The 72089-nt window shown below is 36.7% G+C and overlaps 1 protein-coding gene across 1 annotated transcript; it reads left to right on the top strand.

Moving 5' to 3' along the window:
• The first annotated feature begins 12960 nt into the window (after window positions 1-12960).
• Window positions 12961-39791, top strand: LOC107079347 (uncharacterized). The gene is made up of 15 exons (XM_015362727.2): window positions 12961-13068; window positions 21683-21783; window positions 22209-22338; window positions 23907-23956; window positions 24684-24792; window positions 26173-26331; window positions 26800-26917; window positions 27418-27488; window positions 27858-27998; window positions 28637-28725; window positions 32059-32241; window positions 32604-32800; window positions 34494-34623; window positions 37586-37767; window positions 38582-39791. Exons 1-15 carry the CDS (start codon window positions 12981-12983, stop codon window positions 38700-38702), a joined length of 1869 nt encoding a protein of 622 aa, XP_015218213.2. The 5' UTR covers window positions 12961-12980; the 3' UTR covers window positions 38703-39791.
• Window positions 39792-72089: the final 32298 nt, after the last annotated feature.

A 72089-nucleotide genomic window follows, 5' to 3' on the forward strand; every position in this document is an offset into this window, starting at 1 on the left:
GAATATTTGTGGAAATTGAGTTGATTTTAACATGATGTTATATTCACAACAAATATTACTCTCGATTGGAATCTGGATCTGAAATAGTTCTTTTATATGTTTTTCTTCAGTGTTAAGGAGCAAATTGTTTTCACAAACATGTTAAAGTATTCTGTTCACAGAAGAGAGGTCATATCCTACCAACATTGTGCCACTCATTTGTTTAGATGAATTCTGACAAATTGCACTATTTTAACAACAAATCCTTGGAAGTGCGCCTCATTTGCATGGCCTCTCCGCCCTCTTTGAGCTGGTAATGAGGTAAGCACAATGACCTCTTTCACAACCCGAGAAAGCTCCGACCGTGATGAATACCAAGTAGGTCTTCCAATAGTAGTGTCTACATACTTCAGTCATTTCTGACTTCTTTTTCCTCCTCAGCTGGCCATGCTACAAGATCACATCTGTTGTGACTAGTTATATAGTTTTCTGGCTGCCCAGTTCCTGCTTGTTAATATCGTGTAGTACAACAAATTTTATAGGTTATTCTGGATTAGATTATTGCATTTTTCAATCCCAAATGTGTTTTATACAATTGTTAAAATTTTGCTTAGAATTGCCAAACACAAAGTGTCAAATGTTTTTTTTCATAAAGCACATACAGTACCATGCCTACAAAATCACATTTGGTTTTTAACTAATGTCTAATGACAATTGTAAAACAGGTAACGGTGGCTGCTGCAGGAGTGACAGTTTGGCACATTGATATCTATATCCTAGATATCAATAGTTGAAGTTAACACTGATTCTCAACTTTGTAGTTGTTTCATGGAATAAATTTGTTGGGGCTTCATTTGACAGTATACAAAATTGATTGTTTACTTTTATTGGGAAAAGAGTAGCTCTGCTTGTGTTTAGCTCATGATAGTAATCAAAACTGATGATGCTGTCACACTAAACGTTTCTTTTAAAGTATTTTTATGTTGTAAACTATTAAATACTATAGGGTCCTAAAGTACCATTACTGTTATTGAAATAAGATACTATTTCAAGATTTGATACACAGGCCTTGGTGACCAGACACAGCATTAAAAAAATAAACACTGAATTCTCTACCCAGTGTGCTCTATTCATCCACTTTTATTCGGGTGGGATACTACTGTAATTTTGATGTCATGAAAAAGGGAGTTTTGGTGTGAGATGCTGTAAAAGATCGAGTTTCCTTTTCACAAGTTGTCTGCTGTTTTCCGTAGCACATATAACATTAATTTTGCTGGGAGACTTGGAAGGAGTTGCTTGGAATAAGTAGACTTCAAAGACTTGGGAACCCACATCTTGTGAGGCAGGTTTCCATTTTCCCCTTGGTATCCACAAGGAAGGGCAGTGTTAACAGGGCTACTCCGCCTTAACACTTGAGTTTCATCCCAATAAAAAACTAGGCGGATTAAAAGCAGAGCTGTGCTGACGTCTTTAGGACAGCCTGACTTTTTTATTCAATAAGGGGATAAACATGAGCCATTGAAAGCTTGGAGTAACAAGAATATCTAGCCATATAAACTTTTGCTATATGTACATTGCCATCACTGCACTTAAATTCTATTTAGTCAATACCACAATAAAAGACAAATCATGTGGTTGAGTTTAAACCACATTGGGTGTGAGAAATGAACAGCTACTTACCAAAAAATTAACATATATGCAAGGAAGTGTTCCTCAGCATCAAACTAGAAGTGCATTAAAGTGTTACTAAATGTTCTATTTTAAGTTTATTTAGCATAACTTGGGTTCAAAAATAGACTGGTGAATTCTGCAAAAAAAAACAGAACACAGTTGTAGTATGATTTTTCACAATCCTTTGTCTCTGTATGCTCATTATATTTCTCTGCAATCCCTTTATTTCTGTCAGTTCTCTCCGTGATTGACAGCAATGTTCCCCCTTAATAAGGCATTTTCCACATTTAAATGGTAAAAACAGCAGAAATTATTTAGCTGAGGAAGCACTTACAGCTACTGTACATACAGTACAGTTGCACCTTCTAGTTAGTTCAGTAACCTACTGTATACTGTATGAGTTTCTGAAAAACTGTATTCAGATGAAATATCTGATGTACCGATCAGCTATTGTGATGGTGTTTAGGGGGGGCACTATTTGAATACACTAAAAGCACAGATGTCCTTGATATTCCATTTCCCAGCCTGTGGTCTTTTGCTTTTCTCACCATAGGGGGCTGATGTCCTTCCTTAGAAGCCTTTTCAAAGGCCCCCAAACTTGTATCCAGCTCTTGCTAGGCAGTGATAATTCATGACTGTTGAGCTAGACTTCAGTGTCATCATTTTTGACTTCCTTTCATGCTATAACAAATACGCCCCTGCGCATAACAGGGATCTTGGCCGCCTGGGCTGACGAAGGTCTTCTTTAGCTCAGCCGGCAATACCTCTGTTGAGCGACGCCAGACACCCGGGTTCACGCTCATGTGGTGGAGGGACGAACAGGGGCGGGAGTGGCGAGGCACAAGCCCTAGAACCCAGATCCGTTACAATATACTATAGCAGCAAAGGGTCACTGCTGTCAAGACCTCCTGTAATAACCCCTTAAACTTTCACTAAACTGTACATCCTCTCCCCACAAAAATGAAGCTCAGATCAGAGGTTATTTATAAACCTTGGGGTCTAATTTTATGTCTCATGGACTTTAAAACAATATTTGATCAAAGACTTGTTTTTCTTTTTTCCTTTGGCTAATCTTTGGTGGTCTCCTACTGCCAAGAGTAATTGATTAGGGAATAGAAGTTGTCGTGCTTGAAGTGAAAGTTCAGCCTAGGGCTCCAAGGTCACTCACTGCTCCTTCCCATTAAAACACTTTTCTCAAGATATAATGTATCAGACATCATAGCCTGTCAGATATTTTAAATTATCATTTTTTTACAGAAAACCTGGATACTTATGCAGAAAGTTAGATAATATATTTAATTTTAGACACATTATAAAGCTTCGGGTGAAGGATATACTGTACATAGCAGATGATTAATGTCCATATTCAAATGAACTGGAATTTCCATGTTCATTTATAGGTATTCAAGATAACATATTGTAAGTCTACATAAACACCCAAATACTGCTAACTTTTTATTTTATTTTATTGTAAAGCACTTTGAGATGGTGGATCATGAAAAGTGCTGTACAAAAGAAAGACGATTAGGATTATCATTAAATTCCAATTATTTCTCCTGATTGTATACTGAGGGTGGCCAATCTTGGTCCAGGTCCAAAAGCCATTGTGGGTCACCTTTAAATCACAGTTATTAAGGAAAGACGAGGAACAATTGACCGCTTAGGTAAGGAATTTTTTTTTTAATGAGGCAATTTTGTGATCTCTTGGAATGAAAACATGACCATCCAGGAGCCTTCTGGAACAATGCATATCCTTTCTTTGTGTTAAATTGATGAGGAATCTACATTTCTTACACATCCTTAGAACTTGCTTATTAAAGGTGGCCTGCAAAACCCGGATTGTGTTTTTCCAATCAGGCATGGGCACCACTATTCTATTCCCATATGATTTCATAGCTAGTTTTAATAGCTCATTAGCATATTATTTCAATAATAATAAATACTTGCATACAGGTACATGAATATTTATAGCAGGAAAAAATACAGTATAATGCATTTTAAAAACTGCTAAATAAAATATTATTTCAGAGAGAAACAAAATGCAGATTAGTTAAATTATACCCCCTTAGTCTTAGTATCAAATTATCTGTCATTTGATTCCTTTGGTATAACAATTTGGTTAGATCAATAATTTATTTGAACATTAGCAACAATTTGTGGCATATTAACAAGTAATGTATTTAGAAAACATTCAAATGATTTGGGGGAAAGTCCCCCATTAAGCACAATATGTTTTAAGCTTTACTAGCTACAGTCCCATACCTTCAATAGCTAAGCTTTGTAAGGGAAAACCTGTTAACTCAGTAACTGTGAAACAAACATTTACTAATTAAGCGTCAAATTGTTGGGTGTCGATATCCATAGCAATTGAAAATGTGTTTAATATCCATTAAGGGTCAAAAAGTTATCCACCATCGTCTCAGTCCTAATGAGATAGTAATTTGTCTTTGATGCATGTCTAATGATGGATTGTTGGTTGGATGCATTTTCTTGTCCCTGAGCGGTAAGTAGATTTATGAGAACCTAATGTGGAAAACACAAATTATTTTAAATAGTTATTGCAGGAATTGCATGCAAATAGCAACTAGGTCATGAACTATTAATAATAAAAAAATATGCATCTGACAGGGGTGGTGACAGAGGTGAGTCACATCAAAGCATTTTCAAATTGTTACATTAAAATGATGTGGCATTTGAAATAGAAAGATTCATAGGGAGCACAGTAAAGAAATGCAATACACTAATCAAAAAGAATACAAAAGCCTATTGGCAGGCGTCACACATAGGTAAAAGATATATATTTAAAAGCAACCACAGAAGGCTGGGTTACCACAATTGTGTGTTTAACCATAGATACAGTTATAAAGAGGATGAAATACACTATTAAATTAGTTTTCAGTTGATGCATTGTCTTGATTTTGGCTTTGTTTTTGGTTTTATGCCAAATTTCAATATTTTTTTCAGTCACAGTGCAGCAAAGAGGGATTTTACCTGTACTCTGCAACACAATTAGTACAATTTCTGTTGTGTTTTGGTTTCTGAAGATGCCAAGTGATGAGCACACATTTATAACTGTGGTATGTGGGGAGCCTGTGACAGTAAATATTCTCTCAAACACCATTTTCTTACACAGTCTGAGTAAGAGGACCAGGTAAATTGCTCTGTAAATCATTGTCATTAGGCTGAGAGAGCACACAATGATCAAAACAGGAAGAGATGTCACACTTGGAAACTAGTGGTCAGAGGTCATAAACTTACTGCCCATTCATTTCACACTTTGTTTCTCAGGTAAGCAGTTACATTGCAGGTTGGAGCCTTGGTGCAGGTGTAAAGCACTCCTTGTTCTCAAGATTTATTTCTTAAAAATGCTTAGCTTTGCTTTTCAACCCTCTTTCATCACTATGTACAGTGCCATATAATTATACTAATGATGGTAGCAACAGCATGAATTTTGCAGTTTCAGAATTATGAGTCTGCTTAAATGCTTCCATACTTTTCGGGTGAGTTCAATGGAGATGAAATTTACTTTAAATTAATTCAGTCACATATGATCCCAAATTCAAATGGACTATAAAGCAAAAACAACAGTTTGACTTGCTGTCCCAGTGCTTTTGGAGGGCACTGCACATCTACCACACATCTTCAATATCAGCTTCTGTAAATGCCATCATTAACAAGGTCACGTGTACTAAAACTGTTCCAGAAATTCTGTGAAAACCAGAACTGGAAAAAAAATGCATCAAAACTCCCAGAGGATTTTTTTGGTTGTGTAAGTATATTATTTATGTGGAATAAATAATGGAAGTATAAACTAATGTTTAGGTAGAAAAGTGATATTTTGCAAATATTGAGAAATCATAAAATCTGGTCTTTCCAGACTGTAAAGCTGAATGGCTCATGTGGTTAAATGAAAAGTAATAAAAAAAATCGGAATTGAAGGCTTTCTTATGCCAGTGCTTTACTAAATGCTTGCACTTGGGGACTGACTGTTGCACCATTTCTGTAGCTTTCTAAGAAACACAAATGCCTCTAAAACGATTTTTTTTACCTTGAAACACCCTGCTACCCTGAACTCTAGTGTCATCTAGTGGCTCCACACAGAACTTTAAACTGCTGAAGACATTCAGTATGAGTCAATGTTTCTCATTTGTCTGCAAAAGTCTCAAATTAGAAATATTAAATGACAGATTATTACTAACAATAAATATTTCATTTTATGAGGTTACCATTATTAAAAAATATATTTTAAATACTAGGTAATGTGTTGACAAAACACATTACACTACACACAAACCATGAGAAGCTAGACATGTTACATTTAATTTTAATGTCCATGACAAAGTCCAACATGAGTCTGGTTGATAACCGTGCTCCACACACCAAAGGAATGTTTGTGAGGAGAGTCATTGCACATTTTCTTGTGCTCTGAAAGTGGGATGTTCATTTCTTGCAAAATTCTGTGATTTCCCAACGTCTAGTTTACAGCCAATTGTTTGACAGTGAGTGCATTTACTATTGCAGCATCCCACTGTGACCTAATGTAAACCGATATGGGACAGACTTTTCTTTTTTGTGTTCACAGCACTAGTTAAAGAATCTAAGGCGTTTCTCTAATGTAAACCAAAAAATCGAGCATCAAAGTAGGGCTGGACTCAAAGCATAGCCAAACTGAGTATAAAGGTACTTTCATCAGGATAGCTGATTTCACTTCCTTACTGCTATGCTTTGTTCACATCGAAACTGCGCCTGAGATGATAAAAAACTAATGATGGCATGAGATGAGGAAACATGGGGTAGATTTTCCAGGAAACGTCACAACAGTAATCAAATCTTCAGCACTATTGTACTGAAAAGTGATGTGCTACCATATACTAGGTCCCGTTCTGAACTCTCCTGTCAGACAATCAGCAGTTTCACTCCTTGTAATTAAAACTCCAGTGTTTGAGTTTTACAATGAAAAGTAACAACACTTGACTGTGAAGTATCTCGCAGAATTACTCATGGAACAGTCAGGGGATGGGCTGATGTCTTGAATCAATCCCAAGAGTATACCTAGGAAATCAATAAACATTGCTTTTACAGTGGGTTTGGGAGGGACCCTTACCTACTGGACAGAGAAAATTACACCAACATGAACATTTCCCCAAAATGCAACATGCTATTACTTCTAAGTACATTATTTTAGCACATTTCATTGTATTATTTACTCCTGAGTTATGTTCAGTGACAGAGCACTTCTTGCATCTATCATTGTATTTACTGAATTGATTCATCAATAACCTAAAAGAAAAATGAATCCACTTTTTCCAGATGAACTGGAAAGTAAGAGAGGTAAAATGCGATGTGTATTAAGTTACAAGCTTATTTCACAGGCTATGCAAATACCTATTAACTGCCAAGAGCACAGTTAACTGACACACACAAATCTGAAAAACATGAAAAACAGTAGCTGTGTTGCAACTTGTTTGTAATGTCATTTTCCCCCCCAAATGTGTTAGTATTGTTATGTGTTTCTGTTTTTTACTCTGATGAACTGATGGATTGCTCTCAGTCCTTAAGATGAAACCACTTTCCTTTAATATCCCCTAATGAAACTTAACCGCCGTATCTTCAGACTGTTTTCAATCCATCCTTGAATCATTGTTAATCAAAAAGGGAGTAGAATAATAACCATACTTTTTCTAGCAATCTTCTGTAATCATCCATAACATTGGTAATGGAACATCTTTGCAAGATCTCTAAGATAAGAACTTTTTATTTGTTCCTCCCATATTGATTTATTCCTCCATTCCATACAGATACATAATTTGAAATGACCTCTCAAAGCATATTACAGAAATGTGTATAAGGCAAGCAAAGCAGCATTATATAAAGCCTCTTTAAAAAGTACTGTGGTGCAACACTGATATAATTTTGACATCATGACTGGCATTGCTTTATTTGAATGAATTCTGTTCAAGGGGATACTTAGTTGTAATGACAAAAAACAATGCCATATAAAGAGAGCAACTAATGGTAAAAGACATTCCTGAAGAAAGTGAGGGTCTTTGTTTAGGAAGCATATCTGTTTTTCTGCAGTTTTGGAATATGTATTGAAGCATGCTTAGTATGACAAAAACAATAACAGTATGGACAAACCATGCTGATTTTCTAGTTGAAGAAATATGTTTGTTCGTGAAGCCATTATGCATTGGAAACTGGGCTTCACAGCCTATTCAGCCCTGTCCTTAAGTGCTGCAATTAATTGCAAGCCTTTGATTGTCAGAGATAGCAACACTTTTTTTCCTTCTCTCCACTGATATCTCCACCCCACTGATACCACTGTTAAATAGCACACAACTGACATCACATCTCTTGCCACTGAGACTTGGACTGAACCAGCAGAATGTGCACACCTAAATACATTTGGGCCAATTTAGTAAAAACTAACTTATTGAACAGCATAAGACAGGACAAGTGCCAATTTGGGAGGTTTAGTTAAACAACAATTTTAGACAAGCTCAGAAATTTGCTACTGAAACTATCTAAACCAGTATTAGCTTGTGTGTATAAAAGTTGCCTCTTTGTTTCTTTTTTGGGCCACTGCTCTTATACTAGGTCTTTAAGTGCTCCAGAATTCCTAAAAGCCTCTTATAAATCAAATACATTTGAATATGTCCTAAGTAATTTTTTTCAATAAAAGGCATAGCAAGCTTATCAAGTGTTTTTTCAGTTCTGTCCCTAAGTCAGTCTTAACTGGGTAAGATATTGCACAAAAGACTGGTTGCTGTTGCTGTGTTACCTTGAATACCATACTCATTAATTAAAAGTTTCCAATGCTCTTTTTAAAAATGTGTGCACATTCCATTCCACTTGGGTATCCAGACGACAAAAAATGTACAGTCCAGTTTTCATGAGAAGGTCTTACTAAAAGACGCCATCACATGTTTCTTTCTTTTTTCCCTTGCATAGTACGCATTTTACAACATCACAAATTGCTTTATCCTGGAGAAACAAAGCTGTCTTTTAGTTGGGAAGCTCGCTGCTCTCTCTCAGAGTCACAGGGAGAATGAAACAGAGGCTCTGTCTGGGCAGCCAAGTCTGCTGTCCTCCTATTTCCATTCCTCCTGAAGAATGCAGAGAGTCTGGAGGAGCTCAGAATGCACAAAAGGCCAAGAGGCACACACTGTTATCAGGGGGACTGACAGCTAAAAGTGGGCTCGTGGTTTTCCTCTGAATTCATTTGGAGCCCAAAGAGTACAGTAGTTCCAATAAGCTGGGATAGCAGTGTAACAGATGAAAAAAGAGATAAGGGTTACACTGTATAATACTCACTTGTTCACGAGTGTGTTCTTAATAGGTTGCATTTCTACATTGTGCATTGCCTGTCCTCATCAAGGGAGACTAAGACTCCTTAATATCACATACTGTACAGTACTGTCTAAAGCTCATAAGAAGATACTGTGGCATGTGAGGTTTATTTTTTTGTACAGTATGTTACAGCCAATGTAACAGATGTCTAAAAATATTTTTAGGATAGCATGTATCATGAGTGTGCATGGCACATGTACCTTGGTACTGTAGAACAGCCTGTCAGCTGTAAAAACCAGCCAAGAGGTTCGATTCTCTTGTGGAAAACAGGGCCTAGTCATAAAGGGTAACCACAAATTACAGCAAAAGCTTTTTTTTTGCAGAAATGTGCTAGAAATGTGCTTACTTGCAGGTATATCATTCTTGCCATGTTAGTGTTTTTCTTTTTCAGTTTTCAAATCATTATGAAGAAGCATTCCCTTTCAACCCCCCTGCCTCCCCCTTCGTCTTCCCCAAACAAGCACTCTCTGGAGCCAGTGTCTGCTGTGCTGCACAGATGGCAGGCTCCAATAAGATTGCTGCTTTTTATTGATGGAATTTTTTATGTATTTTAAGACTTGGACATAATCGATGGAATGAAATGGATGTCAGGAATTTAACATTCCTTGCCAGAAATATCATTCCTGATTATGTCCCTGAGGAAACTTTGAATTGGCCTGGTTTCCCAAGGCTTTTATTGCTTTTTGTGGGCTTCTCTGTGTTTATTGTCAGCATCTTTTGTTTATATGTGTGTGCCAGGTTGCTCCAGGTTACCAACCAATTCTCATCCTTTCCAATGATTACCTATGGTTTATTATAGGTGCCCCGGCAATTTCCCTAACATGTAACAGTAAACAACAAATTTATTGCGTTTTAATGAACACAGAAGCTGTCTCTGAAAGTGGGGAATCAGATTAAAGGCATATGCAGTGACTAGCTCCTATTTGCATGTAATGGACCACTTGTTAAGATTCAGACAGGACAGAACCTGTTTTGAGAGGAATTGGGTTTTGGTTGCAGTGTGAAAAGTACATGAGGCAATGTGATTACTCATTACCAGTAGAAAGCCAATTTGCAGGGAACCTTTGTCTTAAATCCCACACTCGTGTCAGCTGCAAAGCGATTGGCAAGGGAGAGTACTTCACCATGAAATAGCCAAGCTGTGCATAAACAAATGAGTCAACAGTGAGGAGCTTTCACTCAGCAAAATCATATGCTTTTCCAAGAAAACAATGAAATGATAGGGGGTGAACTTCATGTTGTGAGAAAAGAGAATGTTGACTTTTCCCTTTGAACCGCTACAGCATAACCGTTAAGTAAAACTGATTAAGTAAAAAACAAATCAAGAAAAGAAGAGCAGAAAAGGACAAAATAGAAAGAACATTTTACTGGGTCTGCTAAATCAAAAGATAGCTACAGTAAATAATGCTCCTGAGTTTATATACATATATTGTATACACTGATATTCAAAATCCTGAAAACTATCATGTGTAGCAGTACACTATGTGAATACTAAAGTGATATCCCCCCTTGTAACTTTTGATGCTTTTCAGTGGCCTTTTTACTTTCTGGGATGAGTTCTATTAAATTTAAGGAGTTCAGTGAGTTGACATCCAAATGCATGTCTCACCTTTGAATTGCAAGACATGACGTGACAGTGTAAAACATTATACTGTATGTACTCCTGCAGTCTGAAAGGATTCTAGACCACAGGGGAGACATTTTCATTCAAATCAGCTTACATTAAATTGTACCCCTTTATAGTAACCTGACTGAAGTGACTTGTTTACGGGTGTCCCACATGATTTGGACCCACAACCTTCCAGCAACTCTCACCACTACTACTCCGCACTCTCGCCTGCAACCTGCACTCACTCACTCCTTGTCTTTTGGCATTATAGTAACACACTTTCCTTGATCACTACTGTTTAGGCATTGACCACTTCCTCCCTTCCTTGCAAGGTCATAATGTACATAAATGTGTAGCATCAGAACAAAGTAAAGGCTTTCCTACGCCTTTAATCATCAGCCCACATTCATTTTAAAGTAGCACATAGGACTGGGTCATTCATTATGTTCAGAGGTAAGATGTTATTGCCACAGATATAATGCTGAAATGCAGTATATGGTTTATTTTAATGTGGACTCACAGAGAACAGAAAAATAAATGGGTTAATTGTTTTTCAAGTAGATTTGTTTGTGTTAATTAGATCTTTTTTTTTAAATTAACTTTCTTGGGCTTTTCTGTTAAAAACACAGCTCACAGTTGGCACTGCTCCTGTTTTTTCTATTTGTCTGGTAAATAAACAGCAAATTAGCTATGCACCTTTGGTTTTCTACTGTATTCTACAAGACAGAGAGAATTCCTCATGGAAACGTTCTGCAGTCTAATTAGATTAAAACTGAAGTGTGAATTTAGATGTATATACACTGTGTTCACTATTAAGTCATTTATTGCCAAATTGAAAAGACATCGCTAGATAAGTAACACACAATTTTCTTTCTTATAAGTTAATATCTATCTTAGTTTATGTGCAATTAAAAATCTTGATCTTTCTACAGTATATATGAAAACATTAATGTAAGTATTTTGTATTAAGCTATCAACATTTGTTTGTTCTTTTGTACATGAACTGTTTTGCATATGAAAGCCTCTAATTAGAAGCAGCATCTATTTCAGGTATTCATCAGATTCAAAGCCTATGATACTTTTTTCTACCCCACTGCTAAGCAACAGGTAATATTGATGAGCTGTGCATGCAAGCCGCACAGGCTTGGCACATTTCAAGACCTACACTATGATGATATAGATGGATATCACCCTGCTGTTGGGATTGTGGATTCTTAGATAAAACCGTAGGACAAAACACTTTTATTTTTGGTGCTTGCAATTCTGAAGTCAATTGGTTTGATCCACCGTAAAACTGTTAAGAAAGAAAAAAACACTTGTTTGCTATGTCAAGAAGGCATTCGCTCACCTCTGATGAGCCCAGTGGGCTGTGTTGTCAGCGGTGGTCTTGGAGGAATGGTACGTTAGGCAGAATCTTCTGCTGCTTCTGTCCCAGAACAAGGGGGAGCTCCCCTCCCTATCAGACCAAAAGGCAACTTCAATGTTTCAAGTCTCCCATTCTGGAGAACGATACGGGGGTGGTTCAAATGAAGCTGGAGACAGATGCTGCCTCTCAAAGGTCAGTTTGGGATCTCGGTACAGAAAATCCCAGCTTCTCTATTATAGAGGACATTGCACTGGAGGAGAAGAGGTCTGTTGGACGATCTGTGAGTTCAGTGTCTTCCTCCCAGCGGGCCAGGCAGAAGAAGAAGCTCACTCCCTTATCTTCCCTTCCCCTGCAAAACTGTTCTTCCAAGGGCGGCAAGACTAGCCTGTGCATCGATGAAGAATCTGAGGTCTTATTCTCGAAAGGTGGGGGAAGTTTTCTCACACCTCCCGTGATCAACCTCATCCCACCAACCCCTTCAGATGTGATTGACGACGACCAGTTCTTTGACATCAACTCTGAAGAGGAGAGTGTTACCAACACTTCTGGCTGCGCGTGCATGGACAGTGCTGGACGCCATGTCACGGGGGACCAGCAGAGCTTAATGGGAGGAACCGATCAGACCCAGGCTTCCCAAGAAGTGGATCCAAAGAGCAAAGGCCCAACTGGGAGCTCCATGTTCATCTTCGAACAGCATGTGGACAGACCCACAGAAGGTCTGGAAATGAAGTTGACCTCTGAGCCTGAAACAGACAAGTCAAGCAAACTAAATCTCCTATGGAGCACCTATCAAGTGGCTCCTCTTCCTGAGTATCCAAGAAAAAGTATGTATAATATCTGTCCGTGTTAAAAGCATGCAGCTCAATGCCTGTGTTATACGGTACAGTAGCTAGAACCCATGGTAGGTTTAAAGCTAACTTTCTGTTTATATACAATTTGATCTTTATGACTATTGCATTTCTTTAATTTACTATCAACAAAAGCAGAAACAAATTCAAGCAACCTATGTTTTATTGTTTGCTTTTATCACCATTTATTCCAGGAAGCTTCAATGCCGGAATAAATTTGCTCCAGTTTACAGAACAGAATCTTGGTAAGTTGTTTTGTAATGTAGTAGGATTGTATAAAGGCATCTACTGTACTGCATTAAAACATTTCCTTCTAACCTTGCCATACATTATCACACATATCCTAAAGTACTTAAATATGTCTTTCAGTACATAGTATTGCAGTATTGCAGTATGAGTAGTGTTTTGCATTTCTTGTGCTTATCTTACAACTAAATATATGCCTTTAATATGTCAATTAGCAAATGTTGCATCTTCACCAGATGCCAGTTTAGCAAAACGTACTGATTACCCTTGATTATAGTATAATTCTTTGTATTATTAACCATTATTATTAAAAATTACATACTGTAGATACAATTTCTGTACTCTACAGCGCTAAGGAAAATTCAGTGAACCTCTAAGTTTGTTCATATTCTTTTTTATTCTTTATTATTTTTTAGACCTTTAATGTGATGAGACAAAAGATTAACTGAAGTAACACACAAAGACATCAGATGTATTTAGATTATTTAATTAACAAAATGATTTTACTGTAACTGTCCTGTTTCTAGCATCTGGTTAAAGGAATTTTGGCCCATTTTTTCTAGAACTGTTTCAAGTCATGACAGCATAAGAACATTTATAACCGTTCAAGGCCGTTCAGTCTGTCTAGCCTGTTTGGTAGTTGTTCTAAGGATCTCATCCAGATGTTACTTGAAAGATATAAAGATATTGTCTTCAACAATATGGCTTCATAGCTTGTTACACACTTCCTCTGGTTATTCAGTGTCGTTTGAGGGTTTACTTGCATGAAAACTTGGCTTTAGGTCCTGCCATAATATTTCAGTGGGGTTTGGTTCTGCACTTCGACTTGGTCAGCCCAAAATGCCTTCCAACAAAAGATATAATCCTAACCACCAAGTGGGGTGGTGGGGGTATTGTGGTTTTGGGCTACTTTGATGCCTCACAACCCGGACAACTTGTCACTGATGGAACTATGACTTTGGTGTTATATCAGCATATTCTGGGGGAGCACGTCAGGCCATCCATTCATCAGCTGAATCTGAGCCGAAAGTGGGTCATGCAGCAAGACAGTGATCCTAAACACACAAGCAGATCTGCAGCAAAGTGGCTGAAGAATTCTGGCATTTTGGTTTGGCAGATACTCAAATACTCAGCTCTGACACCAGTTTATGTAGAAGCAAATTATCGATATTTTAAAAACTAAAACACTTCCAATTTTCAGGAATTCTGAGTGATGCCAAGCGGTTTCTTTTCTTTTTTTGTGAACTATTTGGCAAAGAAAACCGTCTGTAGTTAAAAAACTATTTATTAACCAAAATGAAACAAACATCACAGAAAAAACTACTATTTAGTAACTGCTATGTTCAGTTGGATCAGGTTTCAGGCCTCAGTCAATACACAGTCAAATATCTGCACTCCTAATTATAAATATTTGGTTAAAACCATACAGTACATATACTGGAAAGGAGACAAATCTTTTTATCTGTGAAAAGTGACAGATTTCTCAAAAAATAAATAATCCTCTGCAGGCAAACTGAAACCAGACTGATGATTAAAAAGGCAACAATTGATTGTATAGAAGAATGCATACAAAACATATTATGTTTGTAAGAAAAATGAAATATTTACACAAATGTGAAAAATTCAGATCCTTTTCTTAACTTTCAAGTAAGTTATTTGAGCACCAGTAGTCAGAGACTTATTGGCCTATGTCTGTTAATGGACAATTGAAGTGGTGAAGATACAGTACATTACGTGTAATGCAGCGTCCAGCTTCTTAAAGGGGAACTGCAACCCTATTTTCATATTTTGGAGTTAGAAAGAATCAGCATTGATGAGTGCATTTCAAACCACAATACAAGTCAAATGTACACAGTAACTTGTGAAATCTCTGATTTACATCACAACATAGATTAAATTTCAAGTGGTGCACAGCACCACATCTTGAAATTGAATTTGATAAACTGACTTCTTTGAATAAATAGCAGAATTATATAATCAGATTTATTGGTAGCTAGCAACCAAATGAGCTGGATGATTTAAATGGCTCCCTCTCATTTGCAACATTTCTTCTTATGTTCTTATGAAATAGTGAAATGTTCGTACTACTCCCGTCCTCTTCTCTTCTTCTTGGATGTGTATCTGTTTAAATACTCTTTCTCACTTCTGATTCGCTAGAATGCCTTGTGATCATTGTTGTAATTGGCCAGATCGACACACTATCTATATTCTGATTGGTTAGATTGAAATTAAAAATAATTTTATTTAGCTTAATTTTTTTATAGTGAATAAAATAAAAGCAGCAGGTGGCTTTCATGGAGTATGCTTTTTTACAGCTTGGTTCTCATCTTTCAGACATAGTGATACCAGCATTGTGATGATAAAGATGAGCTGGTTTAAGAATCGTGTATTCCAAAATTATAAGAGGACAAAAGTTAATAGTAATTTATGATTCAAACAACTTCTGTGGTTTTTCAGAAGGCTTTAATCTCTCCATTGACTAAGTCTGGGCACAGTCTCCCCAAAGTTATGGTCTATGCTGAGACAAGATTTCGTCGTACAGTATTTTTCATTTATGGAAGAAGAGACCCTAGCACTAAGATGCTTTATTTTTTCCAATATGGACAGCAACTTAATTTGTTGTCATTATATTTATTTCAGACTCATTTTCCTGGCTATCAAATTGCTAGTGTAACCTAACAAGACATGAAAGTTGAAGCCGACAAATACCCATGGTTTTCACTGACCAAAAAAAAAGAGGTGTATCACTGCTCTCTCACCTGCAGAACTTCAAGTCTGGTATCAACCACTATTAGCATTTTAATTATAAATACTTGGCAAATTTCAAAGCCCTTTGATCTCACTAGAGCTGTCAGTCAGGACTTTTTCAAAAGCGCAGACTCTGCTTCTATCTCTTGATGTTCACTATTGTTTGGCGAGTGAATTTATGCCCTGCTGTTCACAGAGATAGGCTGGGAGGCTGAGACGCAAAACTGCAGTATCAGGTACCATAGCTTTAGGCTCAAAGGCAGCCAGCCAGTTCTTAAAAGCCCCTTTATTCACCCAAAAACCAAACATATTTAAGAAAAATGAAGCGAAGAAAAAAAACAACTTTTTGGTTTGTTTTTAGTTAGCAGACAGGCACTGCTATTTAAATTAAACTATGAAAACAGGACAGAAATTAAAGTCACCTCCTTGACATGTGGGACATAGAGCTCAGATGTATGTCATGTAATAGCTGGTCTTTATAATCAACCTGTGTGATGGCATTTGACTCCCTTTCTGGTCATTGTGCCTCAAATCCCCCAGTGCCACTGAATGCACCATTCCCAGGAATCAAATTCAGGTCCCAAATGCACTAGCTATGCAGTCTCTATTCATCCTCCACATGAAAAGCTAGCTTTAAAAAGGAGATAGAATCGCACAGTTGGGCTCACTTTTTGTCTTTCATGAGAAGGGGGTATAAAGAAATGGGGCTATTAATAGGAAAATGAAATAACAGCCAAATAAATTATTTCGCAGAATGAAGTCAGCTTTCTTTTTCTTCCTTCCCTTCTCAGCCTTTCTCTGTCTGTTCCCTCGAACTAATTTCTAGCTCTTTTGAATTTGTATGTGCACGTTTGACATTGCAATTGTCACATTAAATGAACAGGTTTCTCTTTTCTTTATATGTGAGTCTTCTGATAGGGCATTACAGTATATGAATCATAGCACCCACTGTGAAAATGACATTTTCATTATATAATTAAGGTACCGTTGAGATAATTTGAAATGAGGGCATTAAACATGCTTTTTGTTGTACAGACTGCCATTTAACTTTTCCTTTTCATATGCTGCCATAGAAACAGAATAAATTGTATTGTTCTGTAGACTTGTCTTAGGCATTTCACATTTTGCTGAAGTTTGATTACCATCTTGGGAATATTATCCATGAAAATCAATCTCACAAAACTGCCTTAAAATGCGGCTACATTCCAAATAATGCACAAAGGTTAATGAATAATATGCTCACTGAGTCTTGGTCCAAAAAAAACGATTGTTGTTTCCACTTATAGTCTAAGAAGTCTCTATATCATCTCTAATCATAATAAGAATAAATACTGTACAGAACACCGATGACTTTAAGTTCATTTAATAATGAAAACAAACACTGGCACAAATATAATTGAGATCTGTCACTGTCTGGCATCCCTGCCAAAAGGAAAACTCAGTCCCCCCATTTTTGGTGGAATTGTAAATAGGTCTTAGCTAGCTTTTCTCTCCATTACAGTAGTTTTCCTCACTAATGGAAAATAAAGCTTGCATAGACTACACGGAAACTACCATCATACTCTGTCTCCTCATGTTTGCTATAAACCTCTTAATGCAAAGCAACATTACTGATCGCCAACTCTAGGATTCCTGTGGCCCATGTTTAAGTGCCAAACCCCCGGATCTGTTTGGGAAAATTCCTGACCAAGAGTCTTGCTGTAAAAAATAAACAGAAAAGTTTCGATGACTACCAAAAACGCTTTTGTGATAAACTTATTTTTTTAAAGTTGGTCCAGTATCAGTAAATACTGTGTTTACCCTTGTTACAGAAATAGTAAGTGTATTAAGGAATAGAAAATAACACAATCCAGTACTAGAACACTAGTTTATTTTTTTCCTAATTGCAGAAATGTATGTAAACGAACATACTTCTAGAAAGGGGTTCTTACATTTCGCAGACCTTTAAGATGTGATATTTTAACATGAAAACTAATAAAATAGTGCTTGTGATAACAGATTATGTTGTTAAAGATCAAGATGAATTTTTGCTACTGTTAAAGATTAGGCTTCATGTTAAAGGACTTTTTGAAAGTTTAAATAAATAAAAGTATTTAAAAAAAAGCAAGATATCCAGATAAAATATCCAGACAAGACAATCAACAGATATATTTTTAGTTTTGTGTTTTTAATTTGTTAAAAGGATTATTATTTAGTTTATTATTAATTTCAACTTATACTTTAGGTTCAGTTCATCAACATTTTTGAAGAAGTTTGAGCACAGTTTGCAAATGTGAGATGTCCCCACAAACACAATCAAACAACAGTAACAAAACATCACGTTACAATTTTAACATTTTTACAGTGTTTACATTTTAACAACGCCAGTGTTGTGTGCTGAACAGTCTCACTATGCACGTACATTAACAGTCCAATGACATTACTCCATGTCATTTCGGGGTCTCAAGTTATTGGGAGAAGCCTACAGAAGTCAGAACACTGTGGCCCAGTTTTTAAAGGACCATAGCTTCAAGACTCCACACCATGTCCTCCTTTCTTTTGTGTCATATGTCACGACTTAGCTTTAAGCTTGAGGTGCTCCCTTGCACATTGTTTAGAAACATGCATGGAGAGCAAATCCAGGTATGGAACACACACAGGTGTTTCACTTACTGTACATCAATAATACTCTGTATAAACATCTGAAAAGGCCTCTGCAGTTGAAGCATTGTGTTTCTTCTCTGTACTTTTTCTTTTTACTTTTCAGTGTAGAATTAACCTTTACTTGTTCCTACATACATAAATGATGAACTTTACGCTCTTATCATTACAAAACCTGTTATAAAATAACCTAATGAAAACAGCCTTTTGAGAGCAAAGGGGCTTGATGCCAGTTCAGTTTCGGTGGAACGACTATCGTCTGCAGCACCACAGCCTTGGGAGAGGAAAGAAAACCTGACCCTGTCGCCTAAGTAGTGCACTGGACTGTTCAGGAAATTCACTGGCACATCACAATTACTGTTCTGTATTACAGCCTTCAGCCCGTGATGTAGACATTTCTAAAAACTAGGAGTGGGGGAATGAAATAGAGGAATTTGCATTAGAATTAGGAGAAAGGGTTGCAGGCTCAGGTGATCCTTAGTAAGTTCCCAAATGCAATGAGTGTAAAACAAGACCATTGTAAAACTCAAATACTGTTATGAATCAAACTCAAATGCTAGATGTAATGAAGCAACCAGGCATTAGCCAGAAACAACAATGCCCGTGTTGTGTGCTGAACAGCCTCACTATGCTGAAAAGTGTCTACGGTACCTCCTAATTAAAGGCTGTCTTCTCTTAACAACCATGGTTCCCTGAATAGGAATGCAGTCACCACCAATAGGGAAGTTCTGCGTGACCTTTGCTGACTGACCTATGCTGAGCTAGTATGCCAAATCCGTCCATATGGATCCTACCATGTCACCCTGGTCTGTTCTTCTTTGTCTGAAAAGAACGGGGCTGAAGTGGCTTAATCCACGCCAGTTTTTGGCTGTAACCAGAGAATAGCTGAGAGCAACCCAGAACCTCCAGAGTGATCACATTTCTTTTCATGGAGGGTTGTGAAGACAACCTAGTGTTTCCTTCCAGAGATAGACCTGTCCATCACACCAATCTCTCCAGTGGGGATCGGTGTGCCCGAACCCTTGCATATAGTGGCTGGCAGCAAAGTCAACAGAGGTCCTGCAGCTGGAGGGGTCTAAAGAACCTTATAACACCTGAGTGATGGGCTAGGAGATTCCACTATCCATTATAGAGGATAGGCGAATATGGAGGTGAAGTTCACCATCATCCAGGGAGCTCTATTACAGAGTGCCCAAAAAGCAGGCCTGTAAGAATGCTCATTATATCACTTCCTTTTTCTAAAAATATACTGTACGTGCATTGACAGAGTGATGTATTTTTTCCATTACTCACATCCTCACATTGAGCTCTGCTTTAAAGCTGTTAAAGAGATAAAAGATGACAAATTAAAATGGATGAATAAATGCTGCCTCAACACTTCCAATGAAATAATTCTTTGTCAGATTGTACAGTAAGTGACCAAAATAATGAATGATGAAAAAAATGCTACAATTTCATTGTTAAAATTTCATTGTGATTAATATGTTGATTACATGAATAATGTGAATTTGGAAGTCCATTTAGATGCGCTGGATAACTCAGGTGAAGTTTGAACATCCTCAAAGAATTAGTCCTAATCAAATCAAGTTTAAAAATGGTAAAAGCAGGACACAAAATATATGTGAATTGTTTTTTTATGTGAATGAAATACTGAGTGTCATGAAAAGGAGTTTTAGTACTGATCAGCTAAAGCTTTGGCTTTATTTTTGCTATTTAGAATAGCACTTAACAAACCCCCACAGTTTCATTGGAGGACATCACATGCACATGTAGTGAAAGAGTCTGCTTTCTCTAAAGAGTATACAAAATTCCACAGCTGACAAGTTAAACCAATTATACTTCTTATCTGTGTAATGTAAATTACTCATGATGTCAAACAGTGCTTTTTAAAAATCAGCTTCAAAATGCAAACCATGTGTTTGGTATATGATACCCAATACAGTTTTACAAACAAGTCAAAAGGTCTTTTATTTTTTATGCTTGTTTCACAGAAAACTGTTGAAAAAATAGCTGGCTTGGAGGAAAGCTTAAAAAGACTTATTTAAGTATCTTGTCTCAAATTTGTATTTAATTGAAGGTGTATTTAATTTTAAAACTCGTTTTTCTAGCAAGTTCTAGAAATAAAGATGCAGTAAATTTGTTCATCCTGTTCGTCTTGTTCATCCCTGACACGTTATACACCAAAAATCAGAATGGTAACAATTTTGTGTTATAAAAGTAATATAAAACACAATTAGTCCTGTGTTTCGTCTTTCATTCTAGAGTAATTCTCCAACTTAAAGGCTTAAATTGTACATTACTTAATGATTAAAAAGGTTTTTGTACAATGTTTTTATTTGTAAAAATGAGAATTCTAAGATAAACTAATATTTATCTAAGTATATCTTATATATACTGATATGCTAGCTATTGGAGTTATTCAAATTGCTAAATATAAAAAAGTTCAATGAGAGATGCCCAGCCTATGACAGTATTATTTGTGTTTGTTTTTGGCTTTAAAAATTATATTCCTTTTAACATGTGAATCCCCTTTGTTTTGTTTGCTGTATGAATATTTGATTCCGTTCTCCATGGGAAAAATGCTTTGTCAAATGTTGTGCCACTACCAAAAGGCTAATGTGCAAGTCAGTGATCCTCATGTGTCACCTACAATATCTGCAGTGTAAGGGTAGTCATGGCTTAGTGACCGAGCGACAGAATATGAGAAAAGGCAGTGTAATTGATGGCTTTGGTCCCAAGAGAGAACAGTGCGTTATGTGGGTTATGGTGTAGGCCGCAAAAAGGTATTGACATAAATATAATGCGATTGTGTGAATATTTTGCCTGGCTAAGCTTGCTTTCTTCCTTGTGGTCTTTTTCTCTGAATAAACTGAGCCAAATAAGTTGTTTTTTAAATGATGTTTTTTGTTTGCTTTTTCAATCATTTCAATTACTTTACCTTTTGTGTTACATTTGAAATCTGAAAACCCAAGCTTCCCGATTCTGACATTCAGCTCCTGCTCCATTTAATTGTTCCTATAAGAATAAAAATATACAAGCCTGAAGTTTATCTCAGAAGGGTCTGAGGGATTTAAGCAGACAGTATCATAATTCAGTAGGAGTCTGCAGGGCACCCAGCCTGCAGCACTAAATACTCCAGAGCAAAGGGAAACATTTCCCATTAGTGTCCCTTTGGTACATGTATAGGAAATGATCTGTTCATATTATTATGCATTTTTCCTACAGATGACTTGAACAGCAAAGACCCAAAGACCCATGAGTTACTGAAGGCCGAGCTGAGACTGCTTCCCCTCAGCACTAAGATGGACCCTTTGCTTTGCCTACGAGTAAGACAAGCATTTTCCTTGGTTGAGTAAGGGCTCCAGCCACACAACTGTGTGCTTTACTGTCTGTCTGTGCTCAACTTTTTTTCCAATTTGAAATTTTTTAAATAGAAACCTCTGTTTACCAAAAACTTTATTTTTACATTTTCTAATCAAAATTTGGCCTAGTGATATGTTAGAAATCATTCTAAGAGACAGCAATAAAGATCAGCATAAATATTTGGAAAGAGTCTGGTTTGGATTAAAGTCAGTGTTAAAAAAAGCAAGAAGGGTATAAGGACATGTATTACTTTTTCCTAATGCATATATACAGTACATACTGTATAAAATATCAGTTTATAAAGCCATTACTGATGCTATAATACTGTAGTGCTGTTGAAAACTGTTCAAAACCCTAACCCATCTTTGCATACTATGGTTTTCTTTAGAAACCAGCAGCTAGAACGTGCAGTTTGGGAGATGTTGTGTCAAGAAGTCAGACTTTTGAGATGCTTAGAAAAGGTAGAGAGTCCAGGCCAGAAGAGGAAGGATCGCCACGACAACGACGGGTAACTGTGGGTAAGAACTATGAAAAGTAACTTCGGTATCTTGCCTCTTGGTGTTCTCATTTAAGCAGCAGATATGTATCAGAACAAATATCATTGGCATTCTGAATTTTCAGGAGCCTTTCCTTGCTTCTTGGAGAGATACTGCAATAATATGGCACTGTCTCCTCCTGGAATCTTGTGGGGATACAGAGCAGTTGGTAGGATTGTAGGCTAGTGCTTATAAACGACATGAGCTCAGATCTGACTTGTGTCCAGATCATTTAAAGGCTTTCTTAGAGAAAATCAACAATCCCATTTTTGGTGAACAGTCTTGGGACGCTGTTACTGGCTGGCTCATTTCAGGAAGGGAGCCCCTGGGCAGAGGGGTGGAGTGAAGGCATTTTATTGTTGTTAAAAGGTGATGGGTCAAGGCTAGGGGCTTGTTAGGAAGGTGCTGTGGGAAATTTACCTTATTTCCCATTTCTGTGTATTCTGTTACAGAACAAAAAACTCTGCAGCTGTAATTGTTGTGTTATTGTCCAGTAACTGTTATGCTAGCTGTCCTAATTGCATCTGAGTGGCACTAGTTCACAGAAGAACAAGCTGGGCTGTTCTTTGGGTGTAGCACATATTACTTCCCTTATTGTAATGCTTGGCTCCTTCAAGCTGAGTTGTAGCCAGATGCTCCTGTGCTAGCAATGCTGTTGCCAGGATCTCCCATATAGGCCAAATCTGTTTTTAATTTCCGACACCCCATTTATTAATGACCTTTGTGTCTGCCCCTGCCTCTCCTGCGCTCCAGCAGTTAACAAGGCTCTGTAAGAGACTTGGTGGGTCCTCACAGCTGCATCCTGCCTGGCTGTGGCTGGCACAGGGATCCGGAGTCCAGACAAAAGTGTCATGTTCCCTTTCTCCTGTTACCCCTCCCCAGCATCACCTAGAGGAGATCTGACAGTGAGCCAATTCTGATCACAGTGAGCGTTAGTATTGTTTCATGTCTTGCCTTTTCAACCTGCACTTTTAAGCAGGCACGACAGACTAAGCAGTTTTCCTTTATTTGTGTGTTTATCTTGTATGTTTTTTTTTTCCTAGGATACAGTTTTTACAGGTGCTAGCAACTGTTATTTGTGTATACACTAGGGTGGTGTGGAGTCTGGTATAAATCATGCTGCCTTCCAGCTTCAGAGTGCCGGGTTTGATTCCTCCCTTTGACATTTATCTGTGTGTATTGCCTGGTGTCCTGGCTTCATCCCACCTCCAAAACACATGCTGGTGAAGTTTTATTGGCTGTTCTCAGCCAGGCTGTGCCTGTAAGGCCCAGTGCAGTTGTAACATGTATTTGCAATTCCACATACTGTATCTGTGACTTTGTATTTCTTTTACTGTTATTGATCTATCCAGATCAGATGGGCTCTTAACCTTCTCCCTAGTGCACTGGAACACTATGGAGCAATAACATATAATTTCAACACTGAGTTTCAAGATCAGTCTTTTCGGTATGGTAAAATGACAAATAAACAAAACAAAACACAGTTAAACTTTCATTTCAAATAATGCAAGACATTTCACAAATCCAGAACACTGTTTTGTTTTTTATAGCATCGTACATTCCTCAGGCAAAAGATCAGGATGGGATTTATTCTGGACAGGTAAGATCAACTAGTAAAACCACTCAAAAAGATTCCCTTTTAAGTACATTTGAGCTTCAGAGACCATTGACACATCATAAACATTCAGACCAATTTGAATAGACTTGACATAATATTTTCTAGCATATGTAATAAACCATTAATGACTCAGTAACATCTGCAAAAATGTTAACAAGAGAAAATAATTTGTTTTTTTTCTCCAAACTGGATATAAAATATAAGTTGCTGTGTACATAATAATGTAGTTATTCGATAGCTAAGTGTAAATAAGTAATTGTAATATGTTACTAAGGCAGTATATTGTCCAAATAAATACTACTTTGTACTGGAGAGTGAGTTAATGTAAGTTTATAAAAATACTTCTTTTACATACATATCATGATATATCATGATTTACTAGAGGTTATTGATAAATTCTCTTTATAAACAAATCAATTATTTATAAAGGTATAATAATCATGCAGCTTAGATTTCCATGTGGGAAATTAAGGAGCTTAAAGTCAGGTATAATATGGAGTGTGTTTTTTTATCTTTTAACCTTTTTATTTTTCCGGTTACATAGTGGTATTCTGACAACCTTTATAATCTGACAAGTATGAATAATAGTAATAATAACCCACCTCACCATGACCTTCATATAATTCTCTTGTAAGAGGAAGCTGTCAATAGGCTGTTTTGTTTTCAGTACCTACAGTATGTATTTATCTCACTCTGTGTGCTTGTGAAGCTTTGTTCTCCTGGGAAGAAAGCCAAGGCACTGGGGGAACTCAACACAGAGGAGACCTGCTGGTGGTTTACCAAGCTTGGGCTGCAGAAATACATTCCCTTTATCAGAGGTAATGTACCAAATGACGTCTCGAAACTCTCACCAACCCCCTTTTTTAACACACTGTGTCAAAACTACACGTGACTTTAGACCCATTTTTTTTTGTTGACTTAATTTACAATACCAGAACAAACCATTGAAGTCTGCATAAACTGTCTTCTTTTATTCATTAGTTTTAACCAGTTACAGCTTGCTCATTTTTTGACTAGAGGCTAGTACACATCAGAACATCAGCTTTCCCCAAAACAAATTTTATGTATGCAAAAATGACTTATGCTCTTAAGGGTTTTTATTCATTCTTCTTTCAACATGCAAGCTCTGTGCTGTTACAAGACCAATCTCTTTTTGTATTTATATAAAATACTTGGCACTACAGTTAGACTGCCATTAATAACCAAATTTCAAACAACAACCATGGGAAATTCTTAGATTTTTCACAACCATGTAGAATTTGTTTGCATAGTGATGTCTTTATAATACTGTACATGTTAAAGTAGTATACAGTTATTCAGCAACATGGGAACCTTTGAGAGTGCATCTGTCATGAAGAAGGAACTCATTCATTGCTTATTTTGGTGTACTGTATATTTGTCTACAAAAAATTTGCCACTTTTTGTCAGTTTTCCTGAAAGTTTTCCTGGTCAGTTTTCCAGTTTTTCAGTTTTCCAGATTCTGATGCAAAACAGTGTGCTTGAAGACACATTGAACACAAATCTGATGTTTCGTACTGTATGGTGATACTTACTTTAAAAGTATTAGTATTACAATCATTGTGTTGTCGAACTGTAAATGAACAGAAAAGCCCGGAAAGGAAACTGCCTCTTCATCTAGTCACACTGGCCTCTCATCTCTAAGTACAAAATTGGCAACTGCACTTATTGCCTTCATATTTTCCAGCTGTTGTTACTTAAAAAGACTGAGTAGATTTCTCCCATAACTGACTTTGTGGGAATGAAGTTAAAATGTCAAGTCATCCTTATGATTTTTTTTATATTTTTTGACAGCCTAGAAGTGCTCTTTGCAGATGGTGAAGAAAGCTTTGCGTGACCAAAATTTTGATTATTTGTTCCTTGCTATTCTTGGTATTGTAAGCTGTAGGTAATCCATAAGTTATTCAAATGGCATCAGATCATCCCCTTGGAGTAAAACAAATATTATTGGTATGAGGAGAAAAGGGGCCTTTTTATAAAAAGCCTTCAACATGTCTTATTGAAAAAAGAGAAATCAGTCTGCATATTTTATGTATGTTTATGAAGAAATAAAAAATCTCTGAGTTGCAGAAGTAAATGTATAGCACAAGACCATCATTCACCCTTACGTATTGTGTGTAGTATTTCATTTAGTGTTTAAATGTTGCTGTTGCTGTTGCTGTGCTTTCACATTTGTACAGGAGCCAATCTACGAGGGTCCCACATCGCTTCTATTGATTTGGAGATTCTTGATCTTCTACATGTGTCCACCCCAGAGGAGAGAGAGTGTTTGCTCTCAGCTGTGTACCGTGAGCTTCATCCTCCGGATACAACCACCCAGGAACTGGATACACTACTGGGTAGAAAGGAAATGATGTTGTTGATTTCTGTCTCAGCTCTAGGGCAATCAAAAGTTTCATTTGCCATAAAGAATTCAGATAGTACCAGATTTATAAACAGTAACAGGATTTTCTAAAAACAATTCCACACTGTATGCCAAGAATTACATGTATTTAATTCTGCATACTTATACCTAAAAGCAAACTGCTTAATGCCATCCTGCACTTCAATTGCATTGTGTTGTTGTTTTTTGTCACAGGAAGAAAGCTGATGACTACATATGCATATTATGCTGCATGAGTTGCCACACAGATGATGGCAGATTTCTTTTTTACTGCATGAAAGACAAGACTAGGATTACTGTTTCTGTGTTAACTTCCTTAATGTACTCTCCCTAAAACACAATTGAGCTATGCATTGATGATCCATGTAATTTTTCAACCTGTTCTTTTCAGTAACCCTTTGCCTATGTATTGCCTGTTTTGTAGAGACTATAGGCTCATACAATGTTGAAAAATTCACAGCCGCATTAGTTAATCTAAGCAAGGCAAAGTCTCTGCAGTTTTCGGACAACGCGAAAGCCATCCCTTGCCAGTTTCAGTTCAGGTGAGTTAGAACATTAAACAAATAATTTGGATTCACAAGTAAACAAGAGCTCAGCCCAGCCGAGGGCATTATTTATGTTGATCTCACCCTTTTGTTCAATAAGCATGAGATTGAGGTGAGGCACGATTCAAGTGTAAACATGTACAGTGAAAGTATTAATATGATTTTAACCATAACTGATGTGAATCTCCCACAAGTGGATATTGATTACTGATGACTTTCAGTGGATTTCATGGAAAAAAAAATATGTCTGAACTGAAGCACTGCTAAGTCAGTATGACAACAAGCTGCTGAGAAAATAATTGGCCAAATGGTCATTAAAAAACTATGGAGTTACAATTGTTTCTGGGCTATTTCCCGTCTGTACCTTTAAGTCAATACAATGCAATCTACTGAAGAACCAATTATTACACACTAGTTTAGCACATTTGACATTATTTATTGAAATATATTTAAATATATAATTATTTTTGAATCTATGTGTTTTTAATATTCTTTAGTCAAAGAGGAGAAAAGGGACTAAATAGCAATATACAGAAGGATTCTCATCTGTTGGAATTCACTATAAAAGGTAAAAACGTCTTATTATTGAATGATGCCCATTGAAACACCTGTAGCCTACTAGATTACAGTAGATTGACCAGAGGTTAAAGGTGGATTTACTTAGAATACAGTATTGGCAACATGCTAAACATTTTCATATTTGCTTTCATTTTGTGTATAGGTTTTTTTTAAAAAGCCGGAATAGTTATACAATTAAATACTCCTATTTTACTATTAGTAAGGATTTTTTAAGTAACCTTTGAAATAAATTTAGTGGGGGAAAAAAGCAAAAAGTGAGACTATTCTCTTGGCAAAAAGGCTGATGAAATCATATTTGTGATGGGCATTGTGCAGTACTTTAGTAATCTACTTAGCAAGGCAAAACTATCTATTTCAGCACTTGAGCAGAAAGTTCATCTCAGATTCCCTAAGGAAACAATGGTTGGAAAAGTAATTGGGACTTGTCTGAAGATGCTGGGGGTGGCTGAAAATAAAGATCTTTTCAGCCTAAATACTTTGACAGGAAAAAGCAAGGAAGGTAAATATTTACAGAACTGAATCTGTACATAAATGTAATATATACTGTAGCTGAGTTAATCACACTGTGTATTCCTGACAGGTTTATCCAGAAATTGTGTATATCAAAAAAAGCGATAGGGTCCTTTTCTTTTTGGATGATTTGTTCTCGAAGCTTTCTATGGCCTGACCAGAGACTGGAAACCACACTTTTTGTCCAGACTGGGAAATTGTACTAAAACTTGCAAAATGTCTGCTGTGATTTTGTTGTTTTCTTTTTTTTCTAAGTCTCCTTTCTCCCTTCTTATCTGTTTTCTTTTATACTGGTTTTTATTTTCGGCTGACTTTTAATGATCCACATACATGGAGTATGGGGTGAGATTGCTGTGCTTAGTGAGGGTGGAAGAGATTTGGAGTTTTTCTATCTGTTGTAGATGTTCTTTATTGTACAGTAGTTAGTTTTTGTCAGCTTGTTATCAAACAATATGAAAACAATAACCTTAAAATGTTTAATCACTCCGCTTACGGTATGTATTTAAGTACCTAATGATTATATTGATATTTTGTCCTTACTTATTTGTTTTTATAGCTGTTCTTTACTTTTAATGATTAATTGAAACAGTTTATTGGAGTAAAAAGCACCTTTATTTTTTTATATAGGCGTCCTAAATGAGTTTCCACCTGACAGGCAGGTTGGTGACTTGATAGATCCAGAAATGACGCATTTGGAGCTGCTCTTGTGTAAAAAGGTACCATTAAAACGAATAAACTTAATATTAATTTCTATAATTTATAATTACTGCATGCCCTTAACTGACACCATAAACCTAAAAGATGTTTCTTGTAAGATATTACATCTGTTTCACTACTTAGATACTTAGCTGATAAAGTGGAATTAGAAGTCTGTTTAATGTCTGTTGTGAAGAACAGTAGAAGCATGTGGGATGGAGACACAGTGCTTAACATTGCTTCTTGCCCTGGGGCTCTGTGGCCTGCAGCCTCTGGGTTTATTCCAGACCTAGGGTGCTTTCTACTTGGAGTTTGTGCAGTATGTGTTTGCCGGCGTTTCCTCCCACAATCTAAAGACATTCATAGATTAATTGGCTTCTAGGAAAACTGGCCCTGGTGTGAGTGTGTGTCTGTGTTTGTGTCTGTCTGCCTTGCGATGGACAAGCGTTCTATCCAGGGAGCACCCTGCCTTGCGCCTGTTGCTTGCCAAGATAGTCTCAAGCTCCCCGGAGACCCTGAATTGAATGAAGTAATTAGAAAAAAGATTAATGGATAGTGGCAACTCAAAAAGTGAGACACACTATTCTATGGGGATTTCCAATTATTGTGCTCTGTAAGGATATTTTAGCACTGCAGATAGACACTGTAGGTTATGTTAATAGACATTTTATATTCCCTGCTTTTTGTTTTGTTTTCAATTCCAGGACCAATGATGGATGCTACTTGTTTATGTGTTTTATTATTATACATTTTTTATTCAACATACAGTACAGTTTGGTACTGTGGAGTCAAAAAAAAATCCCTGTATCTAAACAGAGATTCACTACCTGTATAGTTACTGCAGCATTTATGCTTCAATCATGGTTAGTGGAAAAATGTGGTAACTGATTTCCTCAAAAGGCGCTCATCTTTCCTAATGGGCAAAAGACATTTTTCTCCATTCATCATTGCTACTGGCAATGATGCCTAGAATACAAATAAACAGGATTGCAGGGAACTTTGCTTCGTAATTAACAAGTGCTCAGCAAGCTTCTCTTCGTTTTAATTATCCTTACAGCAGGGATTCTCAGTTCTGGTCCTGGGGAAGTCCTTTGTTATCAGGTTTTTGCTCCAGGCAACTTATTAATCACAGGTTAATTGATTTCATTTTCTGAGGCCTAATTTAAATTTGCTTTCAGCTCTCAAAAACCTAGGAGTGATTCATAACTGGTATCAACCCTGCACTAATTAGTGAATTTCATTCAAGAGTCTATGCTGAAATGTGACCAGTTGGACAAACAGAAGAAAAAACACTGTGGGATTGTCTGATACATTTTCATATCAACCTCTGTCTGGTCACCATAAATTGGTCACCTATTAATGAGAGATGATTGATGAGAGTTGATGAGAGACTGCATAAAGTTATAGTTAGTACAGGTGATTAATGGCTTTGTTGGAACTAAAACTAGCAGAAACAGAGGTCCCTCAGGACCAAGATTGAGAACAATTTTTAACATTCTAAATGGTGTTTGAAGGAAGGGATATTAAAAAGTGATTATAATACTACAAAGACCTTATTGATTTTGGAATATAGAGCAAGGAAGGTCCCCTTTTTGAACTTTTCACATTGTAGTGGATGGGAAGCATGATTACAGTGACCTCTATAAGTACAGAGTGTTAGTGCATTTACTGTATATGTGGTGGTACATGAGGAGAAAAGCACACAATTCTCAACTTGCACTTGGGTCTGACCCTTTTGTTTATAAGGACGGCTTGTTTTCCTGTAGTGTGGTGGATTGTAATGTAACTCCCAGTACCTCTCACCCTGTGCGCAGTGGAACATGCAAAGAATACATAAATCACAAATACATGAAAAATATCCTGGTAAATGCCCAGATTTGAACCACAGCCCTAACGAAGAAGTGACAAAACCTTGAGTAGTTGGAACCATCAAGCATGCAACATGCTGACAAAAATACTGTGGATAAACAAAAACAAAGAATGACAGATTCCAAGGTTTGAGATTGGTTTACAGTTTATGTAACTTTAGGATTCATTTTCAGCCTTGCTGACTGAAGTACTATGTAATGATGTACTGTAGCTTGACCATCACAGACCACCAACAATGAAACAAATAGGAGTTGCATCCAAACTAAACATGGATTCCTTTCAGTACCTCCAATTATCCCTGTTTGATTTTCTGGAACTGGATCTTCACATGCAATGTCTTCACTTTCCATTTTTCCTATAATATTTAAGAGGGCATGTTTATACTGTGTTATTCCACAGTCCACATTAGCTTTTGTATGAATTTGTTCGTCATACATGATTGTGTTATTTTGGTACCTGGACTGAGCTTCTAGTGTGAATTTCTTTTTATGCAAGCTGAATCCACACACATAGAAGATTTGTTAATAGCAACGGCAGCACAGTGGCATAGGGGTTAGTATTGCTGCCTTGCAGCTCTAGGGGTCTGAGTTTAATTCTGGCCCAGGGGTGCTATCTGTGTGGCGTTTTTACTGTATGTGTTCCCTGAGTTGGTGTGGATTTTCTTCAGGTGCTCCAGTTTTCTCCCACAGCTCAGAGACATACTGGTAGGTTAATTGGCTCCTGGGAACATTGGCCCTGGTGTGAGTGTGCACTTGCTTGTGTGTGTCGTGCGATGGACTGGTGCCCTGTCCAGGGCGTACCCTGCCTTGCACCTTCTGCTTGCTGATATAGATTCCGGCTCCAGTGCCGGATTTCCCATTAGAGCCTACAAAGGAGGGAAACACTAGTGCCTCGCGAAAAACGAGCTGAAACAACACGCCTGTCTAGCGGCTATTCTAGAAACTAGAAGTACCGAAGTGATGGTCACTCGACTCACTCAATCAATAACGCGGTTTAGCATTAGAATAGTTTAAAGTGCATCGTGTCAACCGACGTAATTCAATTGGCGTTTACCCCTCTTTTTGCTAATTTCGGAGTGAAAGTGCCTCAGGCCCACGAACACCACCTGTCTGGCTCCACTGTGACCCTGAAATGGAGGAAGGGGTTAGAAAATGGATGGATGTTAATATCAATCAGATTTAATATGTAGAAACTATATTTAATATATACAAATATTTGTTGTTTTTTTATCAGCATTTTGGTATCCAAACCTTCATCAAAGCATTCATAAAAACCTGAGTTGATCAATTAGGAAATGTCAAAATTGACACTTAGCTGTTCTCCTTTCAATAATTATCTAAAGAAAATTATATAGGATGTTGCTCTAAAAGGAAAGATATGTACTTTTTATTATTGCTACTGTACATGCAGACAATTTGACAGACTGAATGATTATTTCATTCAAAGGAAGACTGTAACTTAATGAGCTCTGTATTCTCATATAGGACAATACGCTGATGAAATCCTGTGGGTCAGAAGAGATCAGCTCGAAAGTAGAAAACAGAGAACAGGCTGATCCTTCCCACTCTGTCTGCAATCAAAACCAGCAGATGGATCTCGAAAACAAGGAAGACAAGAGAAGAGATTTAAGCCAGCAAGTGGACAGACTTCAGAAAGTCATTTATCAGGTGCACTGGTATACTCAAAACCCAAACAGTCTTCAGTAATACCAAAGTGAATAAGAACTAAATGCCCATTGTTCCATTAGCTTATCTTCAATTTAGTATCAATACAGCATTGCATACACATATGTAGTGTAAATTTATATGCACCGATTCTTAGTATTTTCAGTTCAGCTTATTGTCCTTTTAACAATTTTATGATACAATATACCATTAAATACAGTATCTATCTAAATTAGTGTGCAACCATTTGGTTTTGTAATCTGTAGTTTGGTTAACATGCCTCGGTTCTGCTACCATCCACAATTACTGTACAGAGGTGTCACTTGGTTTTAGTTTCACATGCCTGGCATTTCTCTTTTGCTTAGGTTCAAGGACTTCACCAGAGTCTGGCTTCTTTCTGTGCGGAACTACGAGACACGGATGCTGAGGCTGATGTCGAAGGAATGTGCCTTGGTGACACTGTAGTGGGGCTTCAACAGACAGAACGGAAACGAACAGAAAAGGAGCTGCTTGTCGGGGGTTTGCGGCAAAGGCTGAGTAGCCTCAGGGCACACACAAGTGGGTAAATATGTTCATAACAATTCCAGTTCCCAAAGAAATGTAATAATACCTAGAAAAACAAATAACTGTGGATCACTATCAATAATGTACTTAAGTGAAACCTTGACATTATAAGTTTGAATCCAGGCTGTGCTCATGCTTGTTTTTGCTGAGCATTCCATTGGCAGCGAAAATTCAAATAATTGTCTTCAAGGCACATTTACTGTACAAAGAAAGTACAAAAACTACTGCATTTAGACATAAAATTTGTATGAAGACATTATAAGCCCCATTAAGGTTACATACAGTAGCAAGCCTTATCTTGCTTATTGAGCATTGTCAGCATACTGTACTTAGACTTAGTTGTATGTTAGTTGAGTGTACAACAGTTGTGATCTCTACATCTGGCAAAATAGTATGTCAGTATTAAGTTTTTTTAAAGCAGTTTTTACAAACCCATGTGTTTATTAGTTGAAAGGATAACAGAAAACAGTTAATGAGACTTAACTCAAAAAAATCTAAAAAAGCCTCTTAGCCTACAGTTATATAGATTATGAAAGCTCTGTTTAATCTTGTTTAATGTAAAAATTTGCTTTATTTTTTAGTTCCCATGTAATTACAGAATAACCCGCAATCAGAAAGTGCAAGTCCATACAAACGTAATGACGAACATTATGTTTATCACATTGATGTGTTCTTACATTTAATTGTGAGAAACACCAGGAATAAATTTAAATTCTTCCCCCGATTGTACAGTATGAATAAAACTATGTCATACCACCAAAGGCCCAAGGATCAGATGTACTCTGATGTCTGAGTAATTTTATGAAGCAGCCCTGACTGGGACCATTGAGTCCCACGGGCACATCTTCACTCTGAACAGGCAGAGGCAGAAATATGAAAGTTCAGTACCTGCCTTATCAACTGAGAACACAAATAGAAGGAGTCAGCAAATTTTGAAAAATTATATCCTGGCTATATCTTTGTGACCCTTGAATAATAAGCACCTAGATTTCTCAGTGAGATAACACAATAGGACGTTTCCTGGAAAGAAATTCCTTCAGACTCATACAGTTCACCCACAGTGCCTTGTTCTGTCACAGTTTCCTGATTTTTGTTTTGTCACACCTTTTTACAATAGATAACGATACTTTTAGGGTAGAAATATATTAATTATAATGCATTCAGGAAATTAGGAAACAATATATCTGATAAAGATTAATCAGCTTTATCACACAAACCACATTGACTATCACAAAAGTTTAAAATGCACGTCTTATTTTTTACGGTGAACTCTTTTTAAATGGTCGCTTTATTTTTTTTACATCCAAGATTTAGCTGCAAGTGGGCCTGAAAAGGTGCACCCTTATTTCTCCATTACACACCGTTATGTAATGCAATTACTAAAACAGCTTTAAATCATGTCGCTTTAGCGGTTTTAGCTGATAGTGTTATTATCTCTTTTGCTGGTAGCAGTTTAAAGGTCAATTTATAATATTATTACCCGATCAGGGTGCTGACAACATAATTACTGTGCATTCTTTGCACGAAAGCTAAAGATTTATTTTAAAGAAAATTGAAATAAGAGGGTTTTTGACATTTTAAGTTTAATTGCTTTTTACCCTCTTTGTGAAGGTCTTGGTTAAAACAGTAGGTGGACACTGGAAATTGGAAGGAATGATTTATCACACTGTGCTTCTGGTCTTTTGTTGAAGCCCCATTGAAGTGCACCTTTTTGACAAGATGAAACTCGATTGCCAAATCTTTATGGAAGAGATCAACATAATATTTCTGAATCAGCAGATGGCTCGTTTGAAGTCAGCACATCAAATATGCAAAGTCAAGGTAAATTCTTATTGCGCTCAACCAATACGCGTTGGTAGTTCCTGTTCAGGCCTGAGGCTGCACTCAGCTATCAAGTGATGTATTCCCTAAGCATAATGTGGGGATATGTGTGACCTTTTAATGTTAATGTGTGAGCTTTAATGAACAAAACTGACTTTGTTCCAAAAAGCCACAAACAGTCCTAATTTCTTTGCCTTTATCATAATACAAGGTTGAATATACTATTTAAATAAACCTTGGGTAAACTGCATGTATACCATGATTGAAAGAATAAAATATAAACAAAAAAATCTTTGAATATGCATATCTTTCTAGCTAACATAGCTCTATTGTATATGTCTTATCTTTATCACTTCAATACCTCCACTAACAGATTTATTTGGTTGCTTGCTTCAGAGTTTTCATTAGAGGTTTCCAATTTGAAATAAAAACACATTATCATGTAGTTCAATGTGCAGATGAAAACCTGCACATATAATTAGCAATACTATTGAAATTCGAAATAATATTTTTAAGTCAACTTAATGTTTTAACATCATCATAATCAGAACGCTTTTGTTTTCTCTGTGCAAAAGTAATGAAAAAATAACGGACGTTTCTGTTTGCACTAGAAACAAAATCTGACCTGAACCAGATTTCTTCACAAAATCAAATTCTTTCTCACCCACTGAATTTTACTCAGTACTTTCATCCTCTCACAGACGAAGTATGGGGTGCTATCAAAGAACACTTGCAGTTTGCTTTGAAATCCATGTGTCACAGCCAAGCTCCTGAGCTACTTTTAGGTGCCAAGTTTGTGGGAAAAGTCAAATGTTAATATTTATCATGTGACCTAATCAAGGTTAACGTACAGGTCAGACAGTAGAAAAAGCCTGAGAAATAATTCTGATCAGCCTAACCTTGCCAGACATTCGTCTTCTTTCTAATAAAGAGCAGACACTCGTTGTTTTTTGTTTTTTTTCGGTGGTGGTACCAGCTTTTTATTGAGGACAACAAGGAAATGTTTCATCATAATCTTAGTCTTTGTGATCCATCAGAGCGTTAATAAAACAGTCTTTAAGAAAAAAAACATACTGAGGAAATAAGCTTAACTGGGCCATTTGACTTATAAATCTCAGCTGCAAGCTACTTAAATTAAACTGGGGGATTTCCCCCACTTTTTATTTATGATTATTTTATTTTTTGCCTGCTGTATTTTGGCAAAAACTTTTTTTCCATACATGGAATCTTTACCTTTATATATACAGTATATTCATTTGACCTTTTCCTGCTTAGTTATTAGTTAAGTTCTTTATAATGATAAGGAGTCAGATTGATAACCTGCAAATATACCACCACATTTCTGCCTCTATGGCACATGTGCATTTGAGGCATTTTGGATTTTGACATAGATCACATAAAGACAGGTAGATATCTGTGTGCATTCCTGCCTATAGGCAGATATTTCTTGAAGACAGCCCTGCTTAGACAAAAGGGATCCATTTTACATGAACTAATATGAGCAACAGATGTACATCTTACTACTGCACTCAACATACAATATTAAAATCAATTTATGAAACCAAAATTAAAAATGTGTCCTGATTGCGACACTTCACATCACAAATAAGTGGCTTACCAATATCAGATTGATGGAAGGATGGATAAAAAAATCTGTTTGCTTAGTATCAATGAAAAGATCCAATCAGTCTTAAATATTTTCCCGTACAGTAAATATTGAACAATTCTGCTTATGCATAACAATATTTCATGGGGCACTCAGATTCTTCTTACATGCCACTCGCTAAAACAACATCTGTTGTGCTTTAATTGTGAAACTCTGAATTGCAGTTCAATCAAATCAATGTGAATTGAAAATTAAACTCCTTGAATTGATTATGAATTCTGCTCCTATTTACCCCAGCGATGGCCTCCTTGAATAAATAACTTAACCATTAAGTTAAGATAGACTTTCAAGAGAGGCACACTCATAATCGGAAGGAATTCAGACGAAGGTGATATGCATTACTAGTGTTTTTAAAGAGTTATTTTCATGGAGATCTAAAGCAGGTCCTGCTTTTATGTTTCAATGGAGCCTTCCCAGTGACCTATGTGGAGAAATGTTGATAGCTTGGAGGCGTTCACACAGCTTGGGAGGAAATAAAAATCACTGGAATTCTGGACCTAAGTATTTGGAAGATTTTAAGCACCCCAGCTTAAGTGGTATTCTCTGAGAAACAAGAGTTCTTATCTCTCCCACTACCATATGTTCACTTTCGCCGTTTGTGTTTCCAAATTATTGATGAAACAAGTGATTTTTCAACATGAGCTAGGTAGTGGTGTACACATCTTTTGCACAGATGACTGCATTTTATGTAGAGAGCGCAAAGGCTTGTTTGCATTTCACCGTTACAATTTGACCCATTGCATGGAAGCATCAGCTTGCTCCTAGGTTAAAAAGACTGCGAAACAGTGGCTTTCATACCAATGCTTTAAGAATGTGGTTGTTAATATTTCAGCACATATCATTCTGGAGACTGAGGACAGACTTAGAAAAACATCACCCGCGACACTAACTGACAGACAATGCCAACTGAACGCGAAGTGCTTGATTCCAGACCACAGTTAATTTGTTCAGAACCACAGTTAATTTGCTCTTGCCTGAAGTTTCATAAGTTTCAAATGACCTCGTCTTTGAAGAGAAGAGCTGTAGAAGGTTTCTGGTTTATGACAAACAGTCATTTCAAGTAAACAAAGAAATGCTGAATCTGACGGGCCCACAACATTAATGTGCCACCAGGGGCGTTAGCAATGCTTCCTTTTACTTGAAAATGAATAAATTAAGGGCATGAATATATTCCATTAAACACACAGCAACTGAAAAATTAGAGAACCCAGGAGAAGAGGAGAAGGTATGTTTGAGTAGACTACTCTGTTTCTGCTTCATTATGCCTTGTCCTGCATTTCCATGGTTTGTTTACAGGCCAGGGACAACATGACGAGCTGTACGTTGGGCCAGCTGCTATCCCATCAGCCCCCAGCAGTGCTGTTAGCTATTCAGGAGACAGCGACTGCTGGCACTTATGGCTTCAGAGTACAGCTAAAAGAAGGGAGCGGACTTGTGGTTGTAGATGTTGGAAATTCCAAACTCTGCGTGAATGACAGGTAATACAGCAGGGCCTTCTAAGGGTGACATTTAAAGATTTGGAGTTGCAACCTACCACCTAAAATCTTTAACAATCCTGGAAGAACACAAAGAACAATAATCGCACATGATCAAAAATAATCAATGCTTCCTGAGTGGTTATTTTCCTTTGTAATGGTTACCATGGTAACAATCAGCAGAGGACAGCATAACAGGAAACCCTTTAAACACAGAGCGTGATTCTGACCAAAAAGTGTATGAACCGATGAAATAACAACAATGTACTATAGAGTACTACACATATAGTACCAAGTGCAAGGATATTATGTAAGGCTTTACATAACCCCTTCTTTCTTGTATGTTTTATGGAAAGAAAGTCATACGTTTTGCATAATGAAATCCTATCTCCTTTCGAGAAAATGTACTGCCACAAAACAAAACGGTGGAAGAGTTCCTACCAGCAGCTCAACCGTTTCGCTTTATTTGATGAGATTAAAAAGAAAATGTTTTTTATTCCTTTCAGGGAATTTGCCTTTGCCGTTGCCCCATGGGTCTAGAAAATACAAGCTAAAATGATATGAACGCTTTTTTCCTGACAATCATTTGGGAATTAAGATTGTTTAATCCCTTTCCATAACTTTGTTCTTGCACTTGCTTCAAAGGAAGTTTCTATAAATCATTTGCGCACTGTGCAACGATTCATGTTTCTCAGGGGGCCATTGGCAGTGCTAAATTACTCTGTTGCTGCTGCAGGTTTAATAATGTTAAACTGTTACTCAGTGATTCAGTTACCACAGTTCTCAGGCCTTGTGTGTCCATCTGTTTCCATTTTAGATTGGTGGAGGTGAACGGGGTGAGCGTGGTGGATTACAGAGAGGAAGAGCTGAAGCCATTACTCAGCTGTCAAAGCTGCCTAATTGTTGTTCTGCGAAGGCCCGTCCCTTTCATTTCTTAGCCCTGTCCGTGCCTTGATGTTCAGGACGAAGCAGTCGGCAATCAAGAGTCCGACGAGACCGGGCCTGAGGGACTTACCAGGCCACTGAAACCTCTGAGCTCAGTAAGGCGAGGGTGAAGGCACACAGATGCAAAGTGGACACCAAGCTAAATCCTTTGGTTTGTATAAAAAAATCTATTTTCTCTTTTTCCATTACTCTTGAACCTTCCCACGTACGATTCAAGAGATATTTCCACTAACGATTAAAGAAGAAGTAGGCAGGAAAAAAATGACTTTATTCACATTAGAAGACAGAGCTGTTGTGTTTCTCCCTTTTCGTAGCCTTTGGACTTTTACAGCCTGCTTTTTTTCCCACTCAAAGGAGTCACCTTTCTGGGTTGTTGCGTGACCTCCACAACAAGCACCTTCTTATTTATGCAAGAATGTGCGTAATAACAGGTCTAGAGAAGGTTTATGTGTTCTGCCCCTTCTTTAAAAAAGCACCCCAATTCCATTAGAAACCTTTTTTTTAGACCTTGACAATTAGAGTAGCTTAAGGTCAAGTGAAGGTCCGGTAAAGAGGGCTCTGCCTATTTACTTTGTTTTCCTGCTGCTTTTGTTGGTCTCACAAATTCCATTCGATCATTCAATTTGTCTGGGATTTTTCTGGGATCCATGAGTGAAAATGTTGTTTGTTTAACATACTCTTGTGCATGTTTCTATACTATGTAACCACACCACACCTTGAGACAGGTCAGTTTATTGACATTTATTTATGTTGCAAATACTTAGGGGTGCTGAGATAGCTCTGCCTTGAGGGTGACAGTATACTGAGAGTGAGTGGCACTGTGTGTTATCCTATATGTAACCTATGCACCTCGTTGTTGCAGCTGTTGATATATGCTGTCATGCAGCTTGTCCTTTTTCTCAGGTTCACTGCTTGCCCATTAATCAAGTTACAAATAGTCACTTGGGGCCACATATGAAGATAACCTCACCTTGCTGCTCAGCAGAGAAAAATACATGTAGAAGTCTTGTTTTCTTTCTGTGCTACTTATCATTGGTGACCTAAAAGCTTAATTGTGCTGTTTGTGGGTGAAATAAAGAACTGTACAGGAAAACAGATTAACACCCATTTTTGTTTTCATTTGTTTTTTACTTCTTTCTATAGGATGTATTCTGTTTCTTTTAGATTTACTGACAATTATAAAATATATTTATATCATTTACTGGTTTCAGCCAATAAATACAGTAAATGGTGGTGTCAGAACTTGTGTAATTCACTGCCAATGCATTCATGTAAAATATTCTAAGAACATTCAATTCCTAAAAAATATGTTTTCATAAGTTCATAAGTTTTCAACATTGAAAAACTTCATCACTACTCAATGTTGACTAGACGCACCCTTCTTTATTCAAGGTAAAGATGCTGTATCAAGCTGCTTGCATTTGTCTGTCCAAATGAACGTGATATGATCAGAAGATCTCTCAGGAGTAAACAAGCAAGATATTCCTGGCTGGCACTCAGTTTGAACAATGTGGTAACTGGCTGTGCTCCATGTTGTGATGATGAGTAAACTGCCTAATGTTGTTCCTCAAGAAGATGCACCTTCCAGTGGAAAAATTGATCCCAGTCTTAATGGACAATTTCATGGAAAGTAAACAGTAATGTAATACAACGTCAAAGTCAAAGTCCCAGAATTAATTTAAGCTACAGATACAGAATATTTTTTTCCATGCCCTTCATGGTAAAATAGAACAAAAATAAAAATATTAAAAGTGTAAACTGGAAGCATGCTCATGAGTCCTGTGACTTTTTGGCATAAGGCTGCAATTATCGGCTGAAGGGCTATTTATATGCTGTGGATGAACTTTATTTTTAACCTTGATGATGTTCGTTAAGCATAATAATGAGCCCTTGGCATTTCAGTTTGCAAGTGAGATTTTCTGAGAAGGCATACTGCCTTTCCTTCATGACACTTGTTCCAACCCATTGACCTTCATGGGGAACTGTCTGCACACAAGATGACAGAGCTAATTTTTTGTGGGATTTTAAAAATCAAGGCAGAACATGAGTAGAGTAATTAATAGGTCGGTCAATGGAAATGCAGACACCCTGCTAAGCTGACTGACATCTTCTCTCTTATTATCCCCTCCCTGTGACCACAGATACAGTGGCAAAGCAACCCTCAGCAAAGTTCTTTGAATTTACTTTTTAATTAGTTCACACCAAGAACTGGATGGCAACTACACTTACTGGCTTGGCACTGTTATTTCACATTGGAGCCTTTCCTTTGCCAGCTTCATATTTCCGCTGCAAGAAATCTAGTCTGTGAAAAAATCCTTTAAAGCCATTCAAAGAAACAGAGACCTGTGCAATCACAGAAGTTTCGGAGGATTCCCGCTTTTAGACAAGAGCACAAAAGCCAAGACAACTTAATGAATTCTGAAGCAGGGCCTTTGAAACAGACAAAAGTACAAAGTTCCTTTTTTATGACATAAGTTGTACTTTTTACCATCAGTATAATTGTATTTGCTAGAAAAGAGCTGAAAGGAAGCCTTTTGAATATCGTTGTTGTACATGATTTAACCCATGCCTGCTGCTCTAAAAACAAATCAGTTATCCAGCACACAGTGTACCCAGACAATGCCGAGAGGTTTGCTGGAGGAAGTATAAAACAATCAAAAGGAAGATATAATCCAAACCCAGGGAACAGCACACAAAGGAGGTCACAGTCGACAAGTCGTTGCTGAACAATTAAAAAGAGGTCAGAACCCGAGAAGGTTCCAAAGAGGCTCAGGAATAAATCGGAGGGAATTTGTAATTGCTGCTTTTATAAGAAACATATTAACATTTTCAGCGGAGAGGGAACTGAAGCCACTTCCATAAACACAGATGCTGGCGAAAGAAAAAAGGCATTCTGAGCCTCTCACTGGTTCCCCCCACCCCCAGCCCACGATCCTGTCTTACCATGGCTCTTTAAAGAGCCCTTTTTTTCCATTGAAAAACAAACCAGAACAAAAACAAAAGCAGCAGGAGTAGGTCAACAAAAACACACAAACCCCCGTCACCAATAGCATAGAACATTTGCAATGCACGAATGTGGCAAATTTTGTGTGGGAGGAAACCATAGAACATATCTTTGTTCAGGCTTTCTGCGAGCACACAAGCCTGGATCAGGATTTTGTCTGGTCTTGCAGAGTTAGGCGGGTAAGAGGTGGCTGACAGTGGTGTGAAGATGGTAGAGCTGGGTTTGCGGAACTCATCTGTTTACAGGCTCCTATTACTGTATTGTCGAGAGTACAGCACCCCTCCCAGCTGCATGTTGCTGAAAGGTCAAAGTTAATTGAGCAGGAGCTCTTGGCGTATATGGACATGTTATAGATTTCTTAAGAATTAACCTGTGCTTGCCAGAAAATGTTACGTATGCATATTACATAATTTCATGCCAACTAACACAGATTTTAGAATTTCTGGTTGAATGCGAAACCTGCTTAAAAACTGTTTATTAAAAGAAAAGATTTTTGAATGTTGTATATACTTTATATCAAGTAAAGAAGCTTGTTTTAAAATGTTTTAGGATACAGCCTGGAAGAGCATTAGGATTGATGAACAGGAGTATCGTGTGTAAGTTTCATTTTTATTGATTATGTACTGACTGACCTTTATGGTGCACCACAGTTTTCTGAAGTTGTTCTAACATACTGTATATCAAGGATGGAAGTGCATGGATATAACACATTATAGAAATTAATAACTCTTATCACGCTGTTGATCAGTGTGATACTGTAAGTCTTTTACAGGTAATCAACTCAAAATTACAGAAGTCATTACTCTGTGTGACAGCTGTAGCTGGTAATAGCAGCCTGCTTCATTGATCTAACAATTGGATTCCTGAAATATCTTCTTGAGAAGAACAGTCTTATTTTGCCAACAGAGAAGATAGTAAATATGGAACTGCAAAATCCTACTAAAAAATGCACCATTAGAGGTGTCCATTAGTGTATCACCTAGAGATTAGATGACTGAGGACTAATTATGATACGATCTCTCATCGCAAGGTTGCCATCCTTTGGCCTTGTCTAGGGGTGGGAACCATAGTAGGTTTGATTCTTGATGTCGCTTCCTGGTAGGGCTTCTACGGGTTGGTCACAAGCATGTGGTGATGCTATAATCATCAAAACCTGGCGGGTTCAACGCTTAGCTTTTTTGTGGTCTCCTTCTCTATATATAGTGTGTCATTATATCCTGGCACCTATATTCCTATATGCATATGTAACCTTTTCTTTTAAAGTAGAAAAGGAGTATTACATTATTGTTTTCCTGGGCAAATACAAAATCGACCTCTAAAATTATCCCAAGTCTAAAATTATCCATGGCTTTCCCTAACTGTCAAGAAAATGATATATTTGTACTAGGTTTCACCAAGCCCTTCATTATTGCATGGGAGCAAATTTAAATGAATGTTCTGCTAATAACATGGAGGAGGTGTGTGAAATACAATTGATTATCGGCATTGCAGTGGCTAGGTTGTTTATGAGAATGTAGCTGCCCCTGAGACTTGCTTGAATTATTTCAAATATGTTCGTGTGCAAAGCAAAGCTCCTCAGTGGAAATTGTGTCTGGCTGAGGAGGTCATTTTTAGCAGGCATATGTTTATTTGTCAAGCAGCCTTTCTTTTTTCGGGTATCGTCTAGTAAATAAGTGGATACATGCCAAAGCCCTGCATGAACCCAGCACAGGATGTGGCCGAAGGAATTTCTGTTGATTCCATGGGAATTAGAGAAATGCTTAACGAGCTAGAGTGCTGAAGTCAGGCAGCACATCTGTTAAGGTGTCTGTGTATTCAATAACATTGCAAAGAAAAAGACAAATGAGCAGGTCTTTGCTGCTTGAAACATTGCAGGTCCTTGCAGGTCCTCAAAAAATACAAGCAGAATACTTGTCGGAAAAAAGATTTAAGAGCTGGCTGTGAAACAGAGTGGCGCCTAAAACAAACTATAACAAGTGCATTCGTTTCGTGAAAGCTGAAGACACAAGCAGGCCTTTCTTTGGGAGCCGCTGCCTCAGTGACTTGTTAACCCACGTTTTGCTATACGTTAGCCAGTGAACCAGGCGATGTAGTGGAGTGTCTCCCTCGTGATGCTTCATCTGAGGAGCACAAACCATGCCTGGAGCCTCACGAAGTACCAGCATTGCGCTTCTACCAGGCCTGCCAGCAAAAGATGCATCATATGTTTTTTAAAACAGGTGTGCAGTTGTCAAGAGGAAAGAAACGCAACATTTTTAAGGTCAGGATGCTTGAGAATGGATGGCAGTGAACTTAAAATCATCAGATCAGGGCAGCCAGTATTATTCCTTTTCAAATGTTATTTTTTCTAAAGCTTTCACAGAATGTTTGACAACATCTCATACTGTACTTTGGAAGTAATGGCATTAGGCTTAGGTCTTACTGTAGGTCAATGAGCTGAATTGTAAAATTAAATTTGCCCCAGACCTTTATCTTTCCTACCTAACTCCTTACATTAACTTAATATACAATAATGTCTATAAACCTTAACCTATGACATCCTAGCCAAGTACAGTATATTTAGGTTTAATAGCTATTTGTTTTAAGATATAGTGAATGCAGAAAGCCATAATTGTCATTTCCTGGTCTTTTATTTTAATTTTAATTAATGCAACTAAAAAAATAAATTAAAGCTTTTGAAGTCTCATGTTGTAGGTCTAGTCTGTCTCAGTCATGCCGGTGCTTGTGAATGAGTCAAGATACAACCACTATACACGTTTCAGTTAGCAAATTCAACTTCAGGCATCCCATTTAATTTTGCTGGGTTAAAATGGGCTCAGTCACTTAAATCCGTAAATCTAATGCTAATAAGGAGGTAGCAGACAGTTTAGAAAGTCCCGGGGTTATTTATGTCTTAACCTCATCCTGATTGATTGTGATCTTTTAGGTTCTTTGTTGTTCACACAGTCAGATGCAGTCACATTTAGTTGGCACAAAAAGCTGCTACTGCCACCTGCTGGCTAAATTTATTATCGGGCTTTTACCTGCTCCCAGATGTCGCACTACACAATTGTTGTTGACCTTTTATAATTTTCCCAAGATTAAGAAATTTTGGTTTTGATTCCAATATAAAAAGGGATATCATGAAGTCCTGTATGCAAATGGCATTACATTGTATATGGGATATCATTTCAGTTATAGCAGTACAGTGCCTGCAAGAAAGCTTTGAAAATACGACCTTGAAAAGGCTTTAAAAGAAACTTAGTATCACTTTTCTTGACGAGTTTTAAGAATTTGAGTGGATTTGAATTGTAATAATATCCTTCTCTTATTGTCAGTGCTCTTTCTCTATTTGACTTTATAGTGAAGAAGAACATATAAGAAAAGGAAAATTAAAGTGTATTATAGTTAGGTATCAAAAAAAAGAACTAAGAACTAACCATGAAAAGTCTTCTTTTAAACAGGATTTCCCTAAGCATCAGGCTTTTCCATATTACTTTTACTGGCTACCCCCAATTTAAAAGTTTGCATGCACTATTTATTAAAGTGTGAATTCTGTAGAAGGTATAAAATAATAAATAAGAGTAGAAAAAAAAATAAAATTTAGTTTAAGAATTCTTTCAAGCTGGGAAATCAACTAGATGTTTTACTGCTTCCACTTACTGTTACTGAAATAGGCAATAATTTAGGTTCTGCTGGTGTGAAGTATTTTTTTTTTCATTCTGTACTTCAAAGAAATAGTTTAAAGGGAAATACTATGCACAATGTCATGAGTCATTCCTTTCTAGTAGCTCACACTAGGAAAATGTGGCTCACATATAGAATGTTTAACAGTTAAATGTTCTACATTTGAGCCACATTTTCTTAGTGCAAGCTACTGTACTAGAAAGGAATTACTCATGACATTATGCATAGTATTTCAACTAAGGTTTTTTTGTTCTCACATTATGCCTTTGAGGAGTTCCGTAACAATTACGAACATTGTATGTGATACAATTACAATGAGGTGGTGTTAAAAATTGCATTTAAATTATAGATGATTTGTAAAACCACTCTATTACATACAATTAATGTACACACCTACCATCAAAAAATGTTAGGCAATCAGGTACAGTAGCAAGCTTTTTAACAGATCCTATGGGAAAACTGAGCACAGCATTTCTCTGGATCTCTACTAAATTCTGACTCAGAGCTGTTTGGCAACTTTTGGCTTTGAATATCTTACCATTTAATCTTAATTTGCACTATAATATTTAAAATCATAACACCTCAGAAACAGACACAGAAGAAGGGATAATAGCTTCAGCATTAGCCTGTTAGACACCAGAACCAGAACCTGTTTTCATGCTATGCATTATGGGAGGCTGCCAGAATGTCACCAGTTTGAAAGGCAGAAATTTGTTACTTGTGCTCAAAAGCAATCAATCACAATTCACATCCTTTACTCCCACATACGACATTAATACCACAACTGTCATCAACTTGAGGTGCAGAATTTGTTTCCTTCTATATTTTTCATTATTCAGTATGTCTTTGTTTTTGGTCTTGTTTTTACTTTTAGTTTTAAAACATGCAAAACTGCTAAAAAGTAACAATAGTTATACAAGATACAAGATCTGGACCAAATACAAGATCTAGAACAACTGAATCACACTAGACTGTATTTAATACATTCAGGAACGGGATAGTACAAGATAAGTGGGACATCTGTTTTCAGATTTGAATGAATGTTTTAAGAGTTCAATAATTTCCATAGTAATTTGTATTTTTCAAATTGGTGTTATGTTTTATTTTAAAAGATGAAAAATAAATATAAACCTTTGAGCTGAAATAAAGGTCTTACTTGAGGAAATGGCACTTATAATATTTTGTCCTCTGGTGAATGACATAGGGCATTACAGTACATTAAAAGGTTTTACTTACTGTAAGGGTAAGGCCACTTGTGCTAGTTTTCAGCATGTTACAACTTGTATATCATATATTTGATAGGGTTTTATCCTAGAAAACAAATGAATATTTTTCTGTCTGGAAACCTAACTTCATTTACACACTTTTTATATTAAAATGAATGGCTCCAATTTGGATCCTGAAAAAAAAGGAGAAACATTAAAACTCACTTCACTAATAAAGTATAATATTAATTTAAATAAGAATAAAAATGTAGACAATATCATTGAAATGGTGAATGGATTTTCCCCACAACAGAGAATATTTTCAGGCAACAACGAGCAAAAGCCCTTTGTGTGTGATAAATGTTTTGGCATCCTCATCTGTGGCTTCTACACAATCGGCACAGCTATTTCTTTCTTTCATTTTTGGAACAAAAAGGAAGATTACTGACCATTCACAATTACAGAGGTGCCTTCTCAGGTGATCAGCTTGCATTGCAAGACTAGAAAGAGCAAAGGCAATATGGGCATGGTATTCTCTATAAAAAAGCCAGGAAAACATCAAAAGGATTTAAGCTTCCAGTGCCGAAATGATCTTTGGCTTTGAGCTGCCGGCATTGGTTTCTCTTGCATAATAAAAATTCTTCCCACACTCTGAATTACAAGCACCTCATTTATAAAGCTCTGTACAATTACTGGCACCAGCACTGTCAGCTAACTGTGTAGCCTACTGGCTAAAAAGAGAAGCAGACCAAGGTCATACAGATGATCTAGGAAGTCGTAACTTGCAATCTGACGTTATCATACAGTGTGCGGAGATATTGGTTTCTTGGCTAATCGACTATCTAAACCAGCTTTTCAGGAATACTGGTTATATATATATATTCCTCTGTATTTCATTCACATGCCCAGAGAAAATGGGAAAGGTCAGACAGTACCTTGTGTGAAAAATGGCTTGTTTAAACGGGATTGAATAAGAAAGGAACCTGGAATTTCTCTCTTGTGCTGATGGTAAATATTTAAACAGCTACAGGCTACTACAAAAAGTCTGCAATGCAAAACCCGATTAATATAAACGATGATGTGTACAGATATTATAATTATTTTTTAGAATTCTACATTTATATAAATATATTTAATACAATAATTTTGAAAAAAACACAGGACTGTGTTTATTTCTATACTATATCATTTGATATGATATGAGATTCTATTTCAACTGTTTACAGGTTTGAAAAACATTCTTTATTTTCTCTACTTTTAAAATGTTTTTGTTTGTTTTTACGGGACAGTACCTTGCCACATATTTAACTTCCTGGTTTTGCACATAACTGATGAGAGTATTCCATTGTTCGGGGGAGTCAAAATGGCTTTCCTATATTAACAGCAAGCAAGTTATTATTTTTAAATTATAGTAGAGTGTGTACAATGGGCTGTCACTCATTCATGGGAAGATTGTATATACCTTTGCAAAAACAGTATGTTTGAGATGGCTTAATAACCTGACTGCATCTTAGCAGATAGTATACTGTATTCTAGAACAGCCTACTTCCTACCCAGCATCCCCCTCAAAATTATATACACCAGTTGTTCACAAACTGCAAAGTCTTGTTTTTTGTTTTGCTAAGAGTATTTCAATTTACAGTATTTCTGCGATTCTGGACCTTTTTTTATAATAGATTATTCAAAAATATCCTCAAGTATACAAAGGGTATGCATCAGACTTCAAAGTAGCATTCTTTGATAAGGCTCTGGAAGAAGTATAGGATGATATAAAATAATTGAGTTACTGCATTGTGCATACAATGGGAGTGATCATATTACTCCGTTAGCTGAGTACAGTTAGGACTGAGTTTGTGGAACTTCAGCAAACCATTAAAGGAATTTCTTTATCTGAGGAACATCTGCATGTTTTTAGCTGTAGGTGTAGTTCTCCCACAGTTTCTCATTTGGTACAACAGTATTAATGACTGGGAGAATAAGTGAAGCTCTGAACTTCCACACACTCGTCACATCCACGTACAGTACCTCACCTGACTCTCTCTTCTACCCCAGGCAAACACAATATCGGCCAGTTATATTCTCACAGTTTGAGGGATTGATAGAGAAATCTTGCCACTCATCCAACCTTAGAAATGACTGTCTTATTATGCTAACTTGCTGTTTATTTATCAATATTAAACACCTTATATAGGGCTGAAACAAAAAAGTCTAAACATTAAGTGTTTTCTTCCAATTCCAAATGTATCTTTTTATGTCCTCCACCAGATGGCAGTGAAGGTCTCAGACTGGGCACTGGTACCAGAGATTACAGGTCTAAGTAGCCCACTCCTCTGTTTTACTGAAAACATCCAGATGCTAACTGAAAGGAGTCTGACTAATTTTAATGGACCTTATTTCATGGATGTAGTGTACTTTGGAGTTTCAGAATATTTTATATTGATTAATTCTGCTACTTAGGTCAAATAGCAGCTCAGTATGAAGAGCTGCACTTCATGACTCTACCAGCATGCTAACCACTTATTATAATCCTGTGCATTTATATATGAGTTTTCACACCCATGGGTCCCAAAGTGCTATTACATATAGGAGGGATCCCACTTCATCCACTACAGAAGTGCAGCAATCATTACACGCCTGCAGCTCCTCTACACACCACATCAGGTTGAGAAGTTGGTAAGTAATTCAACAAATACATGAAGGGGGAAACTTACCTGATTTTAATTGTAGGTCATCTCCTTTCCTCATCCTGGCCCAGCCTAACTCCTGAGATATGAAGAATTCATGCACCTAAGGTAAGGAATGCACTACCACTACCCTGTTCATATTCCACAGGCAATGTCAGTGAGCTGTTTTAAGAAGCAGGTAAAACACACCTTTTAAATTTAGCTTCTATTAATTTATCATTGTTTGTTGTTTTTTTAATTATATTTTTTATTTTTCCCTTTTATTTCACGTTGACATTTTATGCCTTGTGATCATCTTTTACAATCTTCTACTTTATTTGACATTTCAAATTTTACTTTAAAATTCCTGGTTATTACTCCTCTTTTGTATTTCCTATTGCCATGAGTACTATTGTCTGATTTCTTTTATTTTATGCTTTTATCTTATACTTCACAATTTATGGCTTCTTGTATTTTTATCGTGCTATTTTATGTTTGCTCTGTAAAGCACTTTGAGCTGCATTTTTGTGTATTAAAGATGTAATATGAATTTGTGTCTGCACCCAAAGTTTAAAGGGTGTGTGGGGGTGGACAAAGCCAAGGGCATGGTCATACTGTGCCATGTGGATATTTCTGCAGGCGACTCTGCTTACAGATACCTGATACGTGATCTAACCCCTTTTTCTGACTATGCTATACAGTATGCTGCATGGTAACAATACAGTCAGAGGCGAATGTATCCTTGGCAGGTATTCACTTGCAAGCTACTGTACATAGACCATGTAATAATGGTAATCCTTAGACTTATATGGTGTTTTTCTGGGCACTACACTTAAAGCACTTTACAGATGATGGGGACTCCTCTCCAACACCTCCAATGTACAGCATCCACCTGAGTGATGCATCGGCAGCCAAAGTGCACCAGTACGCTCAGCACATATCAGCTATCAGTGAGGAGGAGAGCACAACGATGAAGCTAATTGATCATTTAAAGATTCCCATGCTGAAGGTATATCTCTATATGTGTATACATACATAGTGTATGTGTTTGCATATAAGCCTTGATTGTCTTTGGTCGACATCAGGCTTTTTCTTCTTTGCATTTCTTAAATAGAGAACTCATCTCCTTTTAAAACAAAATCTGTATCCAGTTCAAAGGCTGGGCCCTGTCACAGGTCTGACACACTCCTAGTTAGTTGGTGGTAATAAAGTGGTGTTTTCAGCAGGAGACCAATCCTTTAATGTCAAGTGCTGGCACTTTTGCATATTATTTTATTGAACAGCATCTCTTCAGCTTGTTACTTTTGTGAAGGGCAAGGTGTTAACAAAGCATTTTACACATAATTTTCCACAGCTGTACAGAAATTGTACAGTATGACACACAATGGCTAAGACAGTCACTGAGGCAAGGGGAAAACGTGAGTGTGTATTCACTCTCTTGTCTTAATAATGTCAGAGCCATTACAGGAATCTTAGGTTGTTTTACCCTTAGCATAATTTAAGAAGCTGCTAGATACAATACACTAGACTATTTAAAAATATGGTTTACTGCTGTTTTCTTGCTGAAGGCATTGTCTATATAAAGTGACTTGCAAACATCTATGTTTCAGTCTCAAATTAAGAAATTAAATTAACCTGAAGTGGGGAAAACTTTTCCTCACAATTTCCACACCTCATGACTCTGCAGCATGGAGAACATGTTCATAAAGTAATGATTTTAAGACGTAGGGCAGCTGGTTAAGATTCAACATGAACATGATGTTTAATTGTTAATGAGTCTGGGTTAATAAAAATGCACTTGCATTTCTTGCTTTCATGATGGGCATGTTGCACTGAACCTTTTGTTGTTTCTTCTTTAAAAAACTCTTTCTACAATTTTCCAGGTCATGCCAGATCTGACCTGAAAATCTACAGGAAAGTGGGGATATGGCTTGCCTGAGTATTTTTATTTTCTGTGCTCCTTTCTTGGGGCTGGTGGAGTTTTTAGGATGGTGCAAAATGCTCATGTGGGAATCAACCAGTGAAATGGAGCAGATGATTAGGTGTGAATTGCTGACAACTGTGAAGCCAATCAACCCTTCTTTTTAAAGAAGAAGAGCTGCAATCTTGATTTTGATAAAGATGACAAATTTAGCCTTTTCTATGTACTTTATTTTATATGTAATACTTGGCTAAATTTGTCCTAACACAGCTGTAACACATCTTATGAAAGGACACAAATGTGTTTTAAGAGGGCCATATTTCATACCTAGCTACTTCAGTAGTCATCATATGAATAATGTTTGAGCTTTTTTGTGAGAAAATCAATCCAGTGAAGAGTCCAGCCTTTTGCATTTTAGAATGAACGTACAGGGACTAAATTCTCGGCAATTAAGCCATTCCAACTTTTGATAACACAGTAGAAGTTTAAGTAATCAAAAATCCAGTCCGACATTAGTTTAAAAAGTAGCTTCAGCAGAAATAAATGAAACCAATGTGTATTAATAGGATTCTTTAAAACGAATTTATATATTCGACTCTTTATTTTAAAAAGCAGCAGTCGCATCTCCTTTTGGCTTCACGGTCGTGCAGCCTTTAAAAATTTAAAGCCACTTTGTGTCGTCTTATTGCAGAGCAGGAAAAAAATAAATAAAGACTCTCCCTTGTTCGAAGATTCCAGCTGACGTGCCTTGAAGCAGCACGAACGAGACTCAAGGGTCTCACCATCCACACTCCATGTGATTGCAAAAATCTGCTCTGCCTCAGTGCCGCTGCTCCTCCCATGGGGACACAATACATTAGCACGTAAGAAAGGTTTTTGTGATGCCGCATTGATCGCGGCCCATTTTTTTTTCACTTTCATAGCAGCCCCCCTTAATAACGGAGGTTTCGTCTTTCCTGTTGATTAGCTCTTATCCACGATAGAGTAAAACAAATTGTCAAGTCACTTCATTAGAGAAAGAAGAATCACAACACAGTATATTCGTAAGGGTACGCAAAATGTACTCCTAAGTAGAGCGAAATATTAAGGCATGTTTGTTTCTGAATCTCTGGTTAATTGTGTCAATTAAAGCTCCGCTTCTACCAGATTTTTTCCCATGTAAACTGAACCACTTATAAAACGATCAATAGAAAATAAATATATTAAACTGTATGCCCTAGCTTTTTATGTGCTGAATGTATTGATTGTTACTGCAACAGACATTTGTCCAAGTCAGTTCAGCTGGATGGCTGTTAGTAGGAGGAAATTAAATATTTTCTCAGGGTACCACAAAAGCAAAAGTGCAAAATACACTATATATTAGATATATGAGTATATAAAGCTATTTGCATAATATTTGTACTGCAATCAATAAAGAACTGATAAAGATATAAATATTCAATTATTTTCATTCAATCCACTATGTGTCTCCAAAACAGACATGGGCCTTAAAATGGCTGATTAATAATAGACTAAGTTAAATATTGTTTAAAAAAATAAAGAAAGGAATAACCTTTTAAATTAAAGTCTAATTTATCAACATATTTACGTAATTTTATTACAACAGAATTGAATCTGAAGGCTTGAAAGGACAGTTGTCAGAAACAATCTTTATTTGGATTTATACAGATTTAATTAAAGTTACAGTGCTAAAAGAAAGATATCACACCACCCTCCAAATTAAAGTAAAGTTAAATATTAGCAGTGAGCTAGTAGTATTCTCACTTTTTCTCATTTTTCAGCTTGCTTGCTTATACAACACATAACTACAACAGAAGGAGGAGAATATTTGTCTAACTCTTCTCTTACTTTGAAGAAACAGTCTCAAAATATTTTAACTAAACACATTTTTCATTAAAGAAATTAAGTTTTCTTGCTGGACAGGAATATGCAGATTCTATTCACCTTTAAGTGCACAAGACTACACATCAAAACAAGACCCAATTTCACTGTGCTGTCTCATTGCTACAACAACTAAGAGTTTTGCCAGCAGGGGTCTGTTCGGTTTTGTTAAGTTCTAACTGCTATGTGACTCATTGCAGAATGCTCTGAGAAACAGTAGTATTCCCATGAAAGAGCAACCTAAAAAGAAATATTGATCAAATGACAGGTTAGAGCAGTGAAAAGGAGTTTTCTTTCAATATACCGAAGATCCCAGAGGCAAATTACCTTGGCCATTCTTAAAAGTCTAAATTTCATGGTTGTTCTCAACTGTAAACAGGTCAAAATAGTTCCCTTATGATCCACTATGGTGACATCTTTTGTTGAACATGTAACAGAAAAGAAAAAAGAAAAACGGATGTGATCTTGATGCAGTGTTCAACACATTGCACATTCATGGCTTTGAATCGCAAACATTATTTATATGTATATAATATTATAGTATTGCTTTATAGTATTATAGTATTGCTTTATAGTATTATAGTATTGATCCAAATAGTTATTCTTGTATTGCTAATAAATTTGAGAATTAGCAAGTACATTATAATTTATCTGATCTTAACTCAACATCAGATCTTTATGATATCCTAGTTAGATTTAAATACATGATTATATTTTTTAAACTGATTATTAAGAAAGGAATCTTAATTGGGTACGGTCTATTTCTCTTGCTTTCTCTTGCTTGCAACATTGTCTTCATAATAATGAATTACAGTTAGAATATTTCTGTGAAAGACATATATCCCCCCCCCCACCCCTCCATTTTTTATTCCTTCATCCTGACTCAACACTGCCCCTGAAGCTAACCCTTCATTAATCTCTCATGAGGCTCCATCCACTGCTAACTATGGTCCATCATCTTCAGATAAATTAGAGAACTGATCGTTTCTATCTGCCCTTTATGGATATACTGTACCAACTATTGCAAGAATGATAATTTTTTAATGACATGAGGCATATTAAATTTAGCCCCTCATGCCTGATAGGGGGTTTGATTCAGCTCCCAAAAGGTATTCTTAAACAGATCCCAGCTATTGACATTTTGTGTCTGTCTTGTCTATTTGACCAAGTTTAGTAAAGGTGTATATAAATTATCATGTTAAAAAATCGAAATGCCTTTGATGTATGACATGGTGAATGCCCTGCCCCCACTTCCTTTAAGGTTCGAAGCTCCCAGACGGCAATAATGGCTCAGTTTGGCTTTGGGTGAGTAGGTGTGGGAGCAGAGGTAGACGAGGCCTCATAACACTTAGAGGGTTTTGTAATCAAGTGGAAAATGTGGCCCGCTTTGACAAGAAAAGATTGCAGTTCCTTGTCCATGTCACTCTTGTGTGCCCGTGGAGATGCAGAAAGACAGGGGAGTAAACAGAGTGCAAATTGTTCAGAAAGCATGAAAATGGCCCCGCTTTCAGGCAGACCTTTGCTGCTGGCATTTGCTAGCTGGGCTTTTCTGGGGAAAAGCCATGATCTTCCTGTCTCTTTCTGACAGATGCTTTCGATGATCTGGAGCCGAAGATCGGGACCTGATGGTTGACCAACATCCAAAAGGCACATTCCAGGAAAGGATTGCAAAGCTGGCTTTTTAAGGAACAGCAGGGAATGAAGAACATGGAAGTATTTTGTTTTCTCATGCATTTTATTTTTTCATTAGACTCTCAGCAGAAAGAACTTCATGTTACAAACAATTATAACAAGAACAAATCAATGTTGTTTTTCTGCTTACTTGGCCAACGTATTTGTTTCTAGCACAGAGATTTGGAGCAAACACTGCCCTATACTGTATAGTATATGTTAGGGTCTTTCAAAAAAAATTTCCATCAGAACCTCATTTTCTTTTGGATTATGTACACCACTTTACCTTTGTGCCATTATGGTTAAACAAGATTTGAACTATAATTGTTTTCTTCACTCTAAATATACTTTGGCTTGAGGGGGGTTCAGAATGGGAGGGAAGTGGGAGAGATGGAAGTGATGAGATTGGATTGGGTGATTCCCTGATAACTCAGACATGTAGGCAGAGTTTGCTTTGGTATCCCTGCCTGCAGGACACAACTTTTCTGATTCTATTATGCAGAACAGTTGATCCCTAGGAAAAAAAAGAAAAGCAAAACATTACAGATGCCAGCAGAGTGTATAATAAACATCACACAAGGACAAATTTTAGCGAGTTTGTTTAGACAGCTGAAGCACATTAGATACAAATAGCTTTTAGTGGAGAAGCACGTTGCTTAAAACTAGGTTATCGTGGATGCTCATTTCAGAATTTGTAGCAGATAGGATCACAGTAATTCCAGGACTACTCCAGTACAAATTCCAATTCAACACTTCAGTTCCAGACATGCATACAGTATGTATATATATATATCTACTGTAGATTAACATATGTAGATGAACAGTATAATGAAATGGAGATTTCTAAATGTTTTGACAGCTGATGTGATAGAGGTTACATCGCCAACTGCCAGCTTTTATGTATTCTTTAAAGGGCTAAAAGGCATTTATAGTATTTTTTGAACCATGACCTTATCCAATGTTATACACAATAAGTATGCTAGTCAGTTCACATTCTGGTAGTGTATTGTATTCTTTCACCCCCTGGGGACTAAAATATGTAGTTAAATAAAACTTGGATTTACATTACATTCTTTGCCTTTCTAGATTATTTTACTATTTATCTGAAATACTGTAAATTTCTGTACAACCATTTGATTTTCATTTTGTGTAGTTGCATATTTAGGGGTTTTCATAAATGAAGAGACTAGAATAAGAGATAGTTATATCACAGACTGTAAGGAACTTCTAAGATAAATCATGATTAATCCATTCAATTGTGAGTGGGGTTTTTGTGATTTTGATGGAACCTGATGATCCTGTACTTTATCAGGGGGATTTTCAGAGCTTTTTGCTCCCATCTGAAATTAGTTCTTAAGTTTTTGGAAGTTTGCAGGAATGCATTGACAATGCCAGTCAAGCTAGAGTAAAAAATGGGAGCATAAAAACAATATTTGTGCTTTATCTTAATTTAACAGGAGCTTTCAAAGTGGTCCTGGAAATCCTCCGGAAGACTCAACAAAGAAAACTAGTTCCTAATTTTCAAGGTCAAGCTCATCCATAATCAGGAGATACATATTGTGTCACTGCTCATCTACTTTGTATTCTTTACACCAGACAACACAAGGCACCTGTTTCAGAAGTTGCCTTTAAGTGACATATGTGTCTTGGAAATAATGTGTGCTTGACAAAGAAGTGCAACTGAGGTCTTCTAAGCAGCTGTAAAATGTTGAATTTTTACCATAAATTAGCATGTCTTAAAGCATGAAGCTCGGGACAAGCTGACTGTTAATTACTGTTTGAGAACAAAAATGAAGCTAAGCAAAGTACATGTAGGTGTGTGGTGCAGTATGTGTTCAAAGTGTCCTCTCTGTCCTATCGATACTACAGGACAGAATGTTCTCCCTGGTGCTGGATAGAGGCAGGATTGAGTCACAGGCCTAGACTAGACTCCTGCACTCACGCCTGTTTTCTCCAGCTCAGTGATTGCTGATGTGAAATATTGATTTGCACATCTGCCCATATCATGAAGTCTAAGCGGCTCTTGTCAAACCCGTTTATAACCCTTTTCTGACAGCTCTTTGGTGTTGTGCATCTCTAACCAGCTGCTATGTGAGAGGGGGTGGGGGGAGGTTGCTTGTGGGATTTATATGCTCTTGGTTAACATATTTTAGCAGGACACATTTTTTATACTGGATCACAGTAAGCATTGGAATGTACTGTAACTGCAATTTTTCCAAATGCAAATTATCCAGTTGCCGTTCATAATTAACATTCTTACATTTTACTTTTAAATTGATGCCTGTATACTTTTCCAATTAGAGGGTTTGCAGTTAAAGGGTACTGTATGTCTACATGAGCAGAAATACACAACTGGGAATGCTGACTAGAACTGGAATATTCCTGTGTTGTTCAGGCGAAGGTTCAAAACTCTTCTTTGTAATATAACCAATAGTCCAGAGCAGGGGTTAATTCAACAGAGCCCTACAAAGTTAACAAAAGAACAATTTGTCACTGTGGTCCATCCATGTGGAACATTGATTTATTAGTCATATATTCATGCAAGATGCCAATTTACAACAATTTAAATCCACCGTCTTTGAAAGCACATACTGTAGCTTGGGGACTATATGAGCATACCTGCCTTTTCCATGTCAGGTCTGTGAATTTGTGAAGGTCATTAAAGTTGTCCATCAGGGGTCTTTCTGAATATACAATGTACACAAAATAGGATTAAACCATCAGTGAAAGACAGAAGTGTCAAAGCTTGCGCAAAAGCAAAAGCAACAGAAGATTTTCTTTTCTTAAGCCAACAGGGAGATCTAAAAGCTTTCACTTTAGCTTGAGCAAGCTCCTCTCCTTTCATGACAAACATGTGCTAAGAATACTACAGGGGAAAGAGCTCTTTGAAGTGGACCCATTGTTTTTTTTAAAAGGATGTTATCTTCACAGTCTTGTGTTTATTTCTGTAAAAGGCAGCAATAGTTCATCTTGGCCAGAAAGGAACCAGAAGCACTTTGCTTTGAGTCCCTTTGGACTGCCTGTTTAACTGAATGACAACAAGATTTGCTTAAACAAGAAGGATGAAAGATTGCACTGTATATATTGTCATAACAAAGAGCACAAACTTGTATTCAGTGACTGAAACTGAGTACAGTATCCCTGAAACCTTGCCAAAAAGGTCATTTGAATCAAAAAGAGCTTGGTTTATATATGATCAAATTGATCATAATTAAAGTAAATGAATTCAAGAAACATATTGCTGAATTAATACAATTGACATGTTCAATTTTAAGGAATGGTGAACAATATGGAAGGCAGACAATAGACGTATTATAGCATGTAATCTGACTGGATATAGCTGGTGCCAAATGAAAGAAAAACAGGATTAGAAACCATTATTCTGTCAATGTTCAAATTCTGTATTGTTACAAAGCTCGACGAGTCCCAGTTCCATAGGGAGAAAATGTTTCTTTTTTTATTGGCAAATGTAGGTCATGCATTTTAAATACTTTTCATGAATTTTTAACACATTGGATCATTGCTTGAAATGTATTGAAATCTCTTCGATGTGCTGACAAATTAATGATACAGTTACAAATTTAATATCATATTAAACCAAAACAAACCTCAAGGAATTTACAGACTACACTGTCACCTTGAAATTCTGTCACAAACCTGAATGCTGCTGAGGGAACTGCTCATTTGTCTATAAGAACAGATGCATTGACAGAAAAAAAAACTGGAGGCAGGGGAGTTCAAGTTTTCAAATTAATTTTGGTTTTTGTTGCTGAATGTGAAATTCACTGTCTCTGTTGAACTCCCGTCAGTGTATTTGAACAGATGCAGTAGTTAAATGTTTTTCTGGTCTAGTCTTGCAAACAGTAGAATTTTTAAAATAGAGAGTTATGTGGTTATGTAAAGCTTCTTTTTAAGGTTATATCCAACTAGGAATCTATGATCCCAGTGTATTACAGCTAATCAATTTATTTTGACAGTAAAATGTTCTAGAAATAACAGTAAGAACTATTTTTTGTTTCTAAGAAGCCATGACAATGATTTTGTTTTAAAACCCATCGGATATTGATTTCTATTATATACCCACCCAATTTGGTATTATCAATTGTGCTTTATGTTTTGGCCACAGAAATGGCCCTTGTACCCATATGGTGAGAATGAGGAAGGACAGACATGCTCCTCCGACAACCAATGAACAATTAATCTTTTAATACCTCTCAGGCTCTGCAGTGATGTACAGTAGGTTTAGTACCAAATGGACCCAGAATTCCACGAAGTAGCCAGGTTAGCTGTTTCTCTGGGAGGCAGTGGAGATTACTGTCTAACTAATCCTAATCCATACTCACCAGCAACATTGAGCCAATTGTGCATCGCTGCATGGAAAGTGTGGAGAATGTGGTACACTCTCTTGCCTCCTCTGTGCCTGTGCTCAAATTCTCTGACCTCACATACAGAAGTCTCAACAGCTGAAAGGTATCTCTTCTTTCCACTTTCCAGCGTGGAATTAACCTTTACATGTTTCTGAGCAACAAACGCTCGCTGAAGTTGATCCCCACTTCAACTCTTACTGGTTAAGCCACTCGGGAACCACATACATTATATTTTTGGATTTTGCTTTTCTTTACAAATATCGTTTGATGTTCTGTTCTTTTCTTTTATGTTCTGTTGTTTTGTGTTCTGGCCTTCCTGCCTCAACATTATTTAAATAATCACGCTGTATCTCTCAGAACAACTACAAGAATTTGACAAACATTCTGTTTCTGAAACAAAATGACAAGATATACTGCTGTACAACATATAGTATGTACTGTATGTTGTAAGCATTAACAATTTAATCAAGGCCTCCATTAGAGGTTTTGTACAATTATAACAGCTCTTAGTGTTAATCTCATACAGGAGTTCAAAGACACCAAGCAACTGTTCTTTAAATTATTATTTAGCAATCTTTAATTAAAAAAAGTCAGAATCTAATCAGAACAATTTAAACTGTACCTGAGCATACAAAGTGAAGATTTGAAGTACCCAATCCATTACACTTACCAATCAAATCTAATTGTCATTTTGTCAGGTGTTGTTCAATATTAACATTAGCTGTTCCTCTCCTGAAATGCGTGAAAGCTTAAAACACAGTCCTGTCAGAATTAGTCATTATCTTAACACAAAGTGGCTAACATTTCAGTACAAGATCTGCACAGAATTGTGTTTCTACATAGAAAAGGAAAACCATTGAGTAAAACGAATACTTCAATGTAAAATAGGGCTTTTAATTCACAAACTGACTAAACTGACTTGTATTGGATAAGTGAACGTTTTAGTTGCTGATACACCAGACTGCTTCAGGAACCTTAAATTAATGTATTTAAGTGTTCAGCCAGCTCTGAGCAAATAGCAAACCTGGGGAGCTATGATGTCTTTTATTTCTTCATTATTTTTTATGCATGTGAGTTTCATTGGTCCATGTTTGATGTGTAATGGAGAAATAATCTCATATTCCTTATCTTTGCTTCTCTGCCTCTTTGAACCCCAGGCCTTAGCTGAGCCAAAACATTTATAAAATTGTATGTCCTTATCTAGAATGCAATGCAAATACAACACATCACCCATTCTCTTCATCTCGTTTAGGGGTTAAAATCCTCTTTTTACTTTGATGGCCTTCATCTGACAAAAGTCCAATGTCAGTGAAAGCTGTAATGAAAATCACACCTGAGTAATTTTTAAATCTACAGATAGGGGAAATGCATGAAGAAACTAAACCTTGATTTGGACAGGAGGTATGCTGAGATAAGTATGCTTACAATAAATGAGAAAGATATGGGTGTTAGACAAACACTTCCCCAAAAATATATTTTTTCAAAAGGAGATATTTTATAGATATTCATTTCGCACATTCTTTGGTATCCACATCCACATAAAAATGTATTGTACAGTACGTCAAAAGACTTTTTTTTTGCTCCTTCTTATGAAATGGATAGGATTTGTTCATTTCAGTGCTGACTTGCTTCAGTGTAAATTTAGACCTAATCCCTGGATAATTTTACATTCATGGCAGACTCAGTCAGAAGAAGTGCAGAACAGAATCAGAGATAACCCCTATCTCTGTCTTCTATATTATCTCAAATCCACCACAAATATGGAGAAAATAGGATTAGCTAACCAAAATTGAAAAAGGATGCATCTATTTTTTTTGTCTGTATTCTGTATGTTTATAAATCGAGGAAAATAATTCAGATTATGGATGCGATATAGATAGATAAAGATATAACTATTTTCAAAAACAATTGACCATTGAAAATCAGATGAAGTCTAACACTTTTTAAATGATATTCAAAAGGTTTCTCAATGAATGATTTCTTTGCTCATTGCATACCTTCCCATGTATTTATTTTTGGCACTGCTGTGATTCATGTAATGAAGTAAATACCTTCATTACTAACAGTGTCTAGATTATTCAAATTTGAGTTTGAATATTTTTGGTAATTTTAAATAATACCCAGTTTGGTTCCAAAGTAACCTCCAATAATAGCTAGTTGTACTTTAATTACCCCTTTAAAGCAATGTGACCAAACTCACAAAAACTACATCATATGTAGTACTGTAGTACAGTATCATACTGTATCACACTGTGACATTACAATTTCTTCTGTACTTAGTTGCATAGAAATGAACTAATTCTTAATCCAGATTACGATGAATTCAGTAGTTATTTTAATTTCTCTAATGCCATTCACTGACAGACTTGAATAGCCTTCATTATTTGAAAGATGTAATGCGACCATTTCAATATCTGAATAAAATTCTGGAATTATATTCTTCTAATCACAGTAAATGTGACCAAACACATACAGCTATCATATTGTATCTGTTTAAATCTTTAAATTAATCTAATTCCCATTTATGAGCCTTATTAATTTTTCCCATTTATGAGATGCCTAATAATTGAGACATTTTGTGCAAATCAACAGAAAAGACCTGAATGTCTGTTTTATTTGAGATTTCTATAGATCAGTTTGTCCACAATAAAGTGATAGTTTACTTGGAATTTGGAATTTAAAATGTCTCACTGTGAAGGTTTAAGTTGCAGATTAATTCCCATATGTACATATTCCCCTTCTGTACAGAAAAAGATGCTAGGCATCTAAAAATAACAGTTTATTAAATGAGAAAATGCTGTGTCACAACAAGCACATTATACTGACTCCATTACTCCCAAACTCCTTCTCCTGGCAACCAGTGGAAACATAAATAAGTTGAACACGCTGTCGCATGTTACTAATACTGCAACTGCCAAAAACCCAGGAACACTAAGAACATAAAAGACACAAAGATTGCAAGTACAGAAATAGTGGGCATTATAAAAACAGTCACGATATTATTTATGTCACTTTATGATTGCCATATATCACTTCCTCCCCACTCCACAATGGGATATCATTAATGAAGTGCCTACATCTACACAGAAACCTTATTAGAAAGGCCTTTATGGACACTGGGTGCCGGTTCTCTTTTCCATTTCCACATAAATGCTGTACTCCAAAGCCATGGCCTGATTTTAGATTACACTGTGACAGTGAAACACTCCTATTGCTTACAGCCTTATTTTGGACTGATTGCCTCTTAGTTCTGAATTCTTTATGAAAACCTAATATGTATAATTACATGTTGAAAATATATTGCAAAGTTGAGAAATTGCTCTACGTAAGTCAACAGTTTAATATATATAGTGTATATAATATACAATATACTGTTCATATATATTGTGAAATTTTCTAAGCATTTGTTTGCAACAAGATGTTACCTAACTGACAGGAATAGAAGACAACTACAGGAGCAACCAGATTATAATCATTCTTTTATTTTTTTCTTGCAATGAATGAATGAAAAAAGTGGAATTCTACAGGATAATGAACGTGTGTAAAATAGAAGTTGTAAACTGAATACAAAACCAAAACTGAATTACAAATGTCATTAATTGCTGCATCTCAGCAGCACAAATGAGCTAATTGCCACTTTGAAGGGAAGATGAAAACTTGATCAAGTTTTTTGCATCCCCATAATGAATCACTTAAAAAACATACAATGGACTTGAAAATTGTAAAGTCATGTAGTTTTGAGTTCAATTACCATGGCCTTAATTTTCCTTGAAATCAGTAATCATGCAGCACAGCGCCTATAAAAACATGCAACCCAAGTCTCATTTCTCTCTCGGAGGGCAGCAGTTTATTGAGCATGCACACCCAGAATAATTTGTTCTTTTCATGGACGTCTTCCACGATGTCCTCCCCTTTCTGAAACTCTGGGTAATGTGCTGCTTTGATTACCTTATAGCCTGATTGACTGAGTTTATTACTCACATTTCCATGTCAGAATTACTCCCAGTACTAAGCATTCAGCGTGCATTTCCTTGGGGAGCTGAAGTAAACTTCTCATCTGAGAAAGCAATTTCATCTAAAAAAAAAGAGAGATCAGATATGCAGCCACTTCATTAAACTAGACAGGAGTGATCCCCACTTACAGAGTAAATATCTTCAAAAACCCATTTAATGGGATTTTGTCTTTTTTACCATTTGCAGTATTTTCTAATAGTCTTGGAGCTCTCAAATTGTTGGATTATGCCCTCTAAAGTAAATTTGTTAAACTCTTATCTTAAGTCCTTGTCTCTTTAGAATTACAAAAGCTGCTATGGATTAGAATATAAGGATTGATTAGAAAAAAAGCAGTTTTTAATACCAGTCATGCCATTAGTACATCCTATGAGAAAGCTCCATTAAACATAAAAAAAGAGCTCCTGCTAGGTTCTCTATGACTGAGGCAACTACAGAATTATCCCAAGTTAAGCGTGAAAGGTTCTTTCATCAATACCTATGATGCTCCATTAAAGGCATGTGGTTTTGCCAAATAAACCTGTGAATAGACATAAAAACAAAAGGAGATGAGAGACATGGGCTAATTTCTTTGCCTTGTCTCCAACTCAGAGGGAGACTTGTGTTAAATATAACAATTTTACCTCCTTTTGCAGGCATTTTTACTGAACTGTTGTTTCCACAGGCTGAGCATTAAGACAAGAGGTCAAAGATTCTCATGAATCACATAGCTAACTTAAAAGGGGTGCTTCAGGCAAATCATTTCTTGTTGTTTTGTTTCTAAATGTAACAGAAAGATTTTTTTTTCTTAAGAGTCAGATCCTAAACACCCTCTAGTCAGTGTTATTTGCAGTGTATTATGGTACCACTGTAGGAGCATTATTTCTAATGAGGGGGACAGATTTCAAGCCAGAAGATATGAGATTGTGCAGAGATTCACAATAAGGTGGACATCCATCCCTTGAATAGAAATTACATTACAACACCATTACAAAATACACCCATGAACTCACAGAGGTAGGAAAAAAAGCTGTATTTGAAGCAGAATGTGACTACACAAAGATAATGATTTATTCAGTACTGGATTTATATTCCTAATGTTAGATTTTGCATTAATAGTGAAAACATTGCATTTCTTTTAATTTCAGAGATGGATCGTGTCTAATTATGATTTGATTCAGAGATTCAGATCCCCACAAATATAATATAATACTAATAATAATCACCTTCTATTTTTAAGCACTTAAAATGCTGTACAATGTACATCTTATGTGGTACACAAGAACAGAAACCAAAAGAAGGGAAAGAAAAAACAGCATATTAAGCTGACATTTAAAGGCAAGACAACATTCACAGAGTTTAATGGGTTTGGACGATGAATAAAGTCTAGTCGGCCGCTGACTGAGAATTCCTGAATCTGCAGATGTCTGATTAATTGTTGTCCACTCTAACTGTTTCACAGGGGCTAATGCAATTTATATGAGATGGCTGTATTCTCATGCAGAGTAGTTTTACTTAGCAAACAAGCCACAGAATCCAGGAAACACTGAAGCAGATTTAGTAGCTCATCTCGTACCCCATGAACAAGCTGTTTCAGTAGTCCGATCGTGATGAAATAAAGGCATGTGCAGTAACAATATTTCAACATTAGATATTCAAGGTGCCGGGCATAACTGAACTACAGTCTTAACTGAGATGCATGGGAAAAAGATGAGAAAAGGATGCAATTTTTACATAAAGAGTTGTATGGATACAGTATATGGTGCAGATTGTCTATTCTTGTTGGGGATATTGAATGACAGAGAGGAATCAAGAGGAGTCCTTACTGGCTAGAACAGCCTCCTCTAATCCATAACATTATGTTCCCATCTATTTAAATTAGACAGAAGACAAACAAACACACTTGACACAACAGGGAACAATATCTTCAATATGAAATAAAAATACAAAGCTCAATCGTACATACAGTACCTGTTCTAAGATGATGAGGAAAGAAAATGGCTATTTAAGTGTTTTAATCTGACGATGCAGGTCTCATCAAAACTTGAAAGGAACACTCCAGAAATAAGAAACAACTGCAGTGTTTAGCTTTCAAGAGGATGAAATATGGAACTTTGCAGGCTTACCAAACTCCCTTTCCTCGAGCATCAGTGAGCCTTCACCTGACTACAAGGGCTCAACACTTTGAATTGTGCTCAATAATTCAATCAGTGGTTTCACCAACACAATCCTTGTACTGTTAATAGTCTTGAAAAATAAATCTCTACAATAATAATTAATGTGGAGAAAGGTGTCACTGTATGTTGCTTTATCAATTATCCTTATTTTATCTTTTGTTTTTAGTAAGCCTATAACAGTCCAAATGCTCAGATATGCAAAGTAACAATTGAGTCTGTTTATTAAATAATGATTATCAGGCTCCAGAAACAGATTCTTATGGACATCAGCTAAAATAATAAATGTCTTTTGCCATTCTGAAAAAAGAAAATGTGGGGGGAAGAATTTCCTTTGGCCAGGCAGACCTACTTGAAACTTCCTTGCATTCAGTTTACAGGACCATTAACGTAACCATAGAGATGTGATAGCAAGGCTAGCGAGGCAGGAGGTGTTTAGGACAGGGCACTTCTGTGAAGCCTTTAATCTTGGTATTTCCACTCTACAAAATTCAATTCTGGTGGCACCAGGGCACTAGAAATAGGAATATGTAAATGGCAGCAGAGCATATCAGCAGCAATCCCCTCAACTAAGAAGAAAATGCTTGTACTGCCTGAACCTGAAAAGAAAGATCAAAATGCGATACTGGGATGGGGAAGAGGAATCACGCTTTCAGGTTTTCTATCATTTCCAAATGTCATTTCAGTCAAGCTCCAGTGCCTGTCAGACCCTTTTGATTCTATTTCAGAATGTGTTGCCTGGGGGAGAAGAGAGCTGGGGGACACAGGAGTGCCCCAGCCTGGCTTTGATCAGATGGCCTGGACTTATGTGTCTCCACTAGTTTTTTTAGGTTTTTGACTGTTCACATACGTTTATAGACAGATTCAATATTGACAGAATTTGCGTCAATGAGCTGCACAGCCATCTTGTAATTATAGGAATCTACTAAACAGACAACTTCAAAAATATCATAAAGAAACCTTGCTTTGCGATCTGTGTGCTGTGCTGTGTGCTGTAGGACTACTTATGTAAAGTATGTATTTCCATTTAGCAAAGTCTATTTTTGTTGTAATAACAGAATGGTTAATAATTTGAAGTCTTTTCTGGATGTGGAATATCTTTTTTATTTCCTTATAAGTAAATGCTTTGAACCTACAGTAAAAATTATATTTGTGGGGTGGTTTTATTAAACAACATGCTGTCGTGATTAGTGTAAACCTTCACTGATTGTAATAATAAAATGGACCTTCTCTGGGCTCCAGAGGAACTCCTCTGTCAAAGGGCCTTGCTCAGGGTGCAGTAAACAACCTGGAGACTGCAAGCTCACTGCCCAACAGGGGGCAGCAGTCCCTGATTGTTGTTTTAAATTAGGCCTGCTGTTGGTTGCATTCAAGCCCGCTAGGGGATGCTTAGCTCACTGAGAAAAAGCACATCCTCTGGGTTAATGGGCTCCTGTGGGACTGTGCGAGATTTATTAGGTGTTCTGTCTGCCCTCTAGCCAAAGGTTTTGCTCCTTTGTTTCCATTCTGGGTGACAAGTGATGACAAGAAGGGAAGCAAGCTGCCTTGATGTCTCAGAGGACATCGGTGTTCTTCACATGAATTCAGGAGTGCAGCGAGATGACTGTGAAGCTAAAAATTCACCGAAAAAAAGTATGGAGAAAAACAACATAATATAAGCTAAAAACAATTCAAAATCTAAATACGTTAAAGGATGGACACAGAGTAATATAGTTTTCTGCATTGAATCTGACTGTCCCAAGTTTGCTTTTCTTTAGTTAATTAATATTAACACAACAAGAAGACATTGTAGAGAAAAAAGTTTGAGGGCTTTCCACTAATCCCAACCCTGTGTAAGCTTTGCCTTTGTGTGGGGTCACTGCAATGACAAACCGCTGTTAGCTGTTATTAAACTGTTATGCACAACGCCCCCTCCCGCTATGCACAATCAGGCTTGATTCTCACCTGGAGCAATCACAGAAGAAATCTGCCAGCTGTGACTTTCAGACTTTCAGTTTACTTTATATCTATTTTAATCCTTTCTCTTGCCGTAGGTAAAGAGGTACATTTCCATGGAGACAATCCTGAAGTTTAGTATTTTCTTTTTTCATTTGCTGTGCTTGTTTTTGTTGTCTTTTTCCCTATTCCTTTTTCTCAGAGACAGATATAGACACAATATACTATAGCTGCCTGATGTGCTAAGCTTTGATGTTTATAATTTTTCAGCACAATGCCTGCCTACGCTAAACTTATATTCCAGTTTTTAAGAAATGCTGTAAAATATGTACAAATATTGCAATTATTTGTGACTATTATTTGACACTAATTAGTTAATAACATGTACAAACAAATACAATTCACTAAAAGCTCTAACATCCCCATGTAATTAAACACATACCAAGTCACCCTTTAATGAAAGTTGCTGTAATATGGTGCTTTTTATTCATGTTCATTTCTCACATTTAGTACTGAGTTTGTCTATTTTGTGCAAACAGTTGTGGGAGTCTGGAACAAGATACACAGTCAAGTTGTCAAAGTTGGTGCCCTGGTTTCTTTCAAGAAATGTTTGGCTGAGATGCCTGGATCAATAAGCTGCTAACCAAACGGTCTTGTTGGGCCAAATGTCTCCTCTCATTTGTAACCTTTCTTCTGTTGTTGTAATTAAAGAATATAACTCCTGCATCATGTTATCTGAGTGAGCTTCTAAACTGTTTCCAGACCATTATAAACTGACAGTTTTACAGTACGAGTAGCTGTAACAGTTGACCAGTTAAATGGCTGCTTTTCATTACAAAAATAGGCATGTGTATAAAATAGAATTACAGAAATGATTTGCATTAATTGCTCTTTAACCTGTGAAGGCATAAGACACATTCCCATTCCCTGTAAAACCCCTTTTGGCTGGCCTCAGGGCGTGCAGTCATTGTCCTCCATGGTTTAAACCTGTATTGCCCTGCATCATGCTCATCATACAAAACAAGACTAGTGAGAAGGTAACAATTAACAAGAAAAGCATTAGAATGGAGTAGTGAGAGTCCATTTAAAGGACAATATAGAAAACAGAGTAATGCACTACTATAAAGGGTAAATAAAAAGCCAGGAAGGCAGGCAATGTTTGCTGAGTCGATAGAGCTATAAATTCAGACAGAGAGCAGCTTTGCCACTTTGCTGTGCAGTAGAGAGATCAGTCGGGTGTTGTCAGATCCATAAGACCTTGATGTAAGAAGGCTGCATGCAGCAGGGTTTTTGTACATAAATCTGGTCTTCAGAGGGGGAAGCTTTGCATAAATGTTACTCAAACAGGAGTATTATGTTATAATGTAAGGATATTGTCAACAAATGCTTCTCTGTTTCCATAGAAAATATGTGAAGATATTAAAAACAGATTTGAATGTTAGTTTGTAATTGCATCTGTTTAAACTTGTGTATGTTTGAAAGTTTATTTTCTAAGCAATTAAATCTTATGTGCTGGAAAAGGATCCAAAAAACAAAAGGGGAAGATTTTGTTTTCTAAAGATACTGGTGAATCATCTATTTATAATATTACCTATTTTCTGTCTACATATTCCTATGCCAACACAGAAACAAACATTTAGTGATTAATTTACATGATATATCTTGAGGTCATGCCGGCACCACATAGAGCATTCTTCTTGATACATTTATTTTTGTAGTTACTTATTACAGTATCTGAACAGAATCATTTTCAGCATTATTGCTAGGTCTAATTTAGCTTTTGTGGATGTGGATGAACATTTTAGAGGGGTTAGCAGGTGTGTTCAATTATAATCGAAGCTAAATCTTCAGGTGTGAAAATAACATTTTGTGTAAAAAGATGTTCACAGCCGTGAAGCTCATAAAACTGGGCCATTAAGTGGTTTTGTGATTGTGCAGTCCCTGAAGTCTATTGTATCTTTTGCAAGGTCTGCTCCAACGATTAAACAGGGAACCACTGCAGTACAGTCTTGTGCATTTTTTGTTGGTGTTATTGCTATGTTGTTGTTTTTTGCATTTCACAGAGGAGTTATTTATTCCCAAAAGCCTGCATTTTTTCTTGCTGATGAAATCTAGGGATGGTAGATGCATGATTCCCTGATGTCAACCTGAAGTATTGATTCTCACCAAAATGAACGCTGTGGTAAGTCATGTGTGCATTACTATTATTGATCTTTGTGCCAAGAATAATACAAGTAATAAGAATTACCCAAATATTAAGAACAGCACAATGTTTTTTAATTGGATTACCTTCACAGGATCGCTACTGTGAGCTCAGTTCCTTTCTCTGACCTGCCTAAGAAAAATACTTAACTAATTCATAGTCATGACAGGACCCGGAACAGAGGACATGTCTTTGGAAGTTGACCTTGCCTGTTACCGTCCCTGTGGAATCAGCAACCAGGCAGCAATGCCCTCTAAACAGGTCTTCCTGCACACGCTACCTTGTAAATTCCCTCTTTATACATGCGTCACTGTGATGCCTAGCTATGCCTCAGCCTGAGGAGAATCATATTGACTGCACACAGATGCAATGCCAGAGGCATATTCCTAATATGCATGAAAGACAGAAAAGATTCTCTCTTAACTGAGACGTGCTACTATTCCTTCCTTTCTTCATTAGGTTATCTAGCATTTGCAACACCTACATTGGTTACACAATTGTCTTCTTTGGAGTGTCTTGATCAGGACGAACAGCTGTGACAAGGAAGATCCAAGCTGCTGTGCTAATTAAAATGTCTGTCTGCTTACAGATTTGTTATGTCCTGATTCGCTCAAGTGTTATGGGCACAGTGAGGAGGCTGCAGTAAAAAAACACATTGTCTCTTGCTGTTGTTACTAGGGGTTCAAGGAAGAGAAGTGCAGAATGTGTTAAAACTCATTAACTAACTTGTTTTTTTAAAGCCTGCAAATGCAATGCATGTCAAAATAATTTTTCTTAACTCTAAAACATGAACACCATAAGTTTAAAATGCTCTTGAAAAGTAATCTTAATTAATGAAGAGTGTTTTATTAACTAGGTCTTCTTTTATAATTTTATGCCGTCAGAATTTTCTTTCTTTGGCTGATATTAAGCTGTACTGGAAAGATTTGTTTTTCTAGCACAATTTCATACAAAACTGAAAAGTTAGTTTGTTGTTTTTTGTCGAAGGCACTGTACATGTACATCTACTGTAGGCTTAATTACAGCAAATATTGATTAAAACAGAATCTTTTAAACCCAAGTAATTGCTTAACTTATACACAGTATGTGAAACTGGTGATATTCTGCCACCCAAATTAATAATTAAAAACCTCAAATTGTTATTTTTCTTACTCAGCCAGAAGCACATAGGGACAATTCAGAGACACTAATCGATCTTGTCATCATATCTCTGGATGTGAGGAAGAAAATGGAACAGACGGTGAAAACCTGCATGAATTCCACATGGGAAACATGTTTTCCCATATTCATTATACCACTTTACCTATCACAAGTTTTTCAAATGATGCAAAGTGGACCGGTCTAGATACAGCGATGTAGATGTCAAAGTAATATCAGTCAATTAAGAAAAAACACAAAAGCTATAAACTAAAGTAGGCATCATCCATCATTGGCTTGCAACCTTTTTAGTAAGTTAATTAAAATTAAGTGTGCTAAGAAAGTCCAAGGGCCTGGGGCTTACACAAATGACAAAACCACGAATTAAAAATGCATGAAATTTCCAATCAGTCTAGGCAGCACGACTAATTGGCACATGCTGCACAATTACATTCTGTATTTAACGCTTATGTACTTTTTTAAGTGTTATTAATGCAATCACTGTGTGCCTCTTGTTTCATCACAAAATTCCTAACTGTGGGATTCCCACTATAAATTGAACTCTTGCAGTTTTAATGTCGCGATCATTTTTCATTTGCTTTTCTAGAGTTCAGATTATGCAGGCATTTTTTTTTCTTGGGGGGAGGGTCTTTCACATAAGCTATATGTAAAAGTTCTTATTCATTCTTATACACCTACAGCCAAGCATTCAATGTAAATTATACTTGATATTATGGAGCGCAATTAGCAGACACTGTTTGGCAGCAAAGAAATGAATGTAGTGTAATGAGGAAGTGGGGACAGCTCAAGGAATATTGATTTGCTTTTAAGGAAAGGTAAAAATGTGACCATGGAATACCGAAAACAATTACTTTATAAAATGGACGTGGCTAGGGGGGAGATATTTTTCCATAAAAGATAAGAACTCTTAGAAATTAAGAAAAAAAAGGGCTCACACAGCCAGTCATCCGTCTGACAGGTATTCCATGAACATTTCAGTATTAATTGACTTGCTCTGGTGATAACTGGCCTCAGGGTAGCTTTTCACCACATCATTTAGCTTGTACCTTTACTGTATATATGTTTTACACTTGAAAACAGCTTAGCCTTAATGGCTTACTTTGGCACAGAATTACATTTTTAGCATTTTACAATGAATGTGTGCTGTCATGTGCAGCATATCCAATCCAATCCTTTGCAAAATCGGGGAAAAAACATGTGGTTGATTAGGAATGAAAAGGGACTAAGCATTTTTAGCATGATGTTTTACAGCACAGGATTTTTTATGTTTGCTTCAGAGTTGTATTGCTGGTTACAACTATGTAGAAATGAATATAATTGTATTCTTCCACGGAAGCTGTAGCCAATTAAGGACAATTTTATCATGACTAATATGGCTAGGAACAAACCAAATAGATTGCACTAAATTCTTTGTTAATGTGTCACATGACACACGATCACTAGATTTACAAATTTCAGGTTGAGTTTCAAAACACATTCAATGTTCTATACTGTATTTCACAGAATCTCTTATGCCACAGTCTAAGCTTTTTTATTGTGATG

The sequence above is a fragment of the Lepisosteus oculatus genome, chromosome 17, assembly GCF_040954835.1.
Source record: "Lepisosteus oculatus isolate fLepOcu1 chromosome 17, fLepOcu1.hap2, whole genome shotgun sequence".
Classification (NCBI taxonomy): Eukaryota; Metazoa; Chordata; class Actinopteri; order Semionotiformes; family Lepisosteidae; genus Lepisosteus; species Lepisosteus oculatus.

Bases quoted from the DNA above. Each gene is read 5' to 3' on its own strand.
- LOC107079347 (XM_015362727.2), top strand. From the start codon at position 12,981: ATGTTTTATTGTTTGCTTTTATCACCATTTATTCCAGGAAGCTTCAAT. The intron at 13,069-21,682 runs GTAAGTTGTTTT...TTTTTCCTACAG, and splicing joins GTTTACAGAACAGAATCTTG to ATGACTTGAACAGCAAAGAC. The intron at 34,624-37,585 runs GTAAATTCTTAT...GTTTGTTTACAG, and splicing joins ATCAAATATGCAAAGTCAAG to GCCAGGGACAACATGACGAG.